This window comes from Bos taurus, chromosome 5 (assembly GCF_002263795.3).
Source record: "Bos taurus isolate L1 Dominette 01449 registration number 42190680 breed Hereford chromosome 5, ARS-UCD2.0, whole genome shotgun sequence".
Lineage (NCBI taxonomy): Eukaryota > Metazoa > Chordata > Mammalia > Artiodactyla > Bovidae > Bos > Bos taurus.
Genome location: NC_037332.1, coordinates 27,245,249 through 27,310,893, shown reverse-complemented (window position 1 = coordinate 27,310,893; position 65,645 = coordinate 27,245,249). Strand labels below are relative to the sequence as shown.

The window sequence follows — 65,645 nt, the reverse complement described above, 5'->3', positions numbered from 1 at the left end:
TGGCCCAGTGCTGAGGGCTGAGCAGTAAGAGTCTAGAGCAGTAAGATGGTGATGATGGTGATGGTCGTGGCCGTGGTGGTTGCAACACAGAAGGAAGAGGAGGAGGCAGAGAGGAACTTCCTGACGACAGTGTGGCGATCGTGGCCAAACACAGAGGCCCCTCCCAGGAAATTTAATTGCAGAGAATTGCCTTTGCTACACAGTAGGATCTCTGACAGTTCCAATCTTCACCATGCGGGCTACCCTCTAATTACTCATCGTAGTCCACACCCCAGTCTTTGAGTTCACAGGACTAATGAGTGTCCCAAGGCTTGAAGAGATTGGTCCACTCAATAAGTAGAAAACTGAGCGCTACTCGGTGAATTGCTCTAAGCTAAGCTAGACATCGAAAGAGAAACATTTAAATTGAACAGGAGGAGACAGCATATAAGCACGTGAAAGTTGTTTTGCTGTTGTTATTGCTATAGTTTAATTCCTTGTGTTTAAATGAGTAATTCAGATAAGCTGTTACTGAAATTCTGCCTTTAAAAATAAATCAGAATAAAATATATTGGTCTTCCTGAGGTGGGGGTTGGGAATGGGAAGGTGGATAGATGCACAAGCATCCCAGAGGCAGTGAGTAGCCCAGGTGGACTGTAGGGGAAAGTTTGACTTGGGAAGCAGAGGTTGCTAGGAGAAAAATGACAAAACAGGCCAAGGTATTTCCCTTCTCCCTGAGGATAGTGTGGAATCATGTGAGGGTCCTCAAGGGAAGAAACCTCACAGCGTGTGCTTTAGATTAAAGAACATGCTCTGGGTTGCATGAGGAGAACTATGCGGGGGAGACAAGTACCCTAGGGAGACCGGAAGGAGCTGAGCCCATGTGCACCATAATCTCCTGCCATCTTGGTGAAAGCTGCTCCTGGAGGGGAGAGGTCTGCAGAGCACACCACACTGGAGGGGAGTAGACAGTAGTGCCACAAATAATCCCAAATGGACATAACTGAGGTCATGTCAAATTGGTTTGAGAATGGATGCCAAAGGTCTTTTTTCTCTAAACCATTGTCCATTTGACTATTCCTAGACATAGTCAAGGAAGCCAGCATTCATAGAAGGTAATTAATGGGGAGAAGAAGAAGCTTGACAGATTCTTGAAGGAAGCTTGATGGGTAATAAGACTTGGGGGCAAACCACAGCACCTCAGAATGGAAAGGACATGAAGCTGAGTTCTCTGCTTTCCTTTCAAAAATGAGCTCAGGGCAGAAACCAAATACTCTCAGCCTGTCTGAACCAGTTTGAAAGGAGGCTGTTTTTCCATCCTCATCCAAAGTTAACTAGAACAAGCAAGAGAGTTCATTTGCTTTTCTCCCTCTCTCCCCATACCCTCTCCCAACACCCTTCACCTTCCTGACATGAAATTCCCTAGGTCTTAGGGTATCAAGTCCAACAGCAGATGGGACTGAGGCTTGGGTCGAGTTCACTGCTGCAGTCTAGAGGCCTGGGCACCTGGCTGGGGTACAGTGGGTGCAAGAGGATGTTCAGAGACTGAAGCTGAAAGTCCCATGTTTGTAAGGTGGGATAGGGGGAATTCTGGGCACATAAGATGAGGGCCAGCACCCCAGGCCAGACGACTGAAGCAGCTAAAGACCATTTGGTAGGGTGACCAGCTACTCCAGTTTGCCCAGGACTGAGGGTTTTTCTAAGTGGGACATGGGACTTTCTATGTTACAACCTGGACTGCTCTGGAAAATCTGGACAGTTGGTTGCCTGACCATCACCCACCACACCACAGAGTAAAGAGTATCAAATTCTCTGGTACTTTAGGGGGGTCCCTGAAGTTAGAACATCTCTCCAAGTCTGAAACTTACATAGTCAAGCAATTCACTGGCCTCTCACCATCCCCACTGTTCCCTTGACTCCTGTCCCCAACACACACCTGTTAACATGAATTTCCCAGATTATTAAGAAAACAGCTGGATGGCACCAATATAAATTCAGTTCCACTGTCATATATTCAAGTCCTGTTATAAGGCACTGTATTGAGTGAAAACCCAGACAGGCAGTCAACAGGGTCAACATTTCTGCTTCTTGGTGCCACATTAGTATAAAGGACAGTGTGTAGTAAGCTTCTGTTTATTAAAACTTAGCAGAGGCTGTTCAGTGACCTGAAATCTGGCAGCAGCTTCCTTATCACAACTGGTTTCATAGAACTTCCTACCCATGTCTCCACACACCCCATCTCTGAGTCTGGGGCTTTCCGCACGTCTTCTTCTCAGCACCAGCATCTCCTTCTTTCTCTCTGTGGTCCAGCTCAGGAGACAAATGTCAGAGCAGTTTAGCCAAGTGGCTGCAGTGCCTTTAAATGCTTTTGTGCCAGTTAGAAAAAGGCGCCCCTTCCTCTGGGCAGATGCAGCCCTTTGCCAGGGTGCACAGCTGGATTTCAGGCCCCCCACTCACCCTCTCGCCAGGCCCTATTGCTGGACATAACCCTCGCAGCCCTCAGGACATTCGTGGGTGTGTGCCCGAATCTAAGGGAGAGGCTCGTGTTATACAGGTGAGTTGGAGCCTTTGGTCATCAAGGTCTCCTGGCCTCCCCCCACCACCCTCAAGCTGGAGCCTACTTCTCCAGATCTCCACTCTGACTTCCAGTCCCCTGGATCTTTCCTCTTTGAGCTCTTGAAAGAAAGTGATGGTCCCCCGCCTCCCACCTCTGCCCACTCTGGCCTCTGTCCACTGGGAGCCCTGCCCAGCTCTGCTCCCCTCTGACTTAGGGGACTGCAGACTTGTTTTCACTGTTCCCAGCCTGAGTGTCCTTTGCATTCAACACTTCCTGGATATCCCTCACTAAGCTCCCCATTCTTGATTCTCTTTCTCCTCCTGCTCTGGCTCCTGAGGCTTTTATGGCTGGAGAGACTCCTGATCCTGAGGTGGACATCAAGCATGCTTTAGTTCTCTTTCTGTCCTCTTTTTAGAAAGAAAAGCTCTCTGGACTCTTTACAACTCCGCCCCCGCCCCTGCCCAGTCATCACCAGAGCTTTCCTCAGCGCGAAAGCACTGAGGTATGTGGAGACAAGCGCCGTCTTGCTCTGGGAAGGACATGCTGGCTTTCATTTGCTCTTTTCAAAATACCACCAGCCCCCGTATCTCCATTATTTCATCCATCTCCTTACCTCAGACCTCTCCCCACTGCCCCGCCCTGCCCCGCAACTCCCAGCCACTTCTGGAAGAAGTTTGTAAGGTACTTTTCTAACCCCCAAACCCCTTTATGGGGTGACTTCTTTTTTTTGAAAGAGAACAGTCAGACTGGGGGCAAGGCCTTAATCTTTTCATCATGGCTGTGAAGTCTGATGCTTGATCCGCCTCTTCCTTTGCCCATTTCCAAAGCAAACAAACAGGCTGCAAGGCGGGCTGTAATTAAACCAGTTGTCCCAATGACAAGCCCTCTATCTCCCATCGGAGCCTCGTGCAACCTGATCCAAACGGGACGGAGCAGCCCACTCTCACCCCATCCAGTAGTGGGAAGCTGGAATGGTGGGCTGGGGGCACCTGCCTCAGGTGTGGGGGAATAGCCTTCCCCCCTTCCCTGTATCCATATTGTAACTAAGCCTGCGGCCAGGAGTTAGGAGAGGGTGGGAGAAGGGGAGGAACACCCAGCAGGGCAGGAGCACCAAGGGGCTTGGATGACCACAGGCAAAGCGGGAACCGAAAGGGGAAAAAAATCTGAAAGCAGGATGTCCAGAAAGAAGTGTAAGAAATAAGAAGTGTGTGTTTTCAGAAAATGAAGCTTGTCTAGCTCCCTGAGTGGTGGGGAGGGAAGAGTTGGTCTGGAGGGGAGGAGCCAAAGCCTAGAGAGGGAGGAAAATGAGGGAGTGGGGAAGGATCGGAGGGAGGCACGGGCATGGCCTGAGCCCCTATGGATCCATGACAGACTCCTCATTCTTGATTCTCTCTCTCTGCCTACTCTGACTCCTAAAATGTTTATGGCTGCAGAGACCCCCTAGCCTCGCAGTGGAGATCAGCCTGGGTGGAAAGGATGAATTACCTGCTGGCTACAGGGAACCCCCTCACTGCTGGGAGGAGGGGCCTAAGCTCCACCCCCCAGGACACAAGCCTGCCACGGACTTAGAGGCTCAGGCAGGCTGGGCTGAGGCTGGAGTCAGCCTGTGAGCTCCTCCATCCAGAGCTGAGACCACAGCCGAGCCCCTTCAGAGAGTTGCGTCCACTTGCCATCGTGGAGAAGGAGGCCTCAAGACCAAGCCCCCTCTCCCGAGTGTCATGGTTCCCCCCAACATTGAAGCAAGTGGGATATTACGTCTGGACATAATGGTGGTACCAGGACGTGAGTGGTCTACAACGTGGGCCAGGGAACACAGAAGACTGGGCGCACTGGCTCCCACTTGAGGGAAAGGGAACAGAGGGGTAGCAGGGAGCAGGAGTGGAGCTGCACATCATAACAGAGAGCCAAGGAGAGGGCTGAGAGGGACCGTCAGCCATGGGAGAGAACCTTCTGGAAATGAACGTCGGCTGGGAGAGCAAAGCAGAATAAGGGAAGAGCTGTCAGCCTGAGATTGGAATCAAGCTGGAAGCTACTCTGACAGTCATTCCAGGGGTGTAGGCATGGAGGGATCACTGGCTGAGTGCTTGCTGAGGACATTTTAATGCATTTCATCTTCACACCAATCCTACTAAGTAAATACCCTTATTTTTTTCACTTCACACATGAGGAGAGGCCATCCTGATGGCTCTGTGGTAAAGAATCTGCCTTGCAAAGCAGGACATGCAGGAGATGCAGTTTTGATCCCTGGATCTAGACAATCCTCTAAGAGGAGGAAATGGCAACCCGCTCCAGTATTCTTACCTGAAAAATCCCATGGACGGAGAAGCCTGGTGGGCTGCAAGTCCATGGGGTCACAAAAAGATGGACATGACTGAGCGACTGAGCACTTCGCACATGAGGAAACAGGAGCAGGGAGACTGAGCTGCCCAAGTCGTAATGATGAGCAGCAAAAGAAACATACTCTTGGCTGGCCGGCTGCCAGTGTGTGTCCTCTCAGACTGGGTGATCCCTCTCCAGCCGGCAGCCACCAAGCTGTGATTCTTTTGGGTCCAATGAGTTGGGAGTAGCTTTAATCTAGAACTTGGGGCTGCATCTGGAGTCTCAGCCAGAAGGATCTGGAATCCCTGAGAGAGAGGATGGATGGGTTGGAAGTAAGACGGAGGGATTCCAGTGATGAACCTCTAAGAGGACCGAATCTACATGGTGGTGTGGTGTGGAGGTGCGCCAAGTGAGGAGGGAGAGGCAGGGTGGTGGAAATTGGTCTGCAGGAGAGGGGACCCTCCGCATCTCCGCTGGCCTGTGCAGCACTTGCTAAACGTGAGTGTAAAGGCTGAGGGATGGTGCCTTAAGCAGGGGGCTTGTCCTATAAACAGGAGTGGTAGCGGCCCTGGAAGGGAAACAGGAGGCAGCTGGCAAAGCGCAGCTCAAACCTCAGAGCAGCTGCCAACGGTGGCTTAAAAAGTCTAAGACACTCCCGGTCTCCAACAAGTCACGTCCCCTTCACCTCCTCCAGGAAGCCTTCCCAGACTTTGTTCAGCTCTGATGCCTTCCTTCCTCTGTAGCCCCTTGGCTGTGCCTCACCATGCCTCCAAGCCCAGATCGTCCTCCAAGCCCCTTTGCACTAGGGAGTGAGAGGTCTCAGAGGGTTCCCCTTGCAGCCGGGACGGGAGCCTGGACACAGTACAGGCGAGGCGAGGGCACAGTACTGCTGAGAGATGGGAGCTCTTCCTCCCAGGACTCCTGGATCAGCCCATCGAGGAAGAGCTGTCGGAAGGTCCCGAATCCTCTGACTAGATGTAAAGAGGTTCAGGCTGTGGCGATGCCAGCACTACCACAGCCCCTACCCACCCCCTCAGTCGTGTGAAAGGAGGGATGGGAAAGAAGGAGGGGAGACAGAAGCCAGGGCCTGGGCAACACGGAGGCTGGGGCCTGCCTGGGCATGCCAGGGAGAGAAACAGCATCTCCTCCAGCTGGCAGCTCCGCGGTGGGCACAGAGCCTGACTAAGGTTGTCTCACACCGTCTTGGTTTTAAGTGTCTTTCCTCCAGAGTCACAGCGTCGGAAGGTGCAGTACCTGGGGCCGATGGCAGAGGGCGGTGTAGGCACAAAATACCAGCACCAAGGAGCTACTCTTCCTGCTTGGAAATGAGCAGTTTGTGACTGAATGGGACATGTGTCAATGAACAGACCCAGTGTTTGCCCTGGCCCCGCACTTAGCCCACCTGAGTCAGGTCTCTGGGCACAGTGCTGCTCTGGATTGACTGCTCATGGACCAGTGCACAGCTGGTAAACACAAAGGCCCTGTGAACACGCATTAACAGTGATTATTATCGTAACAGCTAACATCTGTTGGCTGCAAACTGTATTCCAGATGCTGTATTACTTGCATTATCCCTTTTCATATGCTCAACTCTCCTCTCCAGTGAGGACTTTGGCAGGTATTGAGGCATTGTGCATGGAAAACATGGACTGGACTCTGAGAGCTGGACCCCCAACTCTGCCATTTACTGTGTGACATTGGGTAGATTATTTTACCCTTTGAGCCTCAGCATATCATGAGTGAGATCCACATTATAGCAAAAATACCTGTTGGGTTGTTGGGAGAATTCATTGTTGCCAGATATAAAGTGCTGAGAGTAGTACCTGGCGTATAGAAAGCACCCATCAAAAGCCAGCTTGTATCAACCCCATTTTACAAGGGCAGGATCTTGTCCCCAGTTACAATCAGCCATTAGAAGAGCCAGGATTTGGAGCCAAAACATATGACGCTCGCCAGGACGCCAGACGTAAGATAGCATATGCCTGACACAGTCCTGGCTTATGCCTGCTGTCTGTAGATCCAGTTTCACATATGTCCAGAATAGAAATGCCTCAATTTGGTTCATAAATTCTATAAATAGCATACACATGGATGAATGTAAGACACAAATCTCTTTAACACAATTGTGTTTCATCACTTGCATGCCAAATCATCAGGACACACGTGTATTACATGAGCTCTTTCTCCCCAGTGAAGGTGGGTGAGATGGAGCCGTGCATACCTGTGACAAACGTTATGCTGAGTGCTGACCAGGAGCCAGACTGAGGGCCCCAGAACAGAACACGGGGCTCTGAGGAATGGGGGAGGGGACAGACATGGGGGCAGCTAATGTGACACCAGGAAAATAGAGCCTCAACTGTCATATGGGTTCAGGGACAGTGCTATGGATGTGCAGGGCCCCGGTCCCCACTCTGCTGCTCATCAGGGCTGTGAACAAGGGCAGAGTGCTTAGCCATCTGGGCCTCTGTTTGCTGGCCTATAATAGTGGGGCGGATTCAAGGAGTTATTGGCCACAAACCCTAATGTTCCGTCTCATTTATGCTTTTATGACTTGATGGAGTCCACATGGAGGGACCAGAAAATGCATGCCCATAGGAGGTGGCAATTCAGCTGGACCACCAAGCATGGGCAGGCTTTCAGGAGATGGGGCATGGGTACTCGAGATTGGAAGTTATATTTGCCAAGGTCCTGAGGTGTGAAAAGTCCTGGCTGCCAGGAAGAAAGACTGGAGTATGAGGCTGGGGAATGATGAGGGGGAGAAGGGGACACAGGCACCCTGAAGGTCACCCTCAAACAAGGTTCATCGTTGGCAGGTGGCCTTGCCCTGGAGGACTCTGCTCTTCAGCACCTTGTTCAAGGAGACTGTGTCAACTGCTTCTGAGAAAGCAAACATTCTTACAGAAACATACACATGCATCAAAGAGCACTCTTCTTACTCCATTTAATTTTTCTTCACAAAAATCATCACTGCCTGACATATCGTGTGTTTCTTTGTTAGCTGCTGACTTTTACTCTCCCCACCAGACTGTGAGCTACCCAAGGACAGGCTCTACGTGCTGGTTTGCTGACTCCTGCATTCCCTGTGCCTGATGATGCCAGACTCACCAAAGCTCGTGAGCCACTGCTACATGGACCCAGTAGACACAGAGGCATACACAGGCAGGTGGGCATGCTGGCCTCAAACTTGAGGATGGAAAAGAATCAGCCGGAAGAAGAGGAAAGCAAGGCTGGTGTGGGAGAGCAAGATAGGAGGTGGGTTGGCAAGAGACTGAGGAGGAAAGAAAGAAGAAGGAATGACTCTCTGACAACAAGAGACAGTTGTAGGGACACTGTGGGAGCTTTTGAGAGGCGGAGCAGGAAGCTGCGCTGAAACTCAGACACCTGAGAGTCCTGGGGTGACTCAGCTCTTTGATCACAGCAGCCTGAGCGTCTTTGTACGGGGGGCAACTGTTCCCATCTCACAGGGCCATTGTGTGGCCTACCAGGAGTAAGTGCCCAGGTGCCCAGGAAGACCCAAGCCTGCCCAGAGGCAAATCTGTAACAAATCTCTGCTGTGTACAAAGAGCAACTCTCAACCAATGCCTGCCTGGCCAGGACCAGATGGCAAAGATCCATATCAGACCAGGGACCCAGAGGGAAGCAGGAGCTGGACCAAGAGAAGTTGGATGGGGCAACTCAGATGTCAGTATGCCGGGCAACAGATTCAACACTGAGAATCAGATGCTATTGACCATTTATTGCAGAGAAGCAGAGAAGTGGGCATGACCCCAATCAGAGGACAATGAGAACCCCTTGACTGTGAAGACCCAGAAAGGTACAAGGACAGAGGGGCTTGCCTCTGGTCACAGAGAAGCATCCTGGGGATGTGTGTAATCTCTGCATACAAGGCAGTGACCCAGAGAAAGGTGCCCAAGGAGGACACTGAGAGAGCCCGTGGCTGGACGCCCTGCATCAGAGCATCACCCCACTGGGAACAAGGAGCAGGGATGGGACCAAGGCTGTGGTTATGGAGGAAGCACTTCTTGACTTGGGAAGGGGACCCAGAAGAGGAGATGAGGACATGGTGAGATGGGTGAGGTTTGCAGCTTTCTGCTCATGAGCCAGCCTTCATCCACCCTTCATCTCGAGGCCTTTTTGGTTGCACAGCTACTGCCTGAGGTTTTGGCAGGAGCATCCTTAAGCTCGCTGCCTCCACAGCTGCCTTTGGTTTTGACATCCACCGCTGAGGATTTATAGCTGTAGCTGCTCAAGGCACCGAAGCCCATGCTGAAGCCAGTGCCTCCTGCCCCGGTGCTGGTGTTGCTGATGACAGCTGCAATCAGCAAGAAAAGGCCCAGTTCATTCAGCCTCCTGGGACATCCTGATCATTCCCTTAGTTCTCTCCCCTTGGGTGGCTTCACATGGAGACACATTCTCCATTGTCTATTTTTAGTTTATTAAGAGATTTTCATCAGCACTGGTCATTTTTCATGTACTTGACCCCATGTATTTGATCTTTTCCTAATTAGTCTATGTTGATCTATCAATGTCAGACTGTAAGCACTAGCAGATTTTATCAGTGAATTTCTGTCTGGATAGGACCAGATGAAGAAAGGCACTTCAAGGAGGCCTTCTGATGCTTCTGCTAAAGACAGCAGCTGCTGGGAGTACCCTACACTAGAACCCTGCGTTCTCTCTAGCTTTTAAACCTGCTGGAGGTTATTTCTGCTTTTTTCATCATTCAGCCAGTCAGGCTCCTCTCATTCCTTCTTACTTCAGTCCAGTACCTCTCTTATGGACTGGCCTCAAAGAAATGGAATGTAGTCATTAAGCATCATTCACTGTTGGATATCATTTGATCTCTCTACAAGTTATACTTTTGTATAACCTGTATTAAAATAGTATTTCACAATACTGTTTTTCTCCTTCATTACTAAATCCAGCTCCCTCTTTGTGCCCCTAAGTCTCCCCTTAACCCACTCTGTTATTGTTATTCTAACTTTTCTTTGGTGTCATGAAAATAGAGGGGCTTTGACTTCTGGTAGGTGACCAAGGGCAGAGCTAGGTACTGCAGATACTCACAGATGCTCACGGAATTTGGATATTCACCAGACATCCTGCAGAGGGAGAGAAAAAATCAGATAAACCTCCCTAAACCTCTTTGATCCAGGAGGATCCCTCTGTGAATCAGCCTCTCCTCTCAGACATGCCTTCCACTCCAGCCCAGCCTTCTTTCTTCCCAAACACCCGAGTGGGACCTCTCAAGAAACAGAGAACTAAGATGAAAAGTCTGCTGCAGGGAGTCAGCCTCCCCATCAAAGTGGCTTTGGGATTATCTGATGTGTGGGATAATTGTGCTCCTGCTTCCAAATAGTTATGCCTTTGGTCTGAGACAATTAAGAGGAGTGAGCTCACATCCTCACTGGGCCTCAGGCTTTGCCAGAGCAACCTTGAACCTGGGTGACTTTTGGAGACTGTCTTGCCCCTCCCACTAGCCTCAAGAATGAATCATGAAGGGCCAGGGATGCTCTATTTCTCAATGTCTTCGATTCCTCCTGTGCCACCTGTTTGGGATGTTTACAGTCCTGTCCTTCCTGCTGTCTAACTCTGGTCTTTCCTACCGCACCATGTCAAAACCATTTTAATAGAGTTTCACCTCAGTAGGACCTGAACAAAACCAAACTGTTTGCCCTCTACCTTCCTACTAAAGCACAGAGATAATGCTCCAAACAAAAGACATCCTCCCCCTCACCTGCACTCCTCGCCCTCCAGCAGCTTGCGGTAGGTGGCGATCTCCATGTCCAGGGCCAGCTTGGTGCTCATCAGCTCCTGGTACTCACGCATCATCCTGGCCAGTTCCTCCTTGGCCTGGAGAAGGGCGGCGTCCAGCTCATCCAGCTTGGCCCGGGCGTCCTTCAGGGCACAGTCGCCCCGCTGCTCAGCATCGGCGATGGCCATCTCCAGGTTGGAGCACTGAGGGCCAAATGGATTCAGTGCTTTGGGTCAGAACATAGCTCTGAGATCCTGCTCAGAAGACCTCCCTTCTTTTGATCCTGATTGATGGTAAATGCTTTGAGGTCATTCTGGTTTTCCCATTTTGTGAACATCACTAGAGGTGATGTCTAGAATCTGTCCTTCCCCCCAACTCCAGGCACAGTTCAGTCCAGCTCATGCCATGGCATGTAAAGGTGGAGTGCCCTTATCTTGGGAGAGAGGAGGGGAAAGGTATTGATTGAGAAAGTGGCCAGATGGGCACATGGCTCCATCGTCTCCCTTCTAGTGTATAACATCGGCTGTTCTGCCAACCTTAAAAAGTCTACCAACCCTAAAAAGTCTCTGGGTCACTGGCCTTAATTCTACCCCATAGTGTAAAAGATATCTTGGGAGATACTGTAAATAGTGAAAAAAATAGGGACCAATCAAGTTCCTATTAATAAAATGTCTATCCAATAAACCTATCCCACAGAGGATCTGGCCTCCCAAATTGCAGAGACTCATGCTATAAGGCAACAGCTTCCAATAATACTTTTGCATAACTAACAGGTGTTACTAGTTCACAAACTTCACTTTTAGGTGTTACCTGCAGAAGCAAACTGCAGGTGGGCCTCAGCGCTGCATCCAGGGGAAGCTGGGCAGATGGAGGGGGTGTCTTGGGCCTTTCAGTCATGAGCGTGTTTGCCAGTCCCTGGGTTAGGCTTTGGTGGGATCTAAGGATCTGTCCCCTTCTTCTGGAGTCAAAGTTGCTTCACCCCAAGGACAGCAGCTGGTCCTGAGGCCAAATGGAATTTTTCACTGCTGTCCAGGTGGCGCTATCCTCCTCAGCCAGGCAGGCCCCCAGCAGTACAAGCATCCACTGTGTTTCGGGTGAGTGTTCACAGCCTCAGCAGAAGAACCTAGGACCCAGCTACTGAACCAGGGAAAAGCACCACCATCCTCAGGACTGTGGAGACCTGATTATTTGGGAGGATGCAATAAACTCTACAACTCAAATTCCACCAAACTGTCCTCTGTTCTTTCTCACTGACCGAGATCCTGCAGGTGAACCTGGGGGACTCCAGAAGCTTGGGTCTTGTGAATGTGGCATGAGTTGAAAGGAGGACCTGAAATGTTGGTTCCTTTGAAACAATTAGCAGCTGCATTCTGGAGCCACTGGATGCAGAGTCTGCATGTTTAAATGTGGGCTTCTTTGGTGGAGAGGTCAAAAGGCAGGAAAGCACCTTGGCTGAGAACCCTCAAGAGGAGCCATCTTGGGGACCAAGCATCAACAGTGACCTCCACTGGCTCCCCGAGGAGGACATCTCCCCTGACCTCCAAAGCACGGTGGCCTTTTCATCACAAATGTCACTTTCTGGTAATAAGTTTGCCTAAACAGGTACACAGAGCATTTTATCAGATAAATAGAGTAATTGGGTATCAAAGGTAGCTTCAAACACCTTGTGTTTTTCTTTCATTTATGCAGAATTTGATTAAATACAAACATCATAGGTTCTTAATTAGTCTATCTCTCTTCTTTCCACTGCTGGAGGAGGGGTGTGTGTGTGTGTGCACATATGTACGTGCACAAGCAAGACAGAGGAGGGAAGGAGATAGGGAACTTGACTTGTCCAGGAAGCTGAGACCTTAAATCCTTGCACCAAACTCCACAAACTTTGGGAGATTCATGAGTTTGCTTGCTTTGGAATCACAAGCGTGGCCCTGTATTGTGTTCCTATGGGCTGCGTTCAGTGTAGTGCCCCCCACAGACAGCCACAGGAAAGGGCAAACCTGAGCAGAGCCCTGTGCCAAGACTAGTGTTGGGGGTGTGTGTGGCGGGGGTCAAGGTGCGATGGCGGTCTTCCTTCTCCACTTCTAAAATGCACTTCTGGCTCTCCTTCCTCTGGCACAGACTCATCCTGGGAAATTTCCAAACCCTTTCACCAATTGCACTGGGTCTAAGGTCCACTGCCCTCTTTGAAGACTGCCCATAATCCACCCATTCCTACCTAGGGTGTCCTGCTCCCTGCCACCCACCCATCATGGACCTTCTGCTCAGGGTGGGTGTCTTTCCTTCTAGCACACATGCCCACCTCACATCCACTGCTCCTGTGGGTTCCTTCACCAGACCCCCTTTCCTCTCCTTTCTGCCTTCCATCCCAAGGTAATCCACCTCCTACAGGAAGCCTCACTCGGGTCCCCATTCATCCAGAGCCCCTTGGAAGCCCTGCAGCACTTAGGGAGTGTGATGCCCAACAAAGGATGCTACATCTTTCCATATGGATTCCTACTGTTCTCTCCTGAGAGACCGTGTTTTACCCTTTTAAATAATGAGCCTCATACAGATTGGTGCAAGATCCTCACCGTGCTGGGAAGGGCAGGATGCTCTTCTCATTTGTATAGTCTGGTACAACTGCTCTCATACTGACTGTACCAAACCATAATTGGTCTCAAACCAATGAGTGCTGTCAGCTGACTCCTTTCATAGAACCCACCTGCTTCTTCACGTTCCCAATCTCTGAGCGGATCCTCTGGATCATCCGGTTGAGATCTGAGATCTCAGCCTTGGTGAGTTTGAGGTCATCCCCGTGCTGGCCCGCTGTGGCTTGCAGCTCCTGGATCTGAGATTGGGGAACAAGAGATGAAGAGCACAGGACAGTTGAGAATTCAGCCCTTAGGGTGTTGGAGGAGAGGGAGAGTGATGGGGCACCGTTCTCTTTATCTAAGCAGCACAGGCACAAGAGGAGGAGGGGAGAGGGAGGGGGAGAAAGACAACCCTTTCCTTCTGAATAGGAAGGCCCAGCCCCAGCTCAACAGGATCCTCGGTTTCTCAAACATGAGAGCCCTGATGGAGTCTGAATTTCCTGTCCTCGTTTTGACAAAGTTGGAAACAGAAGGAAAGCTGAGATAGTGGATTGTCCACAGAAACGGCGTCAGAATCTCATTGAAGCTGTGACTGAGGTGGCCTCAGCTGTCAGCAAGGGCCTTGGCTGGGGAAGGGCTAAGCCCACACACGACCCCTAACACCTGCCAAGGCTGTGGGGGATCTCTCTGGACCACAGGAAGGCACTTCCACAAGGCCCAACTCCAAGAAGCAGGAAGTCTCTGCCCAGCCCCAACACACGTGCATGCACACACAAGTACACACGTGCACGCATGATGCCAGGGTGGTAGTGTGGTCTCTGGGCCTCAGCTCACCTTGGTCTGGTACAGCGCCTCGGCCTCGGCCTTGCTCTTCAGGGCGATCTCCTCGTACTGGGCGCGGACCTGGGCGATGATGCTGTCCAGGTCTAGGTCGCGGTTGTTGTCCATGGACAGGATGACGGATGTGTCACTGATGTGGGACTGGAGCTGAGCGATCTCCTGGAGGACAGTTAGGGGAGGGGACTCAGTTAAAGGTTTCCCAAGGGGGGGGCGGTCCCTTTTCTTGATCCTCTCCAGCAAATCCCCTGCTTCCCCTTCCTGCCCCTCCTCGGCACATGAGCTCTGCCTTCAGCAGAGGCCTGCAGTGCTCAGGCCTGTGGGTGTGAGATGAAAACATGGAGCTTTCCACCCAGCATGGGACTGCCCTCTCCATCACACACGCAGGACTCCTCCCACCCTACCCACCCTCTCTGTCCCAACAGCCACCATGGATCAGTCTGAACTCCTTATGTGGCACTCAGTCCTCTAGAGTCACCAATGAACCCCCACTACTCTGGGCCCCTCATACTTTAGCACAACTCCAGCTCCAGGTCTCCCCTCATTCTGCTCCTTCAGGCTGGAGTCCATGCCCTTCCCTGCACCCACGGGAATCTTGCTCACCTTTCTCCTGGAACTTTCACTGACACCTCAGGCAGAATTCACCATTCCGCTGCTCTCCCAAAGCTCATTTACATGCTGTTTTCCCTACCGGACTATGGATTCCTAGAGGACAGGAATCATTTCTCCTCCATCACGGTCTCCTCAAAGCCTACCCCCACTGCTCAGCACATAGTAGGGCCTCAGCAAATGGCAGCTGTACTGACAATGTGGGTCAGTACAGAGGTCAAAAGGCCTCTCTGCCAACCTTTGGTCATGTGACCATCCAGGCCAAGGGCCAGAAACCACTTGCAAGAGGAACAGACCACACCAGAGAGCTCAGCAGGGTCCTTACCCCTTCATAGAGGCACTTCAAGAACTTGATCTCATCTGTCAAGGAGTCCACCTTGGCCTGGAGCTCGACCTTGTTCATGTAGGCAGCATCCACGTCCTGGGGAACACAGAGAGGGACCTGTCTCTCCCCCTGCCCTCCCTCCTGCCACAAGGAGCCCCAGATTCCCTGCTCTGTCCCCTTCCGCCATGCTTCACAGGGAGGGCCTGATCCCTGTGCAAGGCCACGGCTGCACCTGGATCTAAAGTTGAAAGCTTCTGGAAGCAGCACACTGCCCGGGCAAGGGGCTTGAAGAGATGAGTGGGACATTAGAATCCTAGCCATCTCTGCTAGAGACTAAGTGACCCCTAAGGGCCTTTCCTCATCCTACAAACATCCTCATGCCAGGCGCCTAGGGAGCCCCCCGGCTTCTTCCCGCCCTCCCCACCCGCCTCTTACCTTCTTGAGCATCACAAACTCATTCTCAGCAGCTGTGCGTCTGTTAATCTCCACCTCGTACCTGCGTGGGGCAAGAGAAAGGAGCGTCACCAGTGGGACAGTTCCATTCTGCAAATGCTCACTGAGCAGTGAGCAATCGCCTCTGTGCCAAAAGCTGCAAGGCAGTGACCCACAACCTGCACTGTACGTTCCCCCAGGGCACGGAGAGCCTTCTCAAAGCGGGTGTGACAAGGACAGCTTTAAAGGAAACAATGTGCAGCTCCTTCGCTCATGGTCAGGCTACCCTAAAATGTATCTACTTGGGAATGCATCTGTGATGGAGACATCATGCACGTTCTGCTGTCCCACCTTCCTCGTGACAGCCGAAAGTCACCCCCTCCCCACCAGCTGGCACCTTGGTATGAGCCCTAGCCAGGGGAGAAACCTCCCAGGCACCAAAAAAAAAATGCTATTCCCACCTTCACTCTGTAAGTTATGCCTGTTTCTTACACAGGTGAAGCAAGGTCTTGGAAATAGGGTGTTTGGATGGGGGTGAGATATTCTCATCACACATATTGTAGCTTGGAGGGTCAAGAGCACCGATCATTTCACTTAAAGATCTCACTATTCCATCCCTTACTATTATCAAAGAACATGTCATCTTCCCCCAGGGGCTTGTAGATAGAGTATAAATATATAAACAGAAAAGGGGTAGGTGGGGAAGGGGTGTGGGGCTGGGGTCTCACATTCCCTCTTCCCCTCTTGCCTTGCCTCCTATCCATGCGACCTTTTGTTTAAAAAGAATAAAAAGATTCTTTAAAGAACATAATACAGGATATTTGCAAGAGCAAACAAAACAGAGCATTGGAAAGAAATGATCTGTGCCCCCAAAAGGGCTATTTTTCATACACGTTAACTTGAGCAGTTCTTTTCAGCTTTTTACTTCCTAAGCCATGGCACTGGCTGCCAAGAAAATTAAGTTGTGTTGGAAGGCTGAAGTAGTACAGGTTAGTGAAGTGGGCTATTTAAAGTATTTAAACAGTGGAGCATTTTCTGAGACTGCCAGATTTTTCTAGTTGCACTGGGTAAAACACAGGAAATAGCTTATATGATTTATCTCAGATTCTATGTGTTTTATTCAAAAGATAATTGAAAAACTCCTTTCTATAAAGTTATACTATGAAATACTTGTTTCCATCGCAATTTTATCTCATATTATCTTACATGTTATCACATTATATCCATCCTATTAACAAAAATAAAAGTATATGCTAATTGAAGACCAATTAGCTTTTAGCACCTTATATCTTTCTACTTCATAAAATACATTGGGAGAGTTTGATCATGAGGGCTACCAGAATTGATGACATTCCTGTATTATAAATAACTTCTCATCATTTACTTCTAAAAATTGAATATCAGACTTCAATATACACATACAACGTTTATAAAGAAAAACTGCATTTTACATTACTATGGACTTAATAAATAACATATAACTTTTAATAACTTTTAAAAACAGATTAAAATGTATAATTAAAAGTTAAACCATGACAAAGTACACATGGATTTATCTTGTTTTAGAATATAGATGTATTAATTATGTTAAATCTGCATTCTTTTCATCTTTAATGTTTTCAATAACCTACCGTACAAGATGTCACCCTTAGTTTGTTGCTGAGTGGATTTTAAAATAGTCCTCAGTGAATGTTTATATTTTGATTCGATTTTAGATATGAAGCCACACTTCTTCTGATAGAAAGCAACTCTTATTTCTCTGGTTTGACAACGAAAGCTAGATTTCCAATTAAGCTAGATGGTAGATGCCCTCTATAAATTAAATGAACCAAAATTTTGGAAACTGTATTTGAGCGTGTACACATATTTAAAGACGGGGCTCTCTGGAGGTGTTCTTTAAGCCTGTCCCCACAATCTGTGTGCTTTCAGAAGGCCAGGACTACATCACCGCCACCTTCAGGGGCTCCATACAGAGCTCAGGCCAGAGTTCCACTTCAGGGGGACTTCAGTAGAGATGGATGGGCAGATCACAAGTGAACCAAGAAAAAAAGCCCAGTTCCAACCATCTTCACCACCTTGTGGAAGAAGTCACTTATCCCCAAAAATCCTAACACCTGGAAGCAAAACACCAAAATATCAGATCACACCAGGCATGGGGCATCACTCTATCTCCTCATAGGTTGAACTTAGAAGGAGAAACCATCTCCCATCCAAGCACACTCTCAACTGTTCTCTTTAATAGTGGGATTCAGCAGCATGGAGATGCCTCACCATAAAAAGAAAAAACTCTTAAAAACTCATTTTTGCTTAGCTTTAAGATGTGTTCTGAGATTGGAAGGATGTCTCCTTTTATAGGAGTCCTGGCAACTCCTACAGAAAACCTCACTCAGGAGGAGCTACAAAGCCATTTGGGTTGTTCATCTGGTTTTGAGACAATTCTCTCCCCCTCCACCCCACATTCTTCCATTTCCAATGTTTAAAATGAGCACATCATCTCCTGGGCAATTTGGAGCACCATTTTGGGTAGATCTTTTCTCTTCCTCCATTTCGTCCTGTCTAGATCTCTCTCCCTCCCTTACAAGAAAGAGTAGTAATGATATCAGCACAGGATTCAAGAAGACAAAATTGCTGGCTCCAAATCACAACCTCATCTACAATCAAGACCTTCGAGTGGTGTTAATCCACCTCTCCACTCACCTCTTCTTGTATTCCTCTACCACATCACGCATACTCCTCAGCTCCGAGTCCAGCCTCACCCGGTCCCCCGACAGCATCTCCAGCTGCTTCCGCAGGTTGCTGGTGTAGCCCTCGAGGATGGGCTCCAGGTTGTTCTTACAGTTGTTCAGGTCCAGCTGCTGCAGCAGCTCCCACTTGGTCCCCAGCACCTGGTTCTGCTGCTCCAGGAACCTCACCTGGAAACCAAAGGTGGTCATAGCCCCCAAATCCCCTCTAAGTGTTCTTGCCTCTCAAGAGTGAGGACAGGGCCCCAGAAATCAGAAGGTGTCATCCTGCAGTGGGAGTCAGGAAAGAGCAAGTTTCCTCAGAGAGTGGATTCAGCCAGAGGGACACGCCCATCTTGTCTCTAAGACAAGAAACAGGATTCAGTTTTAAATGAAATCAGGAAGTGGGTGTAAGCAATGCTGTCTATCATCTGCCACCATGACTTACCATGTGGTTAAGGCAGCATCTTTTGCTATAAATGCTGGTGTTTTTGGAGTGAAGGGAAATGAGAAGCAGGAAGAAATAGTGACTGGGGAATGGCACTGGAAAGTCACTCTGGTAATTTGCATGTTCTTTCTTATATGCAGTCTAAATTGCTCCTGGTTTGTTTCTTTCATTGGTTTTGGAAGCAGATTGTCGCATCTTTAAACTCAACATTCAAAAAAGTAAGATCATAGCATCCGGTTCCATCACTTCATGGCAAATAGATGGAGTGGAGGGGAATGGAAGCAGTGACAGATTTTATTTTCTTGGACTCCAAAACCACTGCAGACAGTGACTGCAGCCACAAAATTAAGACTCTTGCTCTTTGGAAGAAAAGCTATGACAAACCTAAACAGCATATTAAAAAGCAGAGACATCACTTTGCCAACAAAGGTATGTATAGTCAAAGCTATGCTTCTTCCAATAGCCATGTACAGATGTGAGAGCTGGACCATAAAGAAGACTGAATGCCAAAGAATTGATGCTTTCAAATTGTGGTGTTGGAAAAGACTTTTTTTTTTTTTGGAAAAGACTCTTGACAGTCCCTTGGACAGCAAGGAAATCAAATCAGTCAATCCTAAAGGAAATCAACCCTGAAGATTCATTGGAAGAACTGATGCTGAAGTTCAAATATTTTGGCCACCTGTTGCAAAGAACCAACTTATTGGAAAAGATCCTGATGCTGGGAAAGATTGAGGACAGGAGAAGGGGATGACAGAAGATGAGATGGTTAGATAGCATCACTGACTCAATGGACATGAGTTTGAGCAAACTCTGGGAGATAGTGAAGGACAGGGAAGCCTGGTGTGCTGCAGTCCATGGGGTCGAAAAGAGTCCGACACAACTGAGCAACTGAACAACAATCACATCTTTACAAATCTATTCATACTTGACGGAAGATTTCTCATTTTTGTACTGAATAACGTCAGGCCTCTGCTATGCCAACATTCCTCTTCTTACCAATCTCTTTAGTTATTTCTTCCACTGCCCTCTGTCCTCCAATACTTCACTTCCTCTTCCCAAGTACAGTTGGGAGGGACATAGGCTACTGTCGCTGCCTCTTCTATTACCCTGGCACATTTCTTAGCTTCCCTCTATCTTAATTTGAGCTTCTGCAAGATAGAGTGATCACTGAATCACGGGTTGATAAATGAGAACCACTTGGGTCAGCACCAGGCACTGAGGAGTGTCAGCTATTATTAGTATCATATCCCTCATGGTCTAGATCTTTCCAGGTGGAGACGAGAGAAGCCCATTCTTTGTCTCCTCCCATTCAGCAGGATCACTGCCTATGACTCCAGAGCCATCTTCTCTGTTGCCCCAATTTCTGGACATACACACACCTACACAACATACACACACATACTTTGACATGCCCTCCTTCCAAACCTTCTCCCCTCAGCACCTTCACTGTTCTAGCCCTTTCCTCTCACCTCCTCCAAAAACCTTCCTAGTTTACATCCTTATCCCACTTACCACCTTCCAGGTCTTTCTCACCCACCAGCCATCCTGTCCTGGGACACCCCCTGTCCTGGAACTGCAAACCCATCTCTCTGTTTGGTAGTGAGAGCCCTCAGGGGGCCCATTATGCATCTCCTGCCCCTGACACCATCCTCCCTTTCCTGAGTCTTTTCCTGCAAGGAAGGAATGAAGCTCCTCTTTAAGGGGGAGGTGGGGTGAAGGTATGCCAGACACTGTTTTAAGCACCTCAGAAACATCCAGTTCATCCTCATTATAACCTTATGGGGTTAGAGCTACTCTTGTGCCCATTTTACACAAGAGGCAAGGGAAGTTCGGAGAGCATAACTAACTTGCCCAAGTTCCCACGCCAGTGGCAGGGGCAGAGTGAGACCCGCATGTACACTGGTCATCAAGGCACGGACCGGTAGACGCTCCAGCACCAACCTTGTCAATGAAGGAGGCGAACTTGTTGTTCAGAGCCTTGATCTGCTCCCGCTCCTGGGCGCGCACTTTCTGGATCTCTGGGTCCAGCTCCACGTTGAGGGGGGACAGGAGGCTTTTGTTGACAGTGACCTGAGGGATGCCGCCCGGAGGGCACACGGATGGACACGCGGGCCCCAGCCCCGCGCTGCCGAAGACGGTGCCCACGAAGCCTCCCCGGCGGCCACCACCCGTGGCCGCGCAGGAACCCAGCGCGGAGCCACCCCTCCCGGCCGCGGAGCTCAGGGCCGGGCGCCTGCCGCCCCCACAGTTGAAGAGGCTTCTGCTACCGAAGGTGGCCGTGCCCTTGATGCCGCTGGCCCGGAATGAGGCGGTGCTGCTGCTGACCCGACTGGAGATGATGGCAGAGCAGCCGCTGAAGGCCAGGCGCTCCCCACCGGGGTAGAGGTTTAACTGGCGGCTCATGGCTGAGAGGTGCAGGTCAGGGGTTGCTGGGTGGACAGGCGCAGAGCAGCTGGGCTTTCTGTCCCTGCTCAGTCCTTAAATAGTCAGAGGGCTGGGCCGGCTGGAGTCAGCCTAATATGTAGTTCATGAATATCTTTCAGGCCACCTAGGGCCTCTTGGTTCTCCATTTATGAAATTACCATCTCCCTTCTGAGATTTTTGTCTCTTCCACCCTGAACTCCCCATGAATTCCCTATAAAATGGTCCGGAACCCTGCATTTGCTCTGCTTATCTCCTGCATTATAGTAATTTGGCTGCCTTATCTCCCCTCACTGCCCTGCAATCACTGGGGTTATCCCTGCCCAGATCTCCAGTGGAAGTTCTCAGTGGGTCTGGCCTCTTTGAGTAGAGGAGGGACCAGGGTAATAGGGTAACAGATGTCCAGGCTGGTTCTGCTTCAGAAGGACATGAACAAGGTCAAGAATATTCCAGAGAGTCCTCCTTAGTCTGTCCCCTGCTCTCTGCCCAGAAGGAAGTTCCAAGGGTAGAAACTTCTGATCTGTCTGAAGGGACTTCTCAATCTGGGAGACCAGACACGGTGACAAACAAGGCTAGTGAGAGCTCTGGTCACAAGTGCTGACAGATGGTTTTGGGCCAGAGCTAAAAGCTTTCTCCAGAAAAGCATTTCTGGAACACGAGTTGGGGAGATGTTATCTAGGATGGAGGGAAGAAAGCGGCCTGGGGAGATGGCACGGGAGAACTTTAGGAAGACGGCCTTTCCTTAGGTTTAGGGGTTGTTTCATTGTTGTTTGGTTTGGTTTGGAGGTTTTTGATTTGTTTTGTCTTTGGTTTGTTTGTTTGAGTTTTATGTTTTGTTTTTAATAGTAGAAGAGGACCATTCCTCCAATCAAGGAAACTTTGGTCAGGACATTTGCTGCCCTGACATCTCTGATTCTGGATCAACATGTGATGGACTCTCAGGAACAGGTCAGGAGAGCCCAAGGACGACTCCCCGAGTCTGAAATTAAGAATTCAGTTCTAGAACCTGATTCCATGTAAGCTCAGGAGCATCTTTCTTCAATCTAACTCAACTTCCTTTTTTCCAACTGGAGTTGCCTTCAATTCTTCTCTTCCGTGAGAAACAGTTCCTTCCTGCTCCTCTGGCATCCAGGGGGTTCTGTCTCATCGCTCTTATAGCTCAGTCTGTCTGAGTCCTAGAACTCTATCCCATTCCTCCATCAGATTGACAGGTCCCTCTGGATTAAGGTCCTTCCCTCCCTGCTCCCCTGAGTTCAGCCAAGGCCTTGGTATCAGAGATACTCAGGACAAATGTGAAACAGACTGGAGGTCAGGACAAAGCTCGTGTTGTGTCTTCTACTCTTTGGTGGAGCCTCAGCTTCCCTTGGGACCCTAATGGGCCAGCCAGATAGTGCCTGGGGGTAGATGACTGACACAGCCTCCACTGAACCAATCACAGAACATAATAACAGCCAAGGTGTTTACCCCACAGGGAACAAGGCTCTGGGGACAGTGGTGAGTGCTGGAAGGTGGCGCCAGCCACAGATAAACAGATAGAGGAGTCTGTGGTGTTCTGGAGGGCAAGAGGTGGGCTCTCTTTGCTACCTAAGAGGAGATGCTATAGTCCATTCTCTCCAGAAAGGGGAGGACATCAGTGTGACTGGGTGATCATTAGGCCATTCAAGAAACTCAGGATTGTGCTTTCCACAATCTCATGAAAATGAGATTTCTCCCTCTGCCCCATGATTTTAGCCAGTGGTTGTTTTTGTTTTTTTTTTCCCCCTATGAACACAAAAATTAGTTTATAAGTTCTGGTCACTGAGTTTAAAAAAAGGTTTTAAATTGAAGCAGGAAAAACTTACATAGAATTGTAACTTACATAGAGCCTGGTGCAGAGAATGGACCGAGTGAACACACTCCAAGAGTGTGAACAGCTCACATGGGGTACCTGCTACCAGAATGCCAGTGTGTCTGCGCCCCTGGCTTTCAAAAGGAACCTTTGAAGTCTCCCTTTTCTTGGACACCTTCTAAGAAGCTGAGACACTTAGCCATCTGAGACCAAGCCATTTCTGCCCAGAGGTCGGTGTTGGCCACCCCTAGGCAGGAACAGGTAGGGGAACAGGTAAATGACCTTTTCTTATCCTCCAGTGAGGGGTCAACTGGCTGGATGAATCAAGAAGTCCTCAACCCTCAGGCTCACCTTAGAGATTATGAAAAGGCAAAAGTGACACATCCAGGCTTCAGAGACATCAGATATGTGAGGACATGGGCAGGTCGAAACGTGGCGGAAGCCTGATAAGCAGGGTTCTCATTGCCCCTGACGGCAGCTCGCTGTGTCACCTCAGGCCCTGTGACCAACTCTGCCACTAGTTCTGAGAGACAGCCACCCCTGGATTGCTGGATGGGGCCGGAAATAGCACCCCCTGAAACTAGAGGTCAGCAGTCTAACATGGACGAAACTGTTTAAGCAAGGATTTGCCAGTGGGTCTCTTTTGCCCCAGAACACTAATTCTAAGGAAATTAATAGACATCATGTAGAAAAAAACTGTAGGGGTGGGTTCATTGCTGGGTTGAAAAAAAAAGAGTTAAGGAAGCATCTTATTGCAGGATCACTTAAAACACTTAGTGCTCCTGCTACACCAGAGTGAGCAACACTCAGTGCTTTCTCACAGGGTGACTGGGAAGTGAAATTCTAATTCTTTTTCTTATACTTTTTAATATTTTTGAATTTTCTAATATAAGCATATAATTTTTAATATAAATTTATTTTTTAATTGGAGGCTAATTACTTTACAATATTGTATTGGTTTTGCCATACGTTGACATGAATTCATGATAGGTGTACACGTGTCCCCCATTCTGAAGTCCCCTCCCACCTCCCTCCCCATACCGTCCCTCTGGGTCATCCCACTGCACCAGCCCGGAGCACCCTGTATCCTGCATTGAACCTGGACTGGCGATTCGTTTCACATATGATATGTACATGTTTCAATGCCATTCTCCCAAATCATCCCACCCTCACCCTCTCCCACAGAGTCCAAAAGACTGTTCTATACATCTGTGTCTCTTTTGCTGTTTCGCATACAGGGTTATCGTTACCATCTTTCTAAATTCCATATACATGCATTATTATACTGTATTGGTGTTTTTCTTTCTGGCTTACTTCACTCTGTATAATCGGCTCCAGTTTCATCCACCTCATTAGAACTGATTCAAATGTATTCTTTTTAATGGCTGAGTTACTCCATTGTGTATATGTACCACAGCTTTCTTATCCATTCATCTGCTGATGGACATCTAGGTTGCTTCCATGTCCTGGCTATTATAAACAGTGCTGCGATGAACATTGGGGTACATGTACCTCTTTCAATTCTGGTTTCCTCAGTGTGTATGCCCAGCAGTGGGATTGCTGGGTCATATAGCAGTTCTATTTCCAGTTTTTTAAGGACTCTCCACACTGTTCTCCATAGTGGCTGTACTAGTTTGCATTCCCACCAACAGTGTAAGAGGGTTCCCTTTTCTCCACACCCTCTCCAGCATTTATTGCTTGTAGACTTTTGGATCGCAGCCATTCTGACTGGCGTGAAATGGTACCTCATAGTGGTTTTGATGCATTTCTCTGATAATGAATGATGTTGAGCATCTTTTCATGTGTTTGTTAGCCATCTGTATGTCTTCTTTGGAGAAATGTCTATTTAGTTCTTTGGCCCATTTTTTGATTGGGTCGTTTATTTTTTTGGAATTGAGCTGCAGGAGTTGCTTGTATATTTTTGAGATTAGTTGTGTGTCAGTTGCTTCGTTTGCTATTTTCTCCCATTCTGAAGTCTGTCTTTTCACCTTGCTTATAGTTTCCTTTGTTGTGCAGAAGCTTTTAAGTTTAACTAGGTCCCATTTGTTTATTTTTGCTTTTATTTCCAATATTCTTGGAGGTGGGTCATAGAGGATCCTGCTGTGATTTATGTCAGAGAGTGTTTTGCCTATGTTCTCCTCTAGGAGTTTAATAGTTTCTAGTCTTACGTTTAGATCTTTAATCCATTTTAAGTTTATTTTTGTGTATGGTGTTAGAAAGTGTTCTAGTTTCATTCTTTTACAAGCAGTTGACCAGTTTTCCCAGCACCACTTGTTAAAGAGATTGTCTTTTCCCCATTGTATATTCTTGCCTCCTTTATCAAAGATAAGGTGTCCATAGGTGTGTGGATTTATCTCTGGGCTTTGTATTTTGTTCCATTGACCAGATCACAACAGACAACACAGAAATACAAAGGATCATAAGAGACTACTATCAGCAACTATATGACAATAAAATGGACAACTTGGAAGAAATGGACAAATTCTTAGAAAAGTGCAACTTTCCAAAACTGAACCAGGAAGAACTAGAAAATCTTAACAGACCCATCACAAGCACGGAAATTGAAACTGTAATCAGAAATCTTCCAGCAAATAAAAGCCCAGGTCCAGATGGCTTCACAGCTGAATTCTACCAAAAATTTAGAGAAGAGCTAACACCTATCCTACTCAAACTCTTCCAGAAAATTGCAGAAGGTGAACTTCCAAACTCATTCTATGAAGCCACCATCACCCTAATACCAAAACCTGACAAAGATGCCACAAAAAAAGAAAACTACAGGCCAATATCACTGATGAACATAGATGCAAATTCCTTTAAAATTCTAGCAATCAGAATCCAACAACATATTAAAAAGATCATACATCATGACCAAATGGGCTTTATCCCAGGGATGCAAGGATTCTTCAATGTCTGCAAATCAATCAATGTAATATACCACATTAACAAATTGAAAAATAAAAACCATATGATTATCTCAATAGATGCAGAGAAAGCCTTTGACAAAATTCAATATCCATTTATGATTAAAAAAAAAAAAAACCCTCCAGAAAGCAGGAATAGAATGAACATACCTCAGCATAATAAAAGCTATATATAATTTTTATAAGTGAGTTTTTAAAAAATTTTACTTAACATTTTCAATTATTACAGAACACTGGCTATCTTCCCTCATTATACAATATGTCCTTGAGTCTACCCTACACCTGAAAGTTTGTACCTCCCACTCCAATATTTCCCCTCCCCCTTCCCACTGTTGGTATGAGTGTTGTTTTTTTTCCCAAAAAAATTTGGAGAAGAAAGTAGAATGCTGATTCCAGTATCAGAAATAAAGTACTGTTATAATAAAAAACTCAAGGCTTTCCAAACCTTTTTTTAGGTCACAGAGCCCCTCTCCTTGACCAAATATAGGAATCAGGGTTTTAAGGAATATACTTTAAGAAATATTGAACAAGTCTTCTCTAGTCCACTATTAAGTAGACAAGTTTCCAAGTCCAAACAAATTTACAGTATCTCCTTAAAAACCTGAAGGAGATCTAACTGTAATAAATATAATGTGCAGACTGATCTGGTTGATAGCAACATGTCTCCAGTTACACTGTCAAAACCAAAGGGAAGTTGTTTATGTGGACTGGAGGGCAGATGCCAGCATCACCCCAACACCACTCAATGGAGTTACCTTCTGGTGGGAACTGATGTCTGTCCCTACACTGAGGAAGGTTGTACCAAAGACTGCCAGTGCCTACCAAGTGCCCTTGGCTCCTCCCCATTTCCCAGCCTCCTTTGGGATTTGGCTGGAGATTGGGGCCATGGTGGCCAGTTGAGTGCGAGTGGCATTAAAGTGTGTCATTCCTAGAGTGAGGCAGTCAGCAGCCTGCATACTTCTCGAATCTCTCTTTTCTCCTACCCCAGTAACTCTGGAAACCGGGTGTTCCAAGTGACAGGGCTACAAAACACAAGAGCCTCGGCTCCTGAGACATCCACTGTCACAACCATATAGATGAGATGCCTTAGACTGGGAATGAGAAATGAGCCCTTTTCATGTTAAGTTAAACCACTGAGACTTCAAGGTTTTCCCACAGGGGCAGTCAGTGTTAATTACCTGAATCCAAGCATAGAAGTTAAGTGATAGAAATCTCTCTTAATAGACAATACTCTTTATCCTTAGTTCCTGTTAGTGAAGTGTCTTATCCTTATTAGACCTTCTCTACTTTTCCTCTCACTTAAGCTTCTTGAAAGCAGAGTGTATCCTAGTAATAGTAAGAGCTATAATAGTAACAGTGATTTATTAACAACCATTTATGGAACACATACTATGTGGCAGTCACTAAATTAAAGAATTCTCCTACATTCTCTCATTAACTGTAATTCTCATGACAACTTTACGAGGGAACTACTATTATTAACCCCTTTTTACACCTGAGGAAATGGAGACTCATGGGGCAGAAGTCACAGAGTGAGTGGTGGAGGAGGCCCTCAGTTGGGTCTATCTGGCACCCAAGATCTAGGCTTCTCCCACGAGCTCTACAGAATGAAATCCCAGCTCCTTAGCAGACATAGGGCCTCTCTGATGTGGCTGCTGCCCGCCTCCTCAGCTTCAGGTGCCACTGCCTCCTCCCTCTCCACCTTCAGAACCTCTTCAGCCTTCCTCTTCACACTCGGGCAACCGTGACCTGCTTATACCATCTAGTGCCCCTGGGTACAATGCCCACTTCTTCTTGTCTGCCTAGTAAGCTCCATCCTCTCAAAACTCCATAGGTGATGCCTCCTCTGCCAGCCTCTCCTGATCTCCCTGAAGTTCCCACTCTCCTCTGTGCTGCCTCTGATTTCTTATGTTGCCCATATCCCACCTGGGTTACATTTTTTTTGTGGTTACATCTTCATTAAAAGTTCATGCTAAATCACTTCAGTCGTGCCCAGCTATTTGCGACCCTATGGACTGTAGCCTGCCAGGTTCCTCTGTCCATGGGGTTTCTCCAGGCAAGAATACTAGAGTGGTTTGCCATTTCCTCCTCCAGGGGATCTTCCCAACCCAGGGATTGAACCTGCGTCTCTTATGTCTCCTGCATTGGCAGATGGTTTCTTTACCACTAACACCAGTAGGAAGACCCTCATTAAGAGTTTGGACCCTTTTCTTTTTCTTTTCCCCAAATAATTTTTTGTTGACTTTATTCCCATCTTTTATGATAAAGTGATTTTCTTTTTCACATTAGAAATGAAAAAAGTTGTATATATTTTATTTAAATGAAAACTTTTTTTTCTATTTGAGAATATGTAGTGATAATATTTAGATATATACCTAGAGATTAAGTCATAGCCTGGATATGCCATTGCCTTGCTTCTTTGACAGTACAAGAGGATACATTCACATATGCACTCCAAGCTTTTTGAAAGAAGACATAATCATTTTGTTTGAGATCTAGTTATAATTCTCCAACCCTTTCGTTTTGTCAGATTAATCAACAACTAGAATGATAGATGCAAAGAACTGACTCATTGGGAAATACCCTGATTCTGGGAAAGATTGAAGGCAAGAGGAGAGAATGAGATGGTTGGATGGCATCACCGACTCAATGGTCATGAATTTGAGCAAGCTCCAGGAGTTGGTGATGGACAGGGAAGCCTGGTGTGCTGCAGTCCATGGGGTCTCAAAGAGTCGGACACAACTGAGCAACTGAACTGAACTGAGGATGATAGATAGATGGAAATGGATATATATATTTATATATATCTGTTTTGCTGACATTATCTGTTCTTGACATAGACCTTTTTGCTGTATATGTATATTCATTTTGTTTCTCTTGACATGAGGAGAGGGACAACCTATTTAATTGCCGAGAATAGCCCCCATTTATAACAAAGTACTTTATATATAATGGGCAACCAGGACTTATTTAATGGAGCATGGGCCTTTTTCTATATCACTATATCCCCAACACTAACTCATGCCAGGCATGTGATAGCTACTTCCTAAAGATTCCTTGACTTGACCACCTTTCTTTACTGGCCCCAAGAGTGTCTTCCCTGTGACTAGTTATTCAGCCAGCCAGTTCTCCTTTGGGCAATCAATAAACTGCATATAGTTTATAAGATGGTTTCTTTAAAGTTTAGATTTTGTTAATTGCTTTACCAGCAGCATGGGAAATAGATGGGGAAACAGTGGAAACAGTGTCAGACTTTATTTTGGGGGGCTCCAAAATCACTACAGATGGTGACTGCAGCCATGAAATTAAAAGACGCTTACTCCTTGGAAGAAAAGTTATGACCAACCTAGATAGCATATTCAAAAGCAGAGACATTACTTTGCCAACAAAGGTCCATCTAGTCAAGGCTATGGTTTTTCCAGTGGTCATGTATGGATGTGAGAGTTGGACTGTGAAGAAAGCTGAGCACCGAAGAATTGATGCTTTTGAACTGTGGTGTTGGAGAAGACTCTTGAGAGTCCCTTGGACTGCAAGGAGATCCAACCAGTCCATTCTGAAGGAGATCAGCCCTGGGATTTCTTTGGAAGGAATGATGCTAAAGCTGAAACTCCAGTACTTTGGCCACCTCATGTGAAGAGTTGATTCATTGGAAAACTCTGGGAACTCCCTCCCTCTGATGCTGGGAGAGGTTGGGGGCAGGAGGAAAAGGGGATGACAGAGGATGAGATGGCTGAATGGCATCACTGACTTGATAGACGTGAGTTTGAGTGAACTCTGGGAGATGGTAATGGACAGCGAGGCCTGGCATGTTGTGATTCATGGGATCGCAGAGAGTTGGACACGACTGAGCGACTGAACTGAACTGAACTGAACTGAAATGAAACACCTTTCAGTGAGCTAATTATGGTTTGAATCACAAAGATCAAGAACAAGATTCTGTTTCCACTTAACATTTACTAAGCATGAACTTTGTGCCAGAAATTGCACAGAACATCTTCATATTGCCTCATTTTAGCTTAACTACAATCTGGTGGTTAATTCTGCTTATTTTATAGCTACAGAAATGAGGCTCAAAGAGGTTGAAAGCTTTGCCCATGATCACCATTTGCAGGGATTGAATCTGAATTCAAGGCTATCAACCTGAACTCTAGGACTCTGTCTGGACCCATAGGGACCCTGTTCAGATGCACCTGTGAGTCCTGGTCTCAGTGTGTGCTGGCCTCTCACTTACTCTTTGCTTCCTGTTGCATGCTGCCAGCATGATTTTGGCCTGGGCGCCTATGAGAAAGCTCTGAGCACAGGAGTGTTTTGGAAGTTGAGTGACATGCAACAGAGATGGCCCCCACGCTTAAACACAACTCATACATACATACATGTGCATTCACGTCCACCTCAACCCAGTAAAACTTCCCCAAGGATCAAGAGAACATGGGTCATTAATTAAAACAGAATCTACCTTTGATCTTTGTCCAGAGAACAAAGAGCAGCCAAAACTTGAGCCCCAGGCTTTCTGGAACTGGCCTTCTGCTGCCTCTTGGCCAATTTTTTTTAATTGGAGTATAGTTGCTTTACAATGTTGTGTTCATTTCTGCTGTACAGCAAAGTGAATCCACTATGCATATACATATATCCTCTCTTTTTTTGGATTGCCTTTCCATCTAGGTCATTTGTTCTCTATGATTATATCTCTATTTCTGCTTTGCAAATAGGGTTATCTGTACCATTTTTCTGGATTCCATATATATGTGTTAATATACGATATCTGTTTTTCTGTTTGGCCAGTTTTAAATTTTGCCACAAGACAAATCTTGGCTCCCTGTCTGTCCCAACAATCTAGACGTTCTCAAAGATTTTCCATTCACCCGTGAATTGACCTGAGAAAAGCGTGACTTCAAAGGTTCATCTGCTGGAGATGGGGGACAGAGATGAATCCTCAGTATTACAAAATCCAATGAAGGTGACCGTGGGGTCCTGCCATCCATGCAAGGATGTCTTTCACTCAGCTCAAAGGTTACTTTGGGGTTCTTTGAAAGACACTGGGCCTCGGGTTCCAGGACATTGACCTCTATTTACAGAAGAGATTTTTCCTAAGAGGTAGATTCCCTTAGGAGAGAGAAACAGCATGAGTTGTATAAATTTATTGGTAAGATGAGGAAGCAGGGAAGAAAGGCCTGAACGAGGACAAGAACGCACATGCTGAGAGCACAAATCACTTCACCGACGGGCCAGTCAGCAGGGCTTCTCCTGGCTGTAGTCTGCAGGGACCATGCAAGGTAAATACAGCTAATGCCCAAGGGTTTCCCCAGAGCTGATGCTGATCTAAGAAGAGACAGTCCTTGCAGGTCTGTCAGGGGACCTGTAATTGTCTGTACCCAAGGAGCACATGGCCAAATAACTACCTAAACCAGGGCACAGAAGGGGAAGCAGGAGGACTGGGATTGCCCTTGAGACAAAAGCTTCATCTGTGAGGGGCTTACAGCCAGGAAAGGGTCAAGTCTTTATCCCTGGCAATTCTGCAGGAAGGGGAGGCTGCATTAAGAAGCCTCTAAGTATGGAGGCAGAAGGATGGGCTAGCATCCTGACTCCTCATTAAGAAAGACTAAGGCAGAGAATTGCGAGAGATGACAGTGGTGAAGAAAAGCAAGGAGGAGGTGATGACAAATGTGATGGAGGAATATCCCTGAAAAAGGGAGTCCAGGAGAAACCAAAGCAAGCTGTCTGGACAGCTGTCTTTCACTTTATCTTGGGGTCTTCTTGGTGGGTGAGCTCAGAGCTGGGGTCTTTCCCAGCAGGTCCTTGATTTCACTTGTACTCCCCAACCTGGTTTTGGCCTCCCCGCGGGGGCTGCAGTTCCCACTGCCAGTGACACAGCCCCCCAGCAGGAAGCCATAGCCCCCGCCAACAGAGCTGGGCCGATAGCCATAGGTCCCGCTGCCGCTGTACCCAAAGCCGGCTCCTGTGCCTGCAGTCCCGGCCATGGAGCTGCTGATGACGGCTGTGGAAGACAGAGGGAGGACTAATAAGTGTGTGTCCCAGGACAGGACTGACCCAAAGTCCTCTCCAGCCTCCCAGCTCTAACTAGATTAAATGTGTCCCTCCTAAGTAATACTCCACATCAACTGGGGACTTGGCTTTAGTGACATATGCTCAATTCCTGAGCAGCTTGAGCACCAGGAGAATCAGCCCAGATCCCACAGGACCCCCAAGCCCAATGTCTTCTCATTCTTCGAACAAACAGGAGTAGCAGGGGCTTCCCCCCAAAGAGCAGATGACGCCTAAGCATCATGTAAGCCAGCAAATCTTGCGTTTAACTTAAGAAGACATTCTTAATTTTTTCCAAAGAATTTCCTGAGTGCTTGATACAGGTGAGTTTTTTCTGGCTTCTCTCAGGAGACCAGGCTGAATCCTTTGGGGCAGCATCTCAACTGCTTGTGCACGATGTTTCTGTGCACACCTGGGTCTCACTCCGGGTGAGGAGGTGCCCTTCTTCCTACTCACAGCTTCTGGCATGCAGCAAAGCCAGGATGGGGGGTGGCAGAAGAGCGTGGGGCTGAGAGTCTTATGAGTGAGGTTTCTGGGGAAGGGGCCAGAAATGGGGAAGTGTGAAACGTCAGGATGTGATGGGAAGCTGACCCCATCAAGGAAGAGGCGGCAGGTCTCAGCACAGGAGGTGATTAGGACAATGTTGCTCTAGCAGGCAGAACCCAGGCTGTTCCATGGGGGTCCTGGTGGTAGGGGACCACTTCCTTTGTGTTCATTAATAGGCTAAAAATACTCTTTCAGGGGTGTGAAATACTCACATATGCTCACAGAATTGGTGTATTCTCCAGACATCCTGCAAGGGGACAAAAGGCACAGGTGAATCTCCATCACATGGAATCTGAGTTACCCTCAGCCCAGCCTGCAACCAGCAGCCAGGTAGTGCGTTCTCCACAAGTCCTCCAGCTGGCCAGGTGGCATGAACTGCCCTGGGTGACTCTAAGCACCTCTCTCTGGTCTCTCCCCTTAGGAGATGTGTGAACTTGCAACCCTGGAGCCCCTGTGGTAACACCACCTCCCAGGGGCCCTCCTGCTGCGCTTCCCATCAGCCCACTTCTTCATCCCTGTGGGGCTACTGTCTGAATAAATACAAGTGTAGAAATACTGGCATCAGGAGTTGCCACTAAGGAACTAACTTTATGACTTTAGGACCAATAAGTTCTCTTCTCTGGGTCTCATTCATAAAATAATGCTAGGTTAGAATGGGGATTTTCAAGTGTCAACACTTCATGTACTACCCTTTCAACTGTTGCTATGATCACATATAACTCATACTGTTATATGTTTAGTATTTTTCATTGACTGTCTTCTATGACAAAAAATGTATTTCTCTTAAAAGGAAGTTTTATATCAACAGGGTACATAGAAAAAGGGCATCACTGGACCAAAAAAAGACAAAAACAGTAGCAGTGAAAATAAATAAAACAAAAAAATTTTGGCTAGATATTGTCTGCTCAGAGACTTTGAACCTAGGATCTACCATCTCTTTACTAATAGAGATATTTACAAGTGTCAGGTCAGTGTCATATATACAAGAGCACCACGCTGAAGCTTTCTCCTTGTTGTAGTCTGAAGATTGGAAAGAAAACCGTAAAGGAAATCACCTCTTATTATCTGACAGGATGCTGTTTAAGGCTATGTTTGTAAGTGACCTAAAAAGTATCTCCAACCCCTCCAACAGCCTGCCACTCATACCTGGGAAATTAAGTCAGAGGATTCCAAAAGTCCTTCCAGCCCTAACATTCTAAGAGCCCTCCCATCACCTACCTGCACTCCTCGCCCTCCAGCAGCTTGCGGTAGGTGGCGATCTCGATGTCCAGAGCCAGCTTGGTGCTCATCAGCTCCTGGTACTCACACATCATTCTGGCCAGCTCCTCCTTGGCCTGGAGCAGGGCGGCCTCCAGCTCATCCAGCTTGGCCTGAGCATCCTTCAGGGCACAGTGGCCCCGCTGCTCAGCGTCAGTGATGGCCGTCTCCAGGTTGGAGCACTGAGGACCAGGAGGTGGCATTGCCCCTGTGTTCTAAGGTACCCTTCCCTTCACTGCCCCCCTCCAAGTGCTTGCTGTGGTTGGACCATGCTCTATCCTGCCCACTTCCTAGAGCAAAGCCACATCCATGGAGTTAGTGTCCTGTCAACCTGGAACTGAGAGGCTTGTTATTCTCAGCCCCTTGGCTTTCTGAAAAGGCCTTTCCAATTATTCCAGGATTCAGGTGAGAGCTAAGTGTGGAAGGATGAGAACAGAGGCTCCATCTGAGGAAAGGAGTTCTGAGATGGAAGACCCTGAGAAGAAGGGACATGGGGGAAGCATGTGTGACTGACAGTTTACCCCTCCCTTGGGAGTGAGCCAGGAAACCCCAAAGCCCCTTCACCTGCTTCTTCACACTCTCAGTCTCTGAGCGCAGCCTTTGGATGAGCCGGGTCAGCTCTGCGATCTCATTCTTGGTGTGTTTGAGGTCATCCCCATGCCGACCGGCCGCCAGCTGCAGCTCCTGGAACTAGGGTGAGAGGGGCCAACACAGGAACCTAAGCTCAGCCTAGCGGGCCGTGCCTTTGCCTGGGGAGTGTGGTAGAAATGGGTAGGGGTCCCCAGCTTCACCAGGCCTATCAACAGCCTCCCGCTCAGACTTCCGTTCTTTGACTTGATTTATCTGCCTTCAGCAGAGATGATCTCACTGAAGGTTTTGGCCATAAGGACAGTCGAAAGTCTCACATCCTCTACACTGCAGCTTTGCAACACACAACTTTGATTATGATACTCTTCTGCTGATAGCGCCTCAAAGTAAAGGTAAGATTCAAACAACTCCTAGCCTGGCATCAAGGTACCTTGAGATCTGACTCTATTAGGCTCTTCAGGCTCAGTTCTTACTGCCCTCATCTATCACCTACCTGATTCCGCACCTCTGCCAAACAGTTTCAGGTTCCATAAGGAGCCCATGTGCTCTTAAATCTCTGAGTCTGTGCACGAGCCCCTCCCTCCTGCTAAAAAAACCCTTCCCCATTCATCCTCTCTTTTCCCCGAATCAGGTCCAGCTCAGCCAGGGCAGACTCACTTTCTCCAGGAGGCCTTCACTGGTCCCTGCTTGGGTGCCCATCTGTGCCCATAGTCCCTGGCATGCCAGTCTGTAGATCTTACCACTCTGTACTATGACCACACATTTCAATGTCTTTCCCATCAGACTCAGAATGACTGGGTGGCAGGGACCTTTAGTTTTATTTCTGAATTCCCAGTATCTAGCACAGAGTCTGGCTAGAATAGGGGTCTGGTGAATGAATGAATGAATAAGTGAACCAAAGAGGGAGCTGATGAGCCACCAACCTATTTTTTTCTGGGACTTCCTCCCCTTCATAGCTCAACTGAGTTCCAGGCTACTGGCAGTCTTGCTGGACATGGAGGCACATTTTGTGCGTATGGGAGTGCGGGGGTAGATTTGGTTATATCCTATCACCATGGGTCATCTTTGGAGTCATCTATTAGTTTGGAATTATTCCTGCATTTGATGTCATCCATTGAATAATCAACAGAGAGTACTCCATTTTTACCCCAGAATATGGTAATCTCCATCACTTACCAGCTAAATGACCTTGACAAGTGACATAAGGGGAACACAAAGAACAGGTGACATTCAGAACTCCAGTGACTCTGCACTGCCTGTCTGTCTCCGAGGGGTTGGGCTTGCCAGTTGTCTAATATCTGGCTCCAGCATGGTCCTAGAGTCAGGGTTCTTCTTAAAGATGCCAAGTTCCCTGGAAGGTACGGGGCGCTTCTCACTGCGCTCCTGTGTTTTATCTTTGGTGCCAGGTCAGGTGGCCTTCTGCATCTCTGCACAGTAGCCCTCCTCACCAGGGCACTAAGTCCCTGATTCTGACACCAAGTCATCTCCTCCTGAGACAGGAGATTAAACTCCTGCCATTCAGCTCCCAAGGGATCCCAAGCCCTTCTCATAAATCCTCCTCAACCAGAGTCACCTCCTGACTTTCTGTCTAAGTGCTATGGAACATCAGACATGTAGATTCAGACCCAGCTCCATCACTTATCAGCTAAATGACCTTGGAAAGTTATTTAAACTCCTTGAACCCCACTTCTTCACCTTCAAGAGGGGAGTAATAATAAGCATTCACAGTACTGTTTCTGGGATGACACTGATGCCATTCTGCTCAGTGAGTGCTTGCCCTGAGCTGGAGAAATCCTGGTGTGGGTAACTCAAGAAAAAAATGAACCCACATTATGTTTATGCCTAATTCTTCTAGAAGGAATCTGGGATTAAGCACTGGTCACTGACAATCCAGAATGATTGGGCCACATAGCCATCCCTGATCCTGGCTGGAAGCTGGAATGTAGAAAGATTTGGGGACTGGGGACTTGAGTTCGCACCTTTATCAAGAAGCCTTGGCCTGAGTTGTCTTCTAGGCCATGAAAGCCCCCCTTCCTCACACCCTTGCAGGTCAAATCTTTCTGCCCCTGAGGTAGCAAGGGGGCAGGGGGAGGGGCAAGATAAGGTCTCAAGAGTGTGGGTTTCCCTTGAGAAGGAACCTGATAAACCTCAAGGACAATTAGGAAGTCACCACTTTGATCTGAGAAACTAAATTATCTGAAGACTCATTTCCCCACCCACAACCCATGAGAGGAGTCAAGATCTAAGGGGCTCAAACCTCCCCCTTTCTCCTCGGAGTTGGGCTTGAATGAAAAGATAGGAGTGACCTGATCTCAGATGAGACTCCATAATTTATTGTCATTAACAAGGGAGTTGAGATTCTAACTACTCAGGTTTTCCTTCTTCCCAGAATTAGTTCAAAACTCTCTGCCTCTAAGGACATGGCTCCCTACTTGCCCCACCCAGACCTAGTTCCCTAACCTCTGTCTCCCCAAGGTTCGTGTTTCTGTGACACACTCATTTGCACTCAGCTGTGTGTTTTCTCTGATGGCTTCATGGTTCCTAAGGACAGAGCTGCCATCTCTTCCTTCTCTGGGGCTTCCCCAGCACCCTGGACAATGCTGTGCTCCTAGCGAGCATGTAGGCCATGGTGGGTCATGGGATGGACCAGAGGCCCCAGAACACATGACCTTGGAGAGTTGTGCAGCTCACCTTGGTCTGGTACAGTGCCTCGGCCTCCGCCTTGCTCTTGAGAGCAATGTCCTCGTACTGGGCCCTGACCTCAGCAATGATGCTGTTCAGGTCCAGGTTCCGGTTGTTGTCCATGGACAGGATGACAGATGTGTCACTGATGTGGGACTGCATCTGAGCAATCTCCTGCAGGGGCAACAAGGAAGCTTGAAATGCCTTTTGTGAGCAGAAGAATGTGCCAAGGTGATGGGCCTGCCCCAGCAGGGAGCTCCCCAGACCCTCCCAAATAGACTCAAGTTGTGGTCCCCAAAACCTCCAAGAATGGAGTTCACTGGTCCAGAGGTTCCAACACCACACCTAAAACTGCCGCATGGTTTTGAAGTAGCCCAAGAAGAAACCAGCCCCCATGACTGTCACCTGAGATCGGTCAGGAGTGCAGAAGGTGGAGGCGAGACAGCCTGGCCACCACACAAGGGACAGTAAGGACATTTGAGAGCCCATGAATGGGCCAACAGGCTGAGGCTTGAAACCAGATGGTCACAGAGGCGGTAGAAAGGGTGTGAGACTTTCACCTCCATCCCTGGGGAGTCGTGCTTAGACCCGAGGAAATTCCCAAGCCGCAAAGAGAAGACAAGCAGAAGTGAGAATATGCTTGGCTGAGGGTCAGTGGGACCCCTTAGGGCCCCATGGCTTCCTGAAGGATGTGAGAGGGGACAGCTGGTGGCCAGGCTGGAGTGGATGGCACACATCATTGGATGTACCCAGATTGGTGTCACTTGCTTTGCTCTACAAAACTCCCAGCATCCCAACACTGAAGATTCCCTGGGCTCTTAAAGTTCCTGATGAGTTAGTAACCACTCATTCACACATCTGTCCTTCCAGACGACGGAGCCAGGATGGGTACAGGAACTGGGGGAGACTTACCCCCTCGTACAGGCACGTAAAGAACTTGATTTCTCTCTCCAGGGCATCCACCTTGGCCTGCAGCTCCACCTTGCTCATGTACGCTGCATCCACGTCCTAGGGGAATCCAGAGAGCCCCTGACATCGCCCTTCTTCAAGCCCAGACAGGGGTCTCCAAGGCGCTGGCCCCCCACACCCAGTTCAGTGACTAGCTGCCCCAGAAAATGGAATCAAGACACAGGGGTCAAGAAGTGACCCCCACCCGAACTCACTGCAAGACCCTGAGCAGGTTCCTTATGCCTCCGGAACTCCTCTTGCCCCATCCAAGAATGGAATCTTTTTATTGCCTACTTTGTCTCAAAGAGAGTATGGGAGAGAGCCCTACCTCCCTATGGTCAGTCACATGGTGGTCAGAGCTGAAGGTGGCCAGAGACAGAGTTGGAAGGTGAACCTGCAGCCCTTCTCAAAGCATATGCTGTTTCCCCAAGCCACCATGGGCGTGGCCTGGGAGTGACTGTCCACGTCTGCACTCCTGCCCATTTACACAAGACATAGGCCTGAACAAAGTGAAGTGCACTGGGTAAACATCAAGGTGTCCCCAAGCCGCAAATCCCTCCACCTTCTCCTGTGCCCTTCAGCTCCGGGCCCTTCTGCAGTGGGGAGAGACTCCAGTCTTTCCTCTGATTCACCTCCCTCACCCCCTACACTCCTCACCTCCTACACTCCTCACCCTGCTGGACCGAGGGACATGCATCCTGTCCTCACCTTCTTAAGCACCACAAATTCATTCTCAGCAGTTGTGCGCTTGTTTATTTCCTCCTCATACCTGCAGGAGAAGCATCACAATGAGAAGGGTGTGTGTGGGTGTGGGTGTGGGTGGGTGTGTTCTCATCATGAAAGAAGAGATGCGATGCCCATGTTATGTACCTTTTAATAGATATTATTTTACATTTTTGCAAATCTGCCCAACTCATTAGGACTATGTGGCCAGTGTCGTGGGCAGGGTTTGAAGCAACCTCCTCCTGGACCTGGGGACTGGATGGCTTGGGTCTAGATTTCCTCTGAAGCCTGGAGAGTGAAAAGGTTCTTCCTCCTCCCTCTCTGTCCAAATCACAGGAACACACCACTGCCCCTCTCTCAGTCATGATTCTTGTGTCACCCCAGCTGCCTGACACCCCTATCAATAACTTCACCCCATTGCCAAGTGTGAGTCCCAAGGCAGTCAGACTGTCCCCTGGGACAGGAGGAAAGAACATGGCCTAAATGTCCAGGATCTGAGGGAAGTGAAAGGAAGCCCGATGGAAAGTCCAGCTCCCTGCCCAGCTGGTAGGTTCTTGGGAACTTGGGGGCAACTTGAGCAAGCTTAGGACCTGAGAGGCTATGGTATGTACACCTGGGCTCTTGTGAATGGGGAGCAAGAGAGCCACCAACTAGGACAGCCTCCCCACTGCCCGAAATGCTGGCTGTCCCCTCTCTAACCCACCTGGCCACCCAGAGAAGGCCCTGATCCTATCTGGGCAGAGGATCTCAGGATGGGTCACTCTCACCTGAGCTCAGTGCCCCTGAGGCCAGAGGCATACATCTCAGTGCCTGTGGGGAGAGCCCGGGCCCAGGAGGCGGTCAGCCTGGGCGCAGGGTTCCACTCACCTCTTCTTGTAGTCCTCCACCACATCACGCATGCTCCTCAGCTCTGAGTCCAGCCTCACCCGGTCCCCCGACAGCATCTCCAGCTGCTTCCGCAGGTTGCTGATGTAGCCCTCGAGGATGGGCTCCAGGTTGTTCTTACAGTTGTCCAGATCCTGCTGCTGCAGCAGCTCCCACTTGGTCCCCAGCACCTGGTTCTGCTGCTCCAGGAACCTCACCTGGAATCCAGCCAACCAATAGTCAATGGCAAGAAGTCAGGGAATTTTCTTTCCTGGACAGTAGCTGTGTTCCCTTATGTTACGTAGCCTCATCCCTCAGAAAATGACTCTCTTACCCCTTCCCACCCAGGTCCTTTGTCTGACTGCAGTTCTCTTTTGGGGATCAGCCACTGACATCAGGAGAGGCCTCATTATCCTTGCTTGCCCCTCATCAAGATCTATCTCCTATGCACCTGTCCTTACCTGCCCAGACCAGTGTCGATGGTTAGCCTGATCCACCTTTCTTGGGTGAGTCCTTAGGCATGTAACCTGGCCATACAGGCCTTCACGCTCTTAGGAACCCCTTCTCTGGGTTTCTGGTGGCCTGGCCTGTGCTCTGCCTACTCTGTCTCCTCCATCACCGCCTCTCCCAGCCCAGCCAGAGGCCGGTATCCAATTGATCTGGGGTCTCGAGCCCTCCCATGTTTTCTTCATTTCTGGCTGCCTATGACCTCAGAGGATTTCCCCAGGGGGAGAACCAGCCTTTTCAATTTGCAATCTACGAACATTCCACCATTCCCTCACACAAAACCCTCCAGTGGTTCCACATCACCTACATGGTCAAGCCCAAATTCCCTTCTTGTGCTTTTCCAATGTGCCAGTGCCTCTCCCACCATTCATCCAGCACACACAAACCCCAGTTCTCCCTACTCTTCAGACAAGTCCCATCAGGCCACATGTGACTCTTCCCTCTCCTTAGGTCGCCTTTCTCCACCTCTGTCTGGCAAACTCCTACTCATGCATCACTGCCCTCCCTCACCGTCACCCGTGGTGAGCTTCCCCTGCTCCCCTAAGCTTGGGAAATGTTTATTTCCCCAAACCCTCCTACCCCTTTGCTCTTCAGTGGTCCTCAAACGTAAGAGTGTCTTGACATCACCAGGGGGCTTGTTAAAACACAGATTTCTGGGCCCCACTCCCAGAATTTGTAGTTCAGTAGGTATGAGGTGGAGCCTGAGAATGTGCATTTCCAACAAGTGCCAAGGTGATGCTGACCGATAGCGGCTCATGGACCCCTTTTGAGAACTGCTGTTCTCGCGTACCACTGATCCCCATCTGCCTTGCTTTATAGTTTAGGGTGTATTATAGGTTATGAGTCTGTCTTTCAACCAGAGTCTGAGCTGGTCTGGGTCCCATGAGAGGAGGAACTGGGCCTTAGAATTTCTAGATATCCTAAGCTGCCACAGACCTTGTCTTTCTCCAGGAATTCCCACCTTGTCGATGAAGGAGGCGAACTTGTTGTTCAGAGCCTTGATCTGCTCCCGCTCCTGGGCACACACTTTCTGGATCTCGGGGTCCAGCTCCACATTGAGGGGAGCCAAGAGGCTCTTGTTGACGATGACCTGGTGGATGCCCCCAGGTGGGCACAAGGATGGGCACATGGGCCCCAGGGCCACACTACCAAACATGCTGCCGGCAAAGCCGCTGGCTCGGCCTCGGCTAAACCCATAGCCCCCTGCCCGCCCACTGCCGCTGGCCATGTTGAAAGAGACGCTCCGGGCACACCCCAGGCTGTACAGGCTCCGGCTTCCAAAGCCCCCGCTGAGCCCTTTGCTCCCTGCCCTGTAGGAGGGTGAGCTGCTCCCAGAGAGGACAACTGAGCATCCGCTGAAGGCCCCCTTGGCAGCAGCTCCCGACTTGTAGGTGAATTGGCGGCTCATGCTGGGGAGGCCAGCGAGCTGGAAAGAGATGCCAACCCTTAGGTGAGATGTAGCTTACCAGCCTACGGTCTCAGATGCCTCCTTTATAGGGCTCAGGAGGGAGCCACTGCCCTAATTTGTGGGCTTAGTTTGCCCAGAGCAAATCATTTTTTCCCAGCAAAATCAGAGACACTGGGCAAATAACTTAAACCTCCCAGAGTGCTAGGCTTGCAAGCCTTGCTCCTGTAATTTGAGTCTTATCTAATTAACATGGGATAATTAGGCTGACTGAATTATCCCTAGAAAGATCTTGGGAAGTTTATCACAACCTCAAAATTGCCCTTCCCCAGGGCGTGGGACTGAGGGGACCAGACTGCGGGGGCGCAGAGGGGAGACCTTTAACTGACAGCAGCATCTGTGAGAGATTTCACGACTGTACCAGAATCAGATGGGCTGCACCCAGGACCCTGGCTAAGCTGCTTTTATGTGGTTAGAAAGAGGCTCCGCGGCCTGGCTTCCCAGGGTTCCCGGAGGCAGTCTCATGGCTGGCCTGGGCCATGGAAGATGAGCCCACCAGGAATCCAGGCCCAGTCCTCTGGTTGCAGGGCCCTCTGTGCCCTCCCAGGCTAGTCTCCTGCTCCTCTGTGCCAACCAGGCTGCCCTGCACACCTTTCGCTACACACACTGACTTTGTTCTGGACTATCCCATCACTGCCACCCTTAACCTTGAAGTCTGGTGGTATTGTCACCATTCACAGTGGCTCACACTGGTGCAGCGCTTTCCAGCATTAAAATAGCTCCTCATATACAGAAGCTCATTTAATTCACTAGACCTGGAGAGGAGCTGTGAGGGTCCACCTTCCACAAATGGAAAAACAGGAACTCATACGTTTGCTGTTATAGTTGAGGATCACATTTCATGAGCCTTTCTTTGTATGAGTCCCAGAGGAAACAAACACCAGGCCCTGGTCTTGAGAACTCTTTTGGCTGATCTTCTGACCCCACGTTCGAAGCTCTGCAGGGCTTATTTGTTTGTCCAGCCAGCCAGCCGTTCATGTGTTTGTTCATCCATCTGTCTGTTCATTTAACACACTTCTGTTGAGAGTTGACTCTATCCCAGGTCTTAAACTAGGTTCTGGGGTCATAAATTAATAAGACAGAAACCTGGTTCACAATTCTAAGGGAGAGAGTAGACATTTGAATTGTATTAGATCCTTGATATTACCAAATTATATGACCCAAGAGTTTCACAATTCCCAATTCCAAATACATTCACAGTACATACTTTCCTCCGTAAAAATGCAATTGTTTCACTAGGCAAGTGCTCAAATGAACAGTTTGCCAATCCCTCTTTTCCATTTCTGTGCAGAGATTTTGGCCTTACTCTGCATTATAATATAACAGTATGATGCTTCTACAACTATTGTACCAAGCAATTGCCAAATTCAACCTCCTCTTCTTTTTTATACAAAAAAAGCTATTTTCTATTTAAGAATAATCATTTTCTTGGACAGTCTCAATTTCACTATCAGCCATAGTCCTTAGCAATCTTTTCAGTCTTCTTTCCCTAGACACTAAGGTTTTTTCCTCTGCACTTCACAGCCGTGAAACAAGGCTGTGCTGTGATGAGGACATAGAGTGTCCTAGCCAGGAGCACTCCCTAATTGATTCCTTTCCATATGTCAGTGATTCAGACCCGTATGTCTCAGCAAAACTGTTCAATACAGACTGCTGTCGTGGGCCTTGAGCTCATTCCCTAAGGGCTGAAAGCAAGTATTCGCACTCAGAAGGCAGTGCAGTGTGTGAGTGCCCTCCCCCTACATGGCCTTGACTTCCCCTCTCCCCCACTGGCCTTCTCTCCTTGGGAACCTGCCACAGAGATACCCTGGAAAACCTTCTCTGATCACATCCCAGTCTAGCCACTCCTCTCTGGCCAGCTTCCCCAAACTGTACCGATTATCTATGCTAACTCCCTGTCTCTACCTGTGTTCCAGGTGTGTGCCAATACTCCCAAACAGCCAGAAAGTTTCCTGAGGACAAGATCCAAATCCCATCTTCCCTCTACTCCTCTTTAGTTACCTCGCAGAACTGGGGTGGAGGAAGGGTTCCCAGGAAGCCATGGAGGAGACAAAGAGATGCTTCAGTGACCCTTGAAAGCATTTCTCCTAAGGACAGGATCCTCAGTACCTACCTTTAAATCTCTCCTAAGTGGCTTTTCAAATAGTGGGTCCCTTGCATTTCATATCCTGGCCCTGCCCTCACCTGGGGAATCAATGTCCACTGAACCCTTATCTAATTTTCATGCAGTTACTAAGTCAGTCCCATTTCCCACAGAGGGGCAGTGCTACCACGAGCCTTTGCTCAAGCCTCTGGGGCATGTATCTCTGAGGAATCAGCCCAAAGAAAGCAGAAAGCCAATCCCCATCACCCTCATGAGCATTAAAATCATGTTGTAAAAGAATATTTAAGTATTTCTTACCCAGAAAGATGGAGCAGACAGACTTTCTTCTGACACTGCTCTAGCAGGAGAAATGGTGTGAACTCACTCCACTTACCACAACTAGAAACCTGGACATGACAGATATAATAAATATAGGAAGATCTTAAAGGTGGAGAGAAGAAAGTACAGCAACTAGGGGCTTCAGGAGCTAAGGACAATGGGATTAATGTATCAGTTCAGTCACTCAGTCATGTCTAACTCTTTGCGACCCCATGAATCGCAGCACGCCAGGCCTCCCTGTCCATCACCAACTCCCGGAGTTCACTCAGACTCACCTCCATCGAGTCGGTGATGCCATCCAGCCATCTCATCCTCTGTCATCCCCTTTTCCTCCTGCCCCCAATCCCTCCCAGCATCAGAGTCTTTTCCAATGAGTAAACACTACTATATATAAAATAGATAACCTACAAGGACCTATTCCTATTGTGTAGCACAGGGAACTATACCCAATATTTTGTAATAACCTATAGGATCAAAGAATCTGAAGAGAATGTATATGTGCATGTATAACTGCATCTGTGTGCTGTACACCTGAAACTAACACAACATGCAAATCAGCTATACTTCAGTTTAAAAAAGAAAACAAACTCAGAGAACTAAAAGAAGAAATTCAAGTCATATGGAGTGTATTCTCTGATCACAAGGAATAAAACCGGAAATAAAACATTTTTTTAATTTTTAAAAAACAAGATTTCAGGAATTCCCTGGCGGTCCAGTGGTTAAGACTGTGTGCTCTCACAACCGAGAGCCCAGGTTCAATACCTGGTTGGGGAACTAGGATCCTACAAGCTGCACACTGTGGCCAAAAAAAAAAAAATTGTAAAAAAACAAAATTTTTTCCAAACACTTAGAAACTAAACAATTTATGTCTAAATAACTCATGGGTCAAAAAAGAAGTCTCAAGGGAAAATTTTTAAAAACTTATTTCCAAATGAGGTCATATTCAGAAGTACTGAGTGTTAAGACTTCAATATAACTTTTTTGAGGAAACAATTCAACCCATAACAGAGATCAAAAGCACAATCTATCAAACAAAACCCTCAAGTTAAGTTTCACACTTTAGACAAAAATTGACTCATAAGACAATAGACTTAAAACGTAAACCTAAAAACCTTTTGGAGAAAATCTTCAGTATGCAGGACTATGGATATCTGGAGAAAACTATAATTTGAAAAGATACATGCACCCCAGTGTTCACTGTAGCACTATTTACAATAGCCAAGACATGGAAGCAACCTCAATGTCCATCAACAGAAGATATGCAATGGAATATTACTCAGCCACAAAAAGGAATGAAATAATGCCATTTGCAGCAACATGATGGACCTAAAGATTGTCATGCTGAGCAAAGTAAGTCAGACAAAGACAGACATATATATATGATATCACTATATGTGGAATCTTAAAAAGTGATACAAATGAGCTTGTCTACAAAACAGAAATAGTCACAGATGTAGAAAACAAACTTACAGTTACCTGGGAGAGTAGTGGGGAGGGATAAATTGGGAGACTGGGATTGACATATACAGACTACTATATACAAAATAGATCACTAGCAAGGACCTATTGTATAGCACAGGAAACTCTGCTCAAAACTCTGTGATGACCTGTATCAGAAAAGAATCTTGAAAAAAGTGGTTATATGTATACGTATAACTGATTCACTTTGTTGTACACCTAAAGTTAACACAAAATTGTAAATCAACAATATTCCAACTTAAAAAAAAACCTTTTTAAAGACTTTTAGGAAGAGAATAGCAATGCAAAAGGAAAAATATGCATATGAAAAGGTTTCTTCAATAAGACATAATTGCTAATTCAAACAAGGGGATATTGCTTCACCACCAAATTAAAAAATATTGATTACTTGGTACTGGCCAGGATAAAGTGACAAGGACTTTCTTGTAGAATGTCACTACTTTTTGGAGGACAGTTGAGCATTATAAATTAGGAATTTTAGAAAGACGTTACGTTTGAGCAAATATTCTTTTCCTACTTTGAGAAATTTATTATTCATTTTTGGGAAAAAAGGAAGTATGGCAAAAGATGTTTGGTGGTGGTTTAGTAGCTAAGTCGTGTTGGGCTCTTTGCAACCTCATGGACTGTAGCCCACGGACAGAGGAGCCTGGTGGGCTACAGTCCATGGGATCACAAAGACTACAACAGGACAGAGTGACTGAGCATGGATACACACCAGTGAACCACAGTCATGATTCAACTGTACTCAATAAACCTCACAATACCTCCAGAACTGAAAATTCCTAAAACTCGCCTGTGTCCTGTTTCATTATTTTACTTTCAGAAAAGAACTCTCCAAAGTACAAATTCCTTCCACCATTGGCTTTTCCTAGTTAAGGAAAAGAACATCTAATCCTTGCCCTAATTCTCATTCTTTTTCCAGTCGAGGCTCATCCTACTCAGTGTGTGTGTGTGTGTGTGTGTGTGTGTGTGTGTGTCCAATTGCTAAGTTTTGTCTGACCCTTTGCAACCCCATGGAGCCCACCAGGCTCCTCTGTCCAGAGGATTCTCCAAGCAAGAATACTGGAGTAGGTTGCCATTTCCTTCTCCAGGGGATCTTCCTGACCAGATAGCAATGACTAATAGCTCCTGGCTACTCACTTCTGCCAAGGCTTGACATTAAACACACATCACATGCTATGAGTTGCAAATGAAGTTTATTGTGCAGACACCAAGACCACAACACTTTAGCTGCAAAGCCAACAAGAGAGTTATATACACAGAAGCATGTTTCCCTGGGGGCACCACCAGGGAAAAGGCACAGGCACAGATGGGGTGATCAACAGAATACCCTTTGGGAGAAGGACCACTGAAAGGGCAACTGCAAGAAGGGGCAGGGAATGGGGCAGGGCTGGAAGCTCAAACCTAAACAATGCAGACTCTTCCCCTTGGGACAGAGGGTGTTACTGGCTCCAGTTGATTGGTTATGGGCATCTCTTTGCCCCACAATGCCGTGAGAGGTGGATCACAAGATCTGACTTGCTGTCAGTTAGATGTACAGAGACAGGCATTCTGGAGGGGGAGGGTCAAGGGCGGACTCCTTCCTTATCTGAATGAGAAGGTCACACTGGAACTGCCACCTTCACAAGAGCCAGAACCACCCCTCTCAGAGCCATAACCACCCCCTCCAGAGCTGGACCCTCCTCTGGCACCGCCTCCAGAGCTGTGTTTCCCTCCAGAACTGTATCCTCCTCCTGAACTAGAGCCTCCTCGAGAGCCACCTCCCGAGCCATAGCTCCCTCCACCGCCACTTCTGGAACCAGATCGTCTGCCTCCAGAGCTGTAACTCCTGCTTCCAGAGCTGAATCCTCCTCCATAACTGGACCCTCTACCTCCAGAACCATAACCTCCAAAGCCAGCCCTGGAGGCCACGCCTGAAGAAATGCTGCTGCTCGTCACAGCTGCAGAGAGACAGACAGCATTATACCTCAGTGCCAACTGCCTCGGCGCCTCTGCCCCACTCCACCCCCAGGACAGGACCACTCCCCCGCCCCCCGCACTTACACACAGTCACGTTGCTGCTGAGGTCTCCAGACATCCTGCCAGAGAGAGAGAAAAGATAACTCTAGGCAGAGCACTTAGGTACTCTGCATACGTGGTTTTACAACTTCCACCTATAACCACCCATGTCAGCCTCAAAACTCAGCCACCACGGCCTCACACAGCCCACTTTCTTTGGTGCTGCGGATCACAGAGATGGGGACGGGCCCCATGTTTCCACAGTCTGGCATCCCAAGTCATCTCAATTTGTGCTCTGATAAAACTGATCGAAAGCAAATTCACTTCTGAATTGGGAACCCATTGTTTTATTTAAATCCATCTTAGGGAGTCTGATATGCAGAATCCAAGCCACACCAGAAATTCTCAAATGAAGACTGTTCTGTCAACATTCAAATCAGAGAGAACTGCGACTCTGTACAGCCTCCCTGCCCTGCACCCACACCGCCCTCCCCTGCTTCATCTGAATTCATTCCCACATCATCTTGCAAGCTGGGGAGAGGAGGCCCGGCCTCCAGACAGGTACCCAGCAGCAGCCCGAGCAAAGCCAAAGCCACTCCTTCTCTGTAATACTGGCTCTCTGGTGGACCGAGGAGCTTTTGCCGTCTAATTGCTTCAGCCAGACTGAATCACCAGGGGTACTGAGGACACTGACAAGGGTCTTAGACCACAGAGGAAGGAAAGGCTCCCTTCCGGAGGTTAACACATGGCTCTGTAGTTCACTCAAGAAACCTGCAAAGAGCTAGATCTGGTGCCTGCTCCTTGGGCATGCCCCAGCCAGGCGGCACCTTCCAACCCACGACATCCCACGCTGCGTCACAAGGTGGAAGGAGAAGACGCCACACACCCTGCAGACCCAGAGATGATGTTTCAGATCGTTGAGAACTAATCTTTGTTCACACCATCAGTTTTCCCTTTCATAAAAGAGAAAGATTAATTTACTGCTTCATTAATTTAAAATTTAACCTGCCTTGTTAGTCGTTCCACACTGATAAGCCTACAGCTGCTCACTGCTGCTCTATGTCCTGAATCTCTCCAGGGAGGTCAGCTCTCAGCTGTCAGAAGGCCTTGCCCCTGCCCCTGCTTTCTCTGCCTCCACCTCCAGCCCTGGCTCCAGGAGAGGAGAAGGTAGACCAGGGTACCCTCTGGCCTCCTGGGGCCCCTCACCTGCACTCCTCGCCCTCCAGCAGCTTGCGGTAGGTGGCAATCTCCACATCCAGGGACAGCTTGGTGTTCATCAGGTCCTGGTAGTCACGCAGCAGCCGGGCCAGGTCCTCGCGGGCTTTTTGAAGAGCCTCTTCCAGATCATTCAGCTTGCTCTGGGCGTCTTTGAGGGCATTCTCTCCCCGCTGCTCAGCATCTGCAATGGAGTCTTGTACATTCTTACACTAGGAGAGAAGGAGAAAAGGTTTCTGTTGGGACAGGAAGTGCAATCTGTCTTGGCAGAGGAGGAGAGGGAGGGAGCAAGGATGTGCAGGGTGTGAGAAGCCAGAATCACTGGCCCTGGAAGTGTGTCACCAGAGAGTTAATGCAAGTTACAAGCAACTTGCTAAGACTTGCTGCTGTCTCTGAGCCTCTGTCTTCCCAAGTCCCTTTTAACTGGACCCTTAACCCTTTCCCCATCATGACCTTTGATGCTCACAATCTAGGACCAGAGTCATTACCCTATTTTACAGTTGCAGCTGCAAACACTGATGTGAATGGCTTCATAGAACTTCTGTTGCTTGTGGAGTCAGTTCTCTGCCCCACATTACCTCTTCTAGAGCTAATGTCCAAACCTGGCCAACCCCCTGCAGCACTCCCTGCCCCTGCATCACACAGCCAGCTGTGCAAAGAGGTACAAATGGGAGGTGACGCCTGTGATCTTTGGTAAACCATGACCTCTAGCTTCGTAAGCCACTGTTCCATTTCACCCATGAAAGCAATCAAAAAGTTAACACAATTCTTTCCCTGCACTTAATCCCTACTTGAGAATGAGCCTTAAAAGTGAAAGCAAAAGCTGCTCAGTCCTGTCCTACTCTTTGTGACCCCATGGACTATACAGTCCATAGAATTCTCCAGCAGATCTTCCCAACCCAGGGATTGAACCCAGGTCTTCCACATTGCAGGCAGATTCTTTACCTGCTGAGCCACAAGGGAAGACCAAGAATACTGGAGTGGGTAGCCTATCCCTTCTCCAACAGATCTTCCCAACCCAGGAATCAAACTGGGGTCTCCTGCATTGCAGGTGGATTCTTTACCTACTGAGCTATCAGGAAAGCCCCAAGAATGTCTCTTGATCACTCTAAAATTGTTCTAAGTCTTAATTATGTCAAGCCCAAGGTTTTTGTGATCAACATACACTATATTAGAATTTCTCTCTTTCTCTCTCTCACACACACACACACACACACACACACACACACCTGCACACCTGCACACCACCTCCCACCCCACCCTGAGCTGCACTCAGCCAGGAGAACTGCAGTCATCCTAGGGCGTACACCCCACCTGCTTCTTCACTTGCGCGATCTCGCCTTGCAGCCTCTGGATCATGCGGTTCAGCTCGCTGATCTCCATCTTGACCTCCTTCAGGCTGTCTCCGTGCTTTCCAGCAGTTATCCTGAGCTCCTCATACTGCACGGAAAGAGGAGGAGAGTTATCTAATCAGGGAGGGTCAACCAAGCTGAATGTCATGTCTGCATTTGTGGGAGATGGGGGACCAGTGCCATACTTGACTGAGGGCATTTGGGGTACTATAAACACTCTTTCTTGGGAATGATGCCCAATTTTCACTAGACAAAACCACCAGTAATCTTACTGTACACTTACTGGCTGGGCTGGAACACAGCTCATTAGAAAGAGCTGCGGCTCTCCCTGCCCACCCAGAACTTGCCTTGCTGTGGTACACTGCCTCAGCCTCGGCCTTGCTCCTCTGGGCAATCTCCTCATACTGGGCCCGGACCTCAGTGATAATGCTGTCCAAGTCCAGGCTGCGGTTGTTGTCCATGGACAGGATGACGGTGGTGTCGGTGACACTCTGTTGCATCTGGGACAGCTCCTGCAACACAGGGAAGGTCTGGCCACGACGTCCCTGCCCACAGCCACAGGCAGTGAGGAGGGATTCCCCTCCCCCGGTGTCAGGGAAATGCAGAATCTCAGACTAACTATGTACTGGGTGGGGTGTAAAGTGATATAGCCACCATTCCCAGTCAGGTAGTACTGAGAATTACAGCCGGGGTGGGGGGGTCTGCATTTCTGAGCCTCCTAGTTTATGCAGCTTAATAAGTGCCCCCAGAAAGAAGCCAGTTGATGGCAAATGCCTTAAATTGTACTTCCTGTTGCAGAAGTCATGTGTGTGCACTTGGGCAGGGAAGCGGGGAGTACATTATATTTTGACCTCTGAAATATATTGGATATAAGAAGAGAAGCAGGGTGAGTCTTTTCCTAAGGGGAGCTGGAGTGAGGGAATTTGTCCTAATAGAGCATTACTTCCTGTGACATCAGAGGAGAAAGTTCTTCTCCTCCAAGACCTATACCAAAGAAGCTCCCAGTGGCCTAGACATTGATCAGTTGAAGTCAGCCACCCATGAACCCCACCCACAGCCCCCTTTCCCAGTGGGAGAGGACTTCCTTTGAGGGGAAGGGTAGGTAGCAAGGGTCCATTTAAGAGCAGCCTACTTACTGCATCAAAGAGCATTTTTGTGAACTCCACGTCCTGTCTCAGCAAGTCCACCTTGGCCTGCAGCTCCACCTTGTTCGTGTAGGCATGGTCCACATCCTACAGGGAAGGTCAGGGTCTCTGGTGAAGCTCACAGCCCCCCCATTCCCACCTTGCAGTGCTTTGTGTATGGGCCCTGCCCTGCGGTCTCTCTGCCACTCCTCCACCCAGTCCCTGTCAGCTGCTCTCCAAAATCCCAGGCACCGCAGACAATCCACAACCCCACAGGACCTCATCTGGCATGAAGTCCACAGTGCATCTCTGCAGGGGGCTACATGCCCACGTCACTGCTCACACTCCCCCAGGACCATCAGAGCTCTGATGGGACCGAGCTTTGTCAACCATTCTCTCCTTCTTGCTTGGTATGCTCTGTGTTTCCACCAAAGAGCATAACAGCCTCTGTGGCTTTTAACAGTCAGTCCCCAACTCTCCCATCCTATCTATCCATCCCACCTCTTCTGGATTTCACACCAAAGCCTCTGCAGAAACCAGGCTGAGAACACACGCTTCTGCCTTCAGGCTCAAACCTTTGTCAGCCCAACTGACTACACCTTTAAGTAGGCAATCTAAGGAAGTCCCATGCCTTCCTCGGCCCTTTAGAAAAAAAACCAAGTGCTTTCTATGGTCATAGCTTTCAAGACTCAATACAGTCTTTGAGTACGTAATTATGGGAAATGCCCTAGCAAAAGCGCAGAAATTGCCTGAAGCTTGAACTACAGAGACACCTTTATTTCCATGAGAACCAGCCATGGACATGCTTCACCCTTTCCTGGCTGGTGCTTTTTTTACTCAGAGGTGTGCTCCAGCTTGTCCATCTGGGCACAATGGGCTCTGATGCATCCTCACTCCCACCCCAACCATGACATTCTCTCACTCACCTTTTTAAGTGTCACAAACTCGTTCTCAGCAGCTGTGCGCTTGTTGACTTCATCCTCATACCTGTTGGTACCCAAGGACACTGCAGTTAGATTAGTACTAGTTTGTTTCCCGTTTTTTTTTTTTTTCCTTTTCCTACTGGATTCACCCAAAATACTCCATTTCCTGGGACTATTAAAAAATACTTTTGTCTAAATTGAAATGATGAACCCAGATGAGGATGCTTTTCTATAAATTAACCATCAAACTTGTCAAAAACATGATCTCTAAAGCCCTAAATGTCTTCCTCCCAAACAATCAGCAAAGATACAGAAGGCTCTCCCCTTTATCCCCACAAATGCAACTGGGAGATGAGTGGTTTTCTGGGGCAATGACTGGATGGGCTCAAATCAAGGTTTATCTCCACCCAGTTTTCACTCTGCCACTTACTTCTTCTTAAAATCTTCAACAAGATCCTGCATGTTGTTCAGCTCTGACTCTTGTAACATTCTTTCTGAATAAAGCTTGTCCAAATGACTCTGCAGTTGGCTGATGTACCCCTGGAAGAGGGGTTCCAGGTTGGTGGTACGGGTGCCCACATTGATTTGTTGTAGCAGTTCCCATTTGGTCTGCAGCACCTGATTCTGCTGCTCCAGGAACCGCACCTGCGGGGACCAGAAGGAAAGCACATGAGCTCTGGGTTGTCCTTCCGACCGACAGGCCAGGGTCAGCTCTGATTCTCCTTCAGGAGATAGGGAAAACCACGTGGCTTCATCCTCCCCAGCTGCATGCCGGATCACGCTGGGCAGAGCTTCTGAGCTCTCTGCCTCCACACTTGGAAAGTTCTGTAGGCTCCTAAATGTTACATCCGGCACTCTCCACGCAGAGCACTCTTTTTCCTACTTTCCCATCCACTATTTTGTTTGCAGGTGCTTTCAAAACTCCAGGCCATCTCCCTCCCTGATCCTACTTGAATTTCCAATAAAGGTCCCATAAATTCTGGGGAAAACCAAAAGCAAGCTTTCACTGGCACTGTTCCTAAGGGCTATGAGTATAAGGGCAGGGCTCCTCCATCTGATTTTTAAGAGCCTTGTAAATTTTTAGACAGGTTTCTCTGCCTTGAAATGGGAGAGAACCCTATCACACTCCAAAGTGACATCAATTAAAAACTTTGTGGTTTATAAAACTAAGAAAGCTTCTCCTGAAGGCAGAAGTTCATTCATTCCTAAATTGATATTTCAGGCTTAGCTTCCTAGAATTTAATAGAGCAATAACTTCTAGGGAAGGAAGAACAGTCTCAGAAGATGTTTTACCAACCCCCTCTAAAACACTTGGCTTGAAATAGTCCATTTCTTGTCTGTGTCAGGTTTTTACTGATTTTCAGAATTTTCCATTAGTATTGTTTGTTTAGGCTGAGACAGTAAAGCCAATGTCACAATTAATTCCCAACCGCAGACTATTATGGAAATGGCACCCATGAAGCCTGCATCTTTCCCCTGTGGATACTGCCAATTACCCAGGACAGTGTGACTGCACTTGCTGCTGCTGCTGCTAAGTCGCTTCGGTCATGTCCGACTCTGTGCGACCCCATGGACGGCAGCCCATCAGGCTCCCCCGTCCCTGGGATTCTCCAGTGTTCTTGTAAGCAAGAACACTGGAGTGGGTTGCCGTTTCCTTCTCCAATGCATGAAAGTGAAAAGTGAAAGTGAAGTCGCTCAGTCATGCCCGACTCTTAGCAACCCCATGGACTACAGCCCACCAGGCTCCTCAGTCCATGGGATTTTCCAGGCAAGAGTACTGGAGTGGAGTGCCATTGCCTTCTCCAGACTGCACCTATGGCTTATTAAAAAATGAATCTTTATCATTTGCTTTTCAGTTAGCACTGAAAGAAGCAGGGCATCCTGAGCCTTAGATGAAGCCAGCTTCTCATGACTCACCTTGTCGATGAAAGTGGCAAATTTGTTGTTGAGAGCTTTGATCTGCTCCCTCTCCTGAGACTTCACGTTCTGTATCTCCGGGTCAACTTTCACATTGAGAGGCTGCAGGAGGCTCTGGTTGATAGACACTTCGTGGATACCTCCACCAGGGAATCCTCCAGGGCCGAAGCCACCAGGACCCCCAAAGCCACCAGGACCCCCCAAACCTCCAAAGCCACCACCACCTCCAAAGCGGCCTCCACCAAAACTGCCTCCTCCAACGCCAAGGCCGCCTCCAAAGCCACCTCCTCTGCCACCAAATCCTCCATAGGAGCCAAAGCTTCCACCTCCTCCAGCCACGCTAATGGAGGTGCTCCTGGACCCTCCAAGGTTAACGAGACTCCGACTGCTGAAGCCACCTCCGCCGAATCCGCCTCCGCCAAAGCCCCCGCCGCCACCGCCATGGCGGCTCAAGCAGGAGAAGCTGGTTCCTGATAGCCGGCTTCGACCGGGGACCACGGCCGAGCCGCTACTGAAGCCCCGAAATCCTCCTCCACCTCCTCCTCTTCCTCGAGACTGGTAGGAGATCTGACAGCTCATGATGCCTTTGCCCGGAGAGGGAAGTTGCAGGTTCCCGAGAGGAGTTCCGATGGGAGACTCAGCACTGCTGTTGGAAGACTGTCATGGTCCCCTTTTATACCTGCCAACTAGGTGGTGGTGTGCATGGGTGTGGGCCCATGTATGCAAGAGTTTGGTCTGCCTGGAAGCTACTCCTGGTGAGTGATTATCAAGCTAATAGCCATTTAAAAATCTATTAATCAGCTCCCTCCCAGAACTTGTTTTCATTGCAAACTTCTGTTTATCTGAGCATCTGTGACACCATTTAATTTTTGTAAAATCATCAAAAGAGGAGGTCAGGATGAGTTTCTCAGTCTGGGGAAAAAAAAAAAGGGCATTCTGCAGAATGCTGCTCCCTGCTCTGGACCAATCCAAGGGAGGCCAGCTGCCCCTAGGGCCTCTGGAGGCTCGCCACCCAGTTCTGCTGATGGAAGAGATGACGGGCTTAGAAACTTCGGAGGCTCCTCAATACTAGCCTCAGTGTTCCCCCTTGCTTTTTCTTCTGTGCCAGGAAGAGTCTCAACAAGGGATTTTTCAGAGCATGAATGCCATGTGGGGAAACACGCTACCTGTCACAGAAAGGAGTTGACCAAGGATGCTTCAAAAAAGTTGTCAGTTTTAGGGCTTCCCTGGTGGTCCAGTGGTTGAGATTTCACCTTCTAATGCAGGGGGTGAGGGTTTGATCCCCTCTTGAGGAGCTGAGATACCACATGCCTCATGGCCAAAAAGCCAGAACATAAACAACAGAAGCAATACCACAACAAATTCAATAAAGACTTTGAAATTTAAAAAAAAGAAGAGAATAAAGAAAAAAAAAGTTGTCAGTTTGCAAAATATCTTGACTGTTCCCTTCCCATACCACACTAGGACTCCACAGTAGCCAGTCACTGACAAGAGGAGAATTTTCCTTCCTGTAACCAGGTCTTTATAACTATCAACTCCATGATTTTTCTACATGAAAACCCAGAGAATGAAGGCCTTCAGAGAAGTTCCTCTGTCCCTGGGTCTGTCTAACTCTAGGTACACAACAAAAGATGGCAATCATAGGCTTTATGCAACTCCAAGTTCCAAGTGTACATTGATTCAGCCATTTAGTAATCATGTATTACTTGGTGATCATGCTAAGCAGTTTGGAAGCTGGACTCTTCAATGATACCCAGAGGTGAATGAACATCAGAAGACCCATCAAGTCACCGAGTACACGGAGTCTCCATGCTTAAACTCAACCAAGGTCCTTCTTTGGTCTATGTGACCATATACATGGGAGATGCAGTATGCAGTACTAGAATGGAACTTAATGTCAAACATTCTGGATTTGAGTCCCCAGTTTTTCCATTTACTGGCTCTGTGACTTTGAATTAAATGCTGTTTCTGTATTCTTACCTATAAAGTGGGAAGTTCATTCGAACTGTTTTGGAAACCATGACACACGATACAAGTGTTAGGTCTCATTACTATTTTGGGTGACGCATAGATACCTTCTTTTCCTTTCACCCTTAGCATCTTATTCTCCCTTCTGATGGCTATGACTGTGCACCTCCACAACCATGCCACAAGTTACAGATTTCCCTAGGATTTCTCAGATCCTAGGGCAGAGTTAGCATTAAGAAAATGTAATAAACATACACTTTGAGACTAAGTCCCAGTTTCTTGTATTTTAGTTAAATGACCTTGGATAATTCATAATACTCTTGAAGTCTTGGTTTCCTCATCATAAAAGTGAGTAAGAAGAAGAACATGGCTATTGTAAAAGCAGAACAAGATAAGCTCATGTGCTATGCATCAGATCAGATCAGTTGCTCAGTCGTGTCCGACTCTTTGCGACCCCATGAATCGCAGCACGCCAGGCCTCTCTGTCCATCACCAACTCCCGGAGTTCACTCAGACTCACGTCCCTCGAGTCAGTGATGCCATCCAGCCATCTCATCCTCTGTCGTCCCCTTCTCCTCCTGCCCCCAATCCCTCCCAGCATCAGAGTCTTTTCCAATGAGTCAACTCTTCGCATGAGGTGGCCAAAGTACTGGAGTTTCAGCTTTAGCATCATTCCTTCCAAAGAATACCCAGGACTGATCTCCTTCAGAATGGACTGGTTGGATCTCCTTGCAGTCCAAGGGACTCTCAAGAGTCTTCTCCAACACCACAGTTCAAAAGCATCAATTCTTCGGCACTCAGCCTTCTTCACAGTCCAACTCTCACATCCATACATGACCACAGGAAAAACCATAGCCTTGACTAGACAAACCTTTGTTGGCAAAGTAATGTCTTTGCTTTTGAATATGCTATCTAGGTTGGTCATAACTTTCCTTCCAAGGAGTAAGCGTCTTTTAATTTCATGGCTGCAGTCACCATCTGCAGTGATTTTGGAGCCCAGAAAAATAAATTCTGACACTGTTTCTACTGTTACCCCATCTATTTCCCATGAAGTGGTGGGACCGGATGCCATGATCTTCGTTTTCTGAATGTTGAGCTTTAAGCCAACTTTTTCACTCTCCTCTTTCACTTTCATCAAGAGGCTTTTTAGTTCCTCTTCACTTTCTGCCATAAGGGTGGTGTCATCTGCATATCTGAGGTTATTGATATTTCTCCCAGCAATCTTGATTCCAGCTTGTGCTTCTTCCAGTCCAGTGTTTCTCATGATGTACTCTGCATATAAGTTAAATAAACAGGGTGACAATATACAGCCTTGACGTACTCCTTTTCCTATTTGGAACCAGTCTGTTGTTCCATGTCCAGTTCTAACTGTTGCTTCCTGACCTGCATACAAATTTCTCAAGAGGCAGATCAGGTAGTTCCTAGTTAATAGCAGAAACTCAATAAGTGTTATTTACCTTCTCACACCCCCTCCCCCAAGTCTCCAATTCTATGTCTCAACTAAGTGGCCAAAGTAGGGAAGAGATGGATGACATTGAGCTATTCAGGATATTTGGTTTGCAGTAATACAACACTGAAATGAGTAAGTGAATGTGTCTGCTTGACTTTCCCCTCCCCCCCCCCAGTCTGGCCTATATAATCATACAGATAAACCATAGGCTAAAAGCTTTAGAGTGAACCCCAGTCCGATGTCAAGTGTTATCTGCAGGCATCTGAACAATGCCCTAATGGCCATTACACCACTGTGACTGTGCCAAGGCCATGCCAGACTTGGTGGGCTTGGGGGAGGGGAGTTCTTAATCCTCTGAGAAGGAAAGGAGCAAACATCTGTGGAGCCTCTACCATGCTCTAGGCTTGTGCCAAGCACACAGCCTGGCCTCCATGCTGTACTGCTCTGTAAGTCACCCCAACTGACTCTCCCTCCCACGCTCACTTCAGGGTACATTCCCTTTCTAGATCTATTTGCGAGGTTTTGAAAGTCAGGTTTAAGAAGGAAGCACCCTCCTCTTTTCTTGAAACATGAAAGGTAGAATTAATGCAGATTGTATGTTTTAGAACATATTTTGTTTCCGTTTTAAATTTTACCTTTTATATAATCTGAATGTGTTTTTCTAGAAAACCTGTTTTGCATTCTTTAAGGCAGTGAAATCCAAGTTAAGATTCATGGTTCTGGTTATGATTTTGTGACTGACTTCCATACAGCCTTCAATTTCTTCATCTATAAACTGAGAACATTTATCCTAGATGCCTAATGGGCCAGAACAACACTAACCTCTTGGTACATAGGGTTTTAAGCTTTGCTATCTCTGAGAACAGAACAGAGATCCTGTAGGATAAAGTCCTTCATCCGGCTCCTCAATTCTTCTTTCAACGAGTTGCTGGCAAGCCCAAGCCTCTAAGTGTTTAGTTTTTCAAAAGCACATCCTTTGGCCAATGGAGCATAAAAGCAAACTCAGTGTTAAGCAAAAAAGGGGTGAACTGTTTAGCCAATGGGAAATTGGTATGGATGCTAACCTCAGATTCTCCCACTGGAACTTAATGTCGCCCTCCCTAAACTCCCGTACCTGCCTGTGTATCTCTCTTACAGTCACATCGCCGTCTTCCTTGGGTTACATTGAGCTGTGTCCTTGGGCTTCCACAGGGAAGAATATCGCTCCCTTTCCTGCTATTGTGGCCTCAGATGTCCCATGCAGTTCTAGTATTCTAACTGGGAATTTTCTCATTTCCAGCAGATCCGACCAGACAATGCAAGGTTACACATCCCAGCTTTGTTTTCCATAGACTCAACCAATAGTTGAATGAACTCAGCTCCTGTTCATTCATGCTACCTACAAGTCACTGGACTTGTGGGCTAAAATGCTATCTAGGTAATACTATCACTCCAAAGTGTGTGCCTGTGTGTTCTCACCCATAATATGTCTTCATTCACACAGAAAGAGCCAAAAAAGGCTTGTCCCCATTCATCTTGTCCCCACCCCTTGTTCCAGCTAAGCTATTTTCTAAACTAAGTACTCCCCCTTCTCTGGCACAATATTCTTGCTTACCCACTATCCCTATAACCACCCTGATATGGAAGGATAAGACAGCCATCAAACTCCCCCTCCCATCCTGGTTAAGATTTCACAAAAATAGTCATCATCATTATACTACTCACTGCTTCCCCACAGTTCAAGAGATTTCCCCGGGTTTCCCCAGATTAAATCTGCCCCCTCTTCTTACTCAACCCCTCACTTTTGGGGAGCCTTACTACTAATCCTAGATTGCACTGCTGCCATTCACAGCTACAACTCACCTGCTGTGCCTCTACCTGGTAACGTGCAATTTCTTCAGCAGTTCTCTGTGCCACGTGCCCACTGGAAGATGCTTCCATTCGGATGCTTTCAGCCCACACTTTTCCTCCTACCTCCAGCTTCCATCTCAATCCTTCCCCATCATTTTATCTCTTTCAAGGCTTCTGTGTTGGGTTGTCTCAGGATAATACTAGGAGGAAGCAAGTGAAGAAATACTGTCTCCCTTTTAAAAAGGGAGAGAGAGAAAGAGAAAAGAATGGTAGGGAAAAACTGGAATTGTAGAAGCCCAAATTCAAGAGACCCTTGCTCTTCAGTCTAGCAACAAAGTTCTTAGAGATGTCTTCAGAACTGTATGCACTGGGATGCCTTGTTTTGGAAGAAATGCCCAAAGGTCTTGATTCTAGTTGGTACCTTTGCTACAAGGATTTTTATCAAGGGGGTGGGGGGGAAGAGGATAACTGTTCAAAGCTCTCTGGACAGCTTTTTACTTTCCCCATCAAAAACCATGGGTCTTCCAAACTCTTCTTTTTTCTTTTTCCAACACTTTATTTGGAAAACCTATCAAGCTCACCTAACATCCACTAGAGGAGCAAATTAACATCCATATTCCATTGTAACATTTGCCATAGCTCTTTATTTATATAAGTATTAATTTTTTTAACTCTTGAAACTTTTGAGAGTAACTTACTCTCAGATTATGAAATTTTACCTTCAAGTATTTCCTTATGCAACCTAAAGAATAACACAGTTTTGCTATATAAGCATGACACAATGATTGAATTCAGGACATTTAACAGTGGTATGTAATTTTCTGATATATGGTCCATATTAAAAAATTCTCCCCTTATTCCAACTCAGTCCTTTATAGCTTTTTTCCTTTTTAAATCAGGATCCAGTCCAAGATCTCACATTCTATCAATTTGTCTAGAGACAAACTCTTCTTTAAAAGCATTTTAAATTCTGAAAATGCAAGTCATTGCTAAAGAAGCAGTGACTGTTTACTGAAGCTAGTACAGTCACTCATGTGAGATGTATTAAATTAATGACACGAATTATATTTTTATGAGACTTAGACACACTTAAATTCATGAAGCAAATTATATTTTTATGAGCTATAGCTCACATACTGAACCCATCAGGCATTCAAAACAGCCTATTTGTCCCTGTTTAGCAGTACTTTTATAAAGGAAGCAGTTTAATGAACTAGGAAGACTGTGTTTAGTTGTAAAGGTCAGGTCTCTCTGCCAGAAACTAGCCATGTGACTTTGACATGTTACCTCTCTTACCAGACCTCCCTCCTCTCACCTGTGGACTGAGGCATCTAGGAACCAACACGAATGGGAAGAACATCATGTGTGGGGTCAGAGAAGCTGCAGCCAACTGACTCCAGAACTTCGGGGCAGCCCTTTGCCTTTCTGAGTCTTGGTTTTCTTGTCTGTAAAATCAGCGGTCCCCAACATTTTTGGCACCGAGGAGTAGTTTTGTGGAAGACAGTTGTTCCATGGATTTGATTCAAGCACATTACATTTATTTTGCATTTATTTCTATTGTTATTTACTTATATTTATTTATATTATTACATCAGCTCCACCTCAAATCATCAGGCATTAGATCCTAAAGGTCGGGGATCCCTGTGTAAAATGGAGTCACTGGATTACAGACCCCTAAGTGTCCCTCCCATTCAGAAGTCAGTTTGTGCTTCAAACCAACATTAACAGGAGGTAAAGCCCTGACTGCTGAAGCCAACTCTGGGAAAACTTGGAAATCAAAATCCACACTCTGCTTTCAACAATTTTTCTCACAGAGGAACAGGGAGGTAATAGCAGCAGCAAAGCAGATAAAAGACAGCCAGAGAGGAGGAAGAAGGGCAAATATCTATGACTTCAGCTAACAAAGGGGAGTTTTAGCATCAGGAACTCCTGCCAGGTTGAGCAACTAGGATCTGAATGGCACAATTTTCTTATGTCTTGATTCTCCACTGTGAGTTCCTTCAGAGTTTATATTCTGTTTTTCAAAGGTTCCTAGAAACAAAATTGATTGAAAAAGTAATTGTCTCTTTGGGCTTCCCCGGCAGCTCAGTGGTAAAGAATCCGCCGCAATGCAGGAGCCACAGGAGACCTGAGTTTGATTCCTGGGTTGGGAAGATCCCCTGGAGGAGGGCATGGCAACCCACTCCACTATTCTTGTTGGGAAAAATCCCATGGACAGAGGAGCCTGGGGGGCTATAGTCCATGAGGTCACCAAGAGTCGGACACAACTAAAGCGACAGAACAAGCGTATCTCTTTGAAATAACATTTCACTAAGGCATAATCTATTATGTATAAAGTAAGCTACAGGGATGTGGGGAATATAGCCAATATTTTATCATACTATAAATTCAATATAACCTTTAAAAGTTGTGAATCACTGTATTATACACCTATAACATATAATATTGCAAAGCAACTATGCTTCAATAAGAAATAAAAACACTACTGATAGTTCATTTTAAAAGAAGGCAACAAATAGCATTTCACCACCTCCAAATTCTGACTCTAGCAGCTAAAATTCCAGTCTACTGCTTCTCCTTCTACTCTTTCTCTCTCCTTGATGTCAGAGCTCACCAGCAGACCCGGGAGCAGGTGGGGAACTTGACGTCTTCTTCTAGGACTCCACATTAGCCATAAAACTTCTTCTCAAAGATTTTGAGAAAAATATAATTAATTAATTTAAAAATGTTTTAGATTCTGAGACAAGTCTGTCTGAAATTTGGAGTCCCCGAGATGTAAAATCTCCAGAATCTTTCTCTTTTGGGGGAGGTAAGTACGTCATGAGAAACGCTGGGCTGGAAGAAGCACAAGCTGGAATCAAGATTGCCGAGAGAAATATCAATAACCTCAGATATGCAGATGACACCATCCTTATGGCAGAAAGTGAAGAGGAACTAAAAAGCCTCTTGATGAAAGTGAAAGAGGAGAGTGAAAAAGTTGGCTTAAAGCTCAACATTCAGAAAACGAAGATCATGGCATCTGGTCCCATCACTTCATGGGAAATAGATGGGGAAACAGTGGAAACAGTGTCAGAATTTATTTTTCTGGGCTCCAAAATCACTGCAGATGGTGACTGCAGCCATGAAATTAAAAAACGCTTACTCCTTGGAAGGAAAGTTATGACCAACCTAGATAGCATATTCAAAAGCAAAGACATTACTTTGCCAACAAAGGTTTGTCTAGTCAAGGCTATGGTTTTTCCTGTGGTCATGTATGGATGTGAGAGTTGGACTGTGAAGAAGGCTGAGTGCCGAAGAATTGATGCTTTTGAACTGTGGTGTTGGAGAAGACTCTTGAGAGTCCCTTGGACTGCAAGGAGATCCAACCAGTCCATTCTGAAGGAGATCAGCCTTGGGATTTCTTTGGAAGGAATGATGCTAAAGCTGAAACTCCAGTACTTCGGCCACCTCATGCGAAGAGTTGACTCATTGGAAAAGACTCTGATGCTGGGAGGGATTGGGGGCAGGAGGAGAAGGGGACGACAGAGGATGAGATGGCTGGATAGCGTCACCGACTCGAGGGACATGAGTCTGAGTGAACTCCGGGAGTTGGTGATGGACAGGGAGACATGGCGTGCTGCGATTCATGGGGTCGCAAAGAGTCAGACACGACTGAGCGACTGAACTGAATTGAACCGAAGAATATCTTTGCTCTTTTTGGCACTTCCCTGATACCCTGCTTGTTTAGGTTTGCATCTTTGGAGTGAGGGTGGATTGTGGGAGAGTCTGTATGGAGCCCAACTTCCCCACCAGCCCTCCACATCAGCACCTCAACTGACTCTTAAACACTAAAGTGTAAGATGCTGAGGGTTTCCTGGGCTCCATTTTCCAGGGTGGGCCCCACACAGCCACACCCTCAGTTCAGGGCCCATCCTCTGAGACCTGTTACTATAGCCATGGTTCACTGTCCATACATTGGGTACCCCCAGAGGGCCAGGACAGTGTCTGTAGTTCACTCTGTAGGTTTAACTCGATGCCATTTCTCTGGTTAAAAAAAAAGAATGTGCAGATACTAAGTTGCTTTAGTCGTGTCCATCTCGGTGCGACCTCACGGACTGTACCCCACCAGGCTCCTCTGTCCATGGGATTCTCCAAGCAAGAGTACTGGAGTGAGTTGCCATGCCCTCCTCCAGGGGATTTTCCCAACTCAGAGACAGAATCCACGCCATTCACTCTGAAACAGAAATAACGTTTCTCTGGTAAGAAAAAGAGATGACAGTGTCAGACTTTTGTGCTAGGATATTGAGGAAGTGTTGTCTAGGCAAGTCCCTGGAGGCGCATCATTGCCAACATTTTCCCTTGCCCTGTTCTGTGCAGATACTGAGCAATCACAAATCCTCCTGTCCGTGAGCAGCAGAAAGGAGTGTCAAGTGTGGCCAAGTGCATCTCCCTGGAGGCCCCCTCCCTCTTGGGCAGCAGATGCAGCATCTGGAGTTACGTCCCTTGGAGGGGACAGGAGTAGTTTGTCACTTCGTTTAGCCTCCTTGGCAGGATCTTAAATATCTCCCATCCCACAGCACTTTGTCCTTCATGGGATGTTGTTTCCGTTCCTGGTCTCCAATCTGCTAACAGTTCTATGTGATGAGAATTATTACAGAGGGGAAAACAGAGGCATGGGAGGGTCTGCTGTAATGACACACGGCTTGTGCCCAGGAAACGTTTTGTTTTGTTCATCACTGGGATCCCAGCATCTCTCCAGATACCAGAGGATCCAGGTCAGTGCCCCTCCTCCTGCTCATGTCAGATTCCCCTTTGCTGGAAAGCTTTTGCTGATCCATCCCAGGGGTGCTACTCCCCCTAACGCTGTGCCCCTTCACTCTGTCACACCTGTGCCCTTGTTTCCCCATATCCATCTGGTTTCTTAGATCACCGACTCAAGTGCTCAAGCCATGTTTGTGGGTCTTCAGCCCACAAACTCCCAAGCTGGCATATTAAACTGGAGCCATGGAGCTGTCCATGGCTGGGCTCCAGACAGTCTGGCAAAACTGGCTGCTTGCCTGGGACTGTGAAGTTTCACTGAGGAGACAGAGCACAGACATAGAGAGCTCTCCCAGATTCTCATCAGGGCCCATGACCCAAATATCTCATGCATCACTATCCTGAACTGATCTCGCCTCCTTGTATCATGAACCAGCCCCAGGCCTGACTCCCAGAACCGGCTTCGGCACACTGTTTCCTCAAATGTGCCAGCTGACTCATCTCTCTCAGGCCATTGCTTCCCAACTGTGCATGGAGGCCACGAGAAGAGGGCTTTGCTGCGTCGGGATGCTCAGGGTTTCTGCTCACACCCAAGAAGGTGGAGATGCTGGGCAGGGAGCACAGAGGAGAGGAGGGCTGCTATGGGTGTAGGCAGTCAGGGGGAGAGGGAGTATGATAGATTATCAGACAGAGTGTGAGAAACAAGGGTGGTCCCCTGCCCCCTCTTATGTTTCAGGAAGTCTATGTGTCACCAGCTAGAAAGGACAGAATAGCTTGGCATCCTTCCCCTCTATACAAAGTGTGGATTCAGCCCACAGCCCCCATCACACATCACTGCAGGAGACAGCAGGGAGCTGCCAAGGTCTCTGTAAGAACAAGTTTCAGGGGCCCTCCTGTTTCTCTCTTTGAGTACAGAGGCTCAGGGGGGCTCAGCATTGAGCCCAGATGTGCCTTGACAAAAAGGGCTAGTGAGAGGCCCATTCACTCCTGCCTGGTCCCTGGGAGCCCTGCTCCTGGGGCCGTGGGAAGTGAGGAGTGAATCAAAGATGCCATTTGGGAAGTTGTCACCAGCACTGTACTGGAGTCACCAAACTCCCTAGTGTTGGTCTTAGCAGTGGTGGGAAACCTGGGAGCTAGAGAGTGTCCGAGAGGCTGGAGGGTCATCCAGGGGCAGACACTGGGCTGGGCCTGAAGTCCCTGAGAGGAGCAGCACAGAGCAGTAGAGAAGTGGGAGGGGTAAGTAGCCTGTCCTGCTTTTGATCTGTGTTGTTGAAGCAGCGCCAGGCTGTCTGCACAGTATTTTAACAGTTTCCACACCCTTGGGGGTTGATCACTTCCTCACCAGTCATCCTCCTCCTGTATTTCCCACCTCCACTTCCCTTCTGCCCAGATCAGCAGCTGGGAGATGGAGCTTAGCTGGATCACAAGATTATTCTGTACCTTCCTGATCCTTGTTCCTGCAAGAGGTTCCTTCAGTCCCTCCCCTCCACAGGACCCTGGTGCACCTCTGGTGTCCTAACCTTTGTGGGGCAATGGCTTCCCCAGCAACAAGTTGAAGACCATTGTATTCCAATGGGCTTGTTGCTGAGATGATCCTAGAAAAGCAAACTCTGCCTTTGCCCTAAAGCTCAGACAACCATCTGCCCAGGGATTGAGCACGTCTCCACCAGAGAGCCAGAGGAAGGAATAACACTGTGCAGCAGAAGGGGGAAGGTCTAGGTTATCCTGATGATGAGGTTGGTGGGACATGCCAGGTGAGGTTTCCTCACTGGTGTTTTAGCAGCAGCACTCAGCTCTCTGTCTGGCATTGAGAGGAGCACTTCCCCAGTGCCGGGCAGACCAGGGCCCTCAAAGGAGAGAGGAGGGCTCCTCATTATCTTCTGTGCAGATCCTGGT

The 65,645-nt window shown here is 47.7% G+C and overlaps 3 protein-coding genes across 4 annotated transcripts; all 3 read right to left on the bottom strand.

Annotated features, from left to right (window-relative positions):
- Nucleotides 1-8,576: 8,576 nt before the first annotated feature.
- Nucleotides 8,577-20,963, bottom strand: KRT72 (keratin 72). The gene is made up of 9 exons (NM_001075944.1): nucleotides 20,484-20,963; nucleotides 18,072-18,286; nucleotides 15,378-15,438; nucleotides 14,943-15,038; nucleotides 14,006-14,170; nucleotides 13,303-13,428; nucleotides 10,587-10,807; nucleotides 9,917-9,951; nucleotides 8,577-9,167 (listed from the first exon to the last, which is right to left on the bottom strand). The coding sequence occupies exons 1-9, from the start codon at nucleotides 20,943-20,945 to the stop codon at nucleotides 8,974-8,976; spliced, it is 1,575 nt and encodes a 524-aa protein (NP_001069412.1). The 5' UTR covers nucleotides 20,946-20,963; the 3' UTR covers nucleotides 8,577-8,973.
- Nucleotides 20,964-30,835: 9,872 nt separating this feature from the next.
- KRT73 (keratin 73) lies at nucleotides 30,836-46,340 on the bottom strand. 2 transcript variants are annotated; one of them, XM_010804910.3, is made up of 10 exons: nucleotides 43,736-46,340; nucleotides 40,831-42,433; nucleotides 39,366-39,580; nucleotides 38,484-38,544; nucleotides 37,740-37,835; nucleotides 36,837-37,001; nucleotides 34,122-34,247; nucleotides 33,519-33,739; nucleotides 32,513-32,547; nucleotides 30,836-31,707 (listed from the first exon to the last, which is right to left on the bottom strand). In XM_010804910.3, exons 2-10 carry the CDS (start codon nucleotides 41,275-41,277, stop codon nucleotides 31,451-31,453), a joined length of 1,623 nt encoding a protein of 540 aa, XP_010803212.1. In that variant the 5' UTR covers nucleotides 41,278-42,433; nucleotides 43,736-46,340; the 3' UTR covers nucleotides 30,836-31,450. The 2 variants fall into 2 exon arrangements, with proteins under 2 accessions (XP_010803212.1, NP_001104574.1); NM_001111104.1 differs by lacking the exon at nucleotides 43,736-46,340 and having other exon boundaries at nucleotides 40,831-41,305.
- A 74-nt stretch (nucleotides 46,341-46,414) lies between these two features.
- KRT2 (keratin 2) lies at nucleotides 46,415-54,343 on the bottom strand. The gene is made up of 9 exons (XM_024992426.2): nucleotides 53,765-54,343; nucleotides 52,278-52,492; nucleotides 51,851-51,911; nucleotides 50,937-51,032; nucleotides 50,148-50,312; nucleotides 49,763-49,888; nucleotides 48,440-48,660; nucleotides 47,279-47,313; nucleotides 46,415-47,175 (listed from the first exon to the last, which is right to left on the bottom strand). The coding sequence occupies exons 1-9, from the start codon at nucleotides 54,341-54,343 to the stop codon at nucleotides 46,820-46,822; spliced, it is 1,854 nt and encodes a 617-aa protein (XP_024848194.1). The 3' UTR covers nucleotides 46,415-46,819.
- Between the last annotated feature and the right edge of the window lie 11,302 nt (nucleotides 54,344-65,645).

Excerpts from the sequence above, each read along its gene's own strand:
- KRT2 (XM_024992426.2), bottom strand. The coding sequence starts at position 54,343 with ATGAGCTGTCAGATCTCCTACCAGTCTCGAGGAAGAGGAGGAGGTGGA. Across the intron at positions 52,493-53,764 it reads TTGCCACTTTCATCGACAAG|GTGCGGTTCCTGGAGCAGCA; the intron begins GTGAGTCATGAG and ends TGGTCCCCGCAG. Across the intron at positions 51,912-52,277 it reads GTTGAAGATTTTAAGAAGAA|GTATGAGGATGAAGTCAACA; the intron begins GTAAGTGGCAGA and ends GGGTACCAACAG.
- KRT72 (NM_001075944.1), bottom strand. The coding sequence starts at position 20,945 with ATGAGCCGCCAGTTAAACCTCTACCCCGGTGGGGAGCGCCTGGCCTTC. Across the intron at positions 13,429-14,005 it reads AGGCGCTGTACCAGACCAAG|ATCCAGGAGCTGCAAGCCAC; the intron begins GTGAGCTGAGGC and ends CCCCAATCTCAG. Across the intron at positions 9,952-10,586 it reads CTGGAGGGCGAGGAGTGCAG|GATGTCTGGTGAATATCCAA; the intron begins GTGAGGGGGAGG and ends CTCCCTCTGCAG.
- KRT73 (XM_010804910.3), bottom strand. The coding sequence starts at position 41,277 with ATGAGCCGCCAATTCACCTACAAGTCGGGAGCTGCTGCCAAGGGGGCC. Across the intron at positions 38,545-39,365 it reads GTGGAGGACTACAAGAAGAG|GTATGAGGAGGAAATAAACA; the intron begins GTGAGTGGAACC and ends CTTCTCCTGCAG. Across the intron at positions 31,708-32,512 it reads CACCAATTCTGTGAGCATAT|CCGTCATCAGCAGCTCCATG; the intron begins GTGAGTATTTCA and ends TGTCTTCCACAG.